Raw genomic sequence first — 72,089 nt, forward strand, 5'->3', positions numbered from 1 at the left:
GTTCCTTTCCTCTAAAAATGACTCTGTTGATTCAGAGATAAACTGCACTTCATTGTCTGTCAATAGCATAGAAGGGAAACCTTCTCTCTCAAATAAGACATCTAGAAAGTTAATTATGTCTTTCGACTCGACTGGGTTCACAAACTTAATCTCAGGCCAACGCGAGTACATATCAATGCCGACCAAAATATAACAGTCAACAGACTTTCATCTGATTGGACCTAAAATGTCCAACGCTATATCAATCCAGGGACCAGCAGCCTCCTCTCTCATGACCATAGGTTGAGTTGTATGTTTTAACACCTTATCAGAACGCACACACATATGGCAATTTCTCACTTCTCTCTTTACCATCATATCTATTGCTGGCCACCAGTAGGTGTTCCTTAGTCTCGCCTTCGTTTTAGAGATGCCCATGTGACTCGTGTGGGCTTGATCAACCAGATTCTTTCTTAAAGTTACGGGCGGTATTAACTTGCTGCCCCTCATCAGCAGTCCTCCCTCCACTGACAATTCATTCCTGACTTGCCAGTAACCCACTAATTCCTCAACTAGATCCTCTCTTACACCCCAGCCACCTTTTACTTTGTTTATTACATCCTGCAAAATAACATCTTTAGACAATTCTTCCTCCCACACTGACTCTGAGATTAACCCTCCAGTAACTACACAGACCCTTTTTTCTTGATTAGTTGCAATGTCTGCAAAACAACCACCTTCAATGGCCTCCTCATCTTTACCAGTATCTGCACACAGTGTTGAGAGACAATCAGCCTGGACATTCAACGTCCCAGGCTTATTAGAAATAACAAACTCAAATTCTTGTAGAGCTACCACCCACTTCATGATACTACATGAGATCATGTCAATCCCCTTTTTCGTAAATACCTCTACAAGAGGTTTGTGATCAGTAATTAACTGAAATGTATGTCCCCACAAGAACTTTCTCAACTTTCTCACCGCCCAGAATACACTGAGAGCCTCTTTTTCAACAACAAAGTAATTAAATTCTGCCCCTTTTAAACACGGCAATGCAAAAAGAATTGTCCTGGTTTGTCCTTGTTTCTTTTTAGAAAGAACCGCTCCCAGCCCTTTGGAGCTGGCATCAGTCATCAGTATTATCTCATCGCGTGCATCAAAACTTCCTACATCTGCTGCCTCATCCAACAGACCTTGATATCCTGATACTCCTTCTCACATGCCTGATCCCACTTGAACTCCACCCCTTTCTTTAATAACTGTCTCATTCCATATGTCCTCACCGCAAAGTGTGGAACAAATAATTTATTATAGAACTCCGCCATCCCGAGAAACTTCACTAGTTCCTCTTTATTAAGTGGACTAGGCAGATTTTTGATTGTGCCAACTAGACTAGCCTTGGGGCGAATTCTCTTAGCAGACACTTCATTGCCCAAATACTCTATATTGGGAATGTTGAATCTACACTTCTCAGCTTTTAGTGTTAGACCGTTGAAACTTATTCTTTCCAAGACCAGCCTTAACCTCTCATTGTGTTCTGCTAAGCTGGTTCCCGTGACTAAGAGATCGTCTTGATACACCTTCACTCCTTCAACACCTTTTAAAATTCTTTCCATGGCCCTCTGAAATACTGCTGCCGCTGAAATTAATCCAAACGGCATCCTGAGGAACTTAAAAGTGCTGAATGGAGTTATGAAGGTGGTCAAGCCCTGAGAGGAACTATGCAGCTTTATCTGGTGGTAGGCAGATGTCAGATCTAAGGTTGAAAAATGTTTTGCCCCACCAAGAGAACACAACAACTCTGTTATATTTGGAAGAGGATAGTGATCTATAATGACAGCCTTGTTTAAATCTCTAAGGTCCACACAGAGCCTGGCCTCCCCATTAGCTTTCTTTGCCATGACAACTGGCGCCACCCATTCAGAGGCTTCGACTTCTTGAATTATTCCATTCATGATAAGTTTATCAATCTCAGCTTTCATTTTTTCTCTGACCAGCAAAGGAACATTCCATACTTTCGCAGCCCTGGGTAGTGTTTCAGGCTTGAGTCTAATTTGATGCACGTACGTCTTGAGACATCCTAGGTTCTCACAAAAAACATTCGGAAACTCGTTCAACCATTCATTCGTATTTTCAGAGACAACTTGAACTACCGGGTCATCTTTAAGCTTAACTGGCGGATTCTCATTAGGATCAAGTAGAATTCGTAAATCACGTTGGTGAAACCAACAGATTAGAGAACCACCTTTTATGGAAATATATACCTTTGCTGGTATCAGACGTCCTTTAAATTCTATACTTCCCCAAAAGTATCCCAGCAATTTGATCGGTTCCCCTCCATAACCTTTAGGTTTCACGTCTGGTTTGAATAAGTTAACTGTGCCCTTTAAATACCAGTCATAGAATGCCTTTGGAATTAAAGTTATTTTTGCCCCAGAATCAAAAAGAATTGCGATTGGTTTACCATTGACTAAGATGGACACCACTGGACCAACAGGGAGACCCACTTTTGTTTGCAGAACCTGCACCACATTTACGACATCGGCATCGCTGGCATCACTATCACACCATACTTCCCTTATCTTCCCTTTGTTATTCTTCAACCTACAACATTTAGCAAGATGCCCGGGTTTACCACAACTTTTACAGACCATTCTCCAAGCAGGACATTCTTTGTTATTGGCCATATGGTCCATGCCCCCACACCTAAAACATTTCCCTGAAAATGCTTTCTTTGGTTTTATCGATTCTGCCCCATATCTATTGTCACTCTGAGTACGTTGTATAGATTTGATGGTGGCTTCTTCTTCCTTCGTTGTATCAGATAAGGTGGTGTCTTTACGAAGAACTTCTACACACTTTCTGGAGTGCTCACAGGTTTTGGCTATAACTAGAACTTCGTCCAGGGAAGGATTGTCCTTTTGCCACTTGCACTCTTTTGCCTTCTCTAGAGAACAGCCCAGCATAAATTGATCCCTCAACCGTTCTTCGTAGGAGCTAGCAAACGCACAACTAGAGGCAAGTCTCCTGAGTTCCATGATATATTGTTCTGTCGTTTCTCCTTGGCGTTGCATCCTCTTCCCAAACTGGTACCGTTCGAGAACCGTGCTCACTTTTGGTAAATAATGCAAGTCTAGTTTCTTCACACAAACATCAAATTTATTGAGGCCGATGCAGTCAGCATCTGAGAGATCTGGGAGATTTTCAAAGATTTTCTGACCCTCAGTGCCCAAGCAGTGCATTAATAAAGAGGTCTTTCTCTCCGCGCTCAATGAAGTTCCACACACCCTGGCATAGTTGTTGAACACCTTATTCCATTTTTGCCACGGAATGGGAGGATCACCAGGAGAAGAGAGAAAAAACTGTGCAGCTGGTACGTGCTGCATCTTGATGTTGTAACTGTCTTGGCTGAGTACAAAAATGTTAAAGTGCAGGGAAGAAATCCTGGCTACAACCGTCTTTTCTTTTTGATGGCAGGCTGACACTGCTAAGTTTCAACTGGTGCGTATTTTCAGGGTTCTTAAATGCCACTAATGCCAGAGAAACACCCCCAGTAACCATAATGGAATTGCAGCATCTGAAACTAAACATGTGTTCACCACACGCAGATCCGCGTTATTAAGGGGCATATTTATACTCTGTTTGCGCCGGAATTGCGTCGTTTTTTTTTACGCAAGTCCGACGCAAAACTAACTCCATATTTATACTTTGGCGTTAGACGCGTCTAGCGCCAAAGTCCATGGAGTTTGCGTCATTTTTTAGCGTGGACACCTACTTTGCGTTAATGAGATGCAAGGTAGGCGTTCCCGTCTAAAAAATTGACTCCGAGGCATGTGCGCCGTATTTACACTCCCGGGCAAAATTCACGCCCGGGAGTGGGCGGGTCAAAAAAAATGACGTACGGCGGCTTTTGTGCCGTTTTTTAGCGCCTGGACAAGGCAGGCGTTAAGGGACCTTTGGGCTCGGAAGGAGCCCAGAGGTGCCCTCCCATGCCCCCAGGGACACCCCCTGTCACCCTTGCCCACCCCAGGAGGACACCCAAGGCTGGAGGGACCCATCCCAGGGACATTAAGGTAAGTTCCGGTAAGTACTTTAAAAAAAAAAAATTGTGGCATAGGGGGGCCTGATTTGTGCCCCCCTACATGCCACTATGCCCAATGACCACGCCCAGGGGACAGAAGTCCCCTGGGCATGGCCATTGGGCAAGGGGGCATGACTCCTGTCTTTGCTAAGACAGGAGTCATTTCTATGGGGGTTGGGAGTCGAAAAAAATGGCGCAAATTTGCCTCAGCCTGACTTGCCCCATTTTTTGGCGCCCAAGCTCCATATCCCCCTACGCCGGCGCTGCCTGGTGTACGTCGTTTTTTTTCACGCACACCAGGCATGGCGCTTCAGAAAGGCGTTAGCCGGCGCTAATTTTTTTGACGCAAAACTGCGTTAGCGCAGTTTTGCATCAAAAAGTATAAATATGGCCCTAAGTGTCTCTGATCACTGTTGCTAAGTGCACAAGTTCCTCTTTACTTCCGAAGCGCGCGATGACTCAAAAGTGAAAGACGCGTGTTGATTGTTACCAAGGACTCGCTGTAACATCCAGGAGACAGGAGTGCGGCAACTGTTGCTAATCGCACAGGCTTCTCTTTGATTTCCAAGGTGCGCGCAACTGTTGCTAAACGCACAGGTTTCTCTTTGATCTCCAAGGTGCGCGCAACTATTGTTAAGTCCATATGTTTCTCTTTGATTCCCAAAACGCGCTATCAATGGCAGTTACCTCTACTCCTGTTGATCGCGTCTTCGCTTCAAGAACGTCTGATCGTGTTGTTAGGGCTCAAGGAAGAAAACACAACTCCAGTACAAGGGTGCCGGCTCAGCTGATTAAGATCCACTGTGCCACCGCAGCTGATTAAGATCCACTGTGCCACCGCCTCCGCCGCTCGCACGTCGCTCGTCGCCAATGTTAAGATCTGGGGCAGCGAGTAGACGAGGGCATTGAAGACACGTTGTTAGAGTTGAAGGTGTTTATTAAGAAACAAGTTATCTCCGAAGAGAGCCCTTCGCCAACCACAACTCACGCCGCCTTCCCTGCTCGCCCTAACGCTCCTCTCCCCCGTTCTCACACATATGTCACTCGCATTCTCCCATCACATTCTCCACATTCCTCGAATGCTCTCACGAGGATACCAGGTATGCTTTTTATTTTATATGCAGGTACATCTAGGTGAAAGTCCAGTAATATATTTACAGAGTATTTTTTATTTTTAGTTACGCGTTTGACCCCCACCCCTTTTGCGCTCAGAATCACAGTTCCTTTACGTTTTTTATGTACCTTGATTGCTGAAATGAGAGCTCGTTCAATTCTAGGAGTGGAACTTCTTTTTCTCTCTCTTAGAAAGAAGAAAGGCTCAGATGCCTCCGCGGGGAATGATGCATGAAACCGAGGCCTAAAAGCGGATCTCTGCTGCTATGTTACTAACCTGGGTAGCTATGCCTCTGCCTTGAGCATTAGAATCTGTGACAACATGGTTACAGCGGGTGCTGCAGCCGCCGCAATAATTAGTCCACTGAGCGAGAGAGCTGTCCCTAGAGAACTGCATCACGTTAACATGTGGGCAGATAATCAGGATGTAAAGACCGATGCAGGTAAGCGAATAAGAAACTGATGACTTATCGTTTATTCTCCCCAGGGACAGGAGGGAGGTTTCATTACTATTTAATGATTGGCTGCAGGGCCGGCAGATTTCTCTCTGTTAAATCAACTGATGCAGGTGGGCCATATTAGACTCCTCACTGCCATGTTCAGAGGGAACGGAGATCTCATTTTCAACACACTGTGCAGGTGCTAGGCAGAGCTCACTGCTCGTCATTCAGTGTTGTGGCGGGACATCTCGCTCTTGTCTTCACCCTGATCTGACATAGGCAGATCACTTTATTCTAAAGTAAACCGTCTTCTTTCCCTAGTTGAGAGTTAACAGTAACACTTATCTTCGTTCAATGTATACTTTGTCTTCCTTTCTTACGAACAGCATGCAAATACAGACATGCAGTGACTGGGGAGTCCTGTACGGTGCGCCACGAGGCTGCTAGAAGTGCACCTCCTCTCTGCGCGGGCCACTTCCTGACGCTCAAGCAGATGTCATGGGATACAGTCATGTCACGCAAGATGCCTAACGCCCCGAACGTTGAATGGCAATTCTGTGGGTCAACCCAACATGAGGCTGACTCTTCAAACATAGCAGTGGCCAGATAGTCCTGCCCCATTGCACCTCCATTCTTGTATGATGTCATTTGGTATGAGTCAGGGTAAGCCATGAATGACAGCTCAAACAGGCCGACTCCTGTGTTTTTTGTTACTGTTGTTGTCGTTATTATAGCTGCATGTAGCCCAGCACTAACAAAATGAATATACAAATGCAAAAATCTGCATGAATAAGTGAATAAAACGTCCGAGCTTAGCAAATTCCAACAATACTGAAAAAAAAAAAAAATCAGGATGTTTTTCTATTTTAGAAAGCCCTGCACCTGAGACCAGCTTTAAAGTGTGTCGTGCACAGGAGCAATTGCGCAGGGACTGTTGGAATGGTTATAAGAGACGCAGCACTCCTGGGCCTCTTTGGGATCGCAGACGCGTGCTTCAATGGTATTACATGACATGAAAACCTCATTGTCTCCTAGAGGCAAATGTCTGCTTGAAGTGTACGGGATCTGATTAAACATTTGAGTCACTTCAGTGCCAGCCTCATTAGCAGCTGGGAGCTAGAGGAATGACTAATCTGCCAGGAGAAATGTTTAGGAATCAATAAAACCTGCTCATTTCCAAGTAGAAATGACATGTCTTGGGAGAAGAATCCCATTTTCTACAAAGCAAAAGCAATTTAGATCACTTATGCATATAAAACCACAAGCAGGAACAGTGGTCTGGTATTTATTTGCAGCCATTTGTAAGCTACCCTCAGCTGAAGAGCTGAGCCAAGTTACAAACGAAACCATCCACATATTATAGATCTTGTATATGAATTGCTGCAAGAGAAACTTGCGTTAGCATTAAGAGTAACACATAAACGCCGAGAAGTTATTCCTCATGGAAGATAAATATAAGAGGTTATGAAAGTCTATGGAGGGGCAGGTAGCACAGTCTCAAAATAACTAGAAGAGTAACAGGGAAACAATCGGTCCATGTATGCAAAGGTAAATCCTAAGACTAAGAAGCAAACTAATAGAAAGAGGAGGAAAGAAATGGGTGGATCAGACCCAGATCTCATCTGCCCTCATATTCTGTATTTATATATTGTTATATTTTACTAGAAGCTAAAGTCTCTGTTATGCAGGTAGTGCCAGAGAATATAAGGCAAAATCAAGTAACCAGAGTTGTTTGGGAGTGCATCCCGTGCTGGATTTAAGCACATAACCAACCATAAAAAGTCCTTCTTTCTGGGGCAGAACTGACTAGTTGCGAAGTAAACTGAAAAGTGGTGTTTTTGAGTATGCTTGCAGGTGTTCATGTAGGTATGTGTGTGTTTGCGTATGTGTTTGTGCATGTGTGATGTCCATTTGAATGTGATCCCAGTTTTCTCAACACTTAACAATCCAGGAAGTTCAGAGTTGTAGGCCTTTTTTCTATAACTTGGGAAGACAGTGGGTACTGGACTAGATCCATTGTAGGTTATGTGACTTACATCTGGTGTTTCAGGACTTCAGGTACTAATCAAGTTACTTTGGTACACTTCATTCTCCGGGCCTACTTAGCTATTCAGCCAAGACTTACTTCTCTATGCAAGTGACGACATGGAGTTTAAAAACAGTTTGACACAGGGATCACACATTATTAAACTCGTTGTGCCATCATGGATGTCAATTCATCAAAATGCCGGGAGTAGCATCAGTGACTTCACGTGCCCTTTCATCCTCTGATGGCATCACAGAAAGTGAAGTCACACGACCTTGTACTATTGGACACACAAGTACAAATATTTACACAAGTAAGATGAATATAATCACTAGAAAGTTAAGAAAACTGGCATCAACATATCAACTACTGGGATGCTAAGATATGACCTGGGTTCAGCCATTATATACACCACTACAGCAATTGTACACATAAGTAGAATCCCAAATACCCTGTTATAGCCTGCAATGCTTAGGTGCAGACACCACTTATACCTACATTAATTCAAATGTCCAAACACATTCTCAGATGCCCAGGCCTTGCCCAGAGTTTTCCAGCAAGAGACCAGAACTATATCTTATGGCACACATATTTTATAGAATTTGCACAGCAGATATATCCATACGATTATGAAGATTTTAGACTTCAAATAACCTTGCTATCGCTTAGGTGAAACAGATGTTGCGGGCTGAGCTTCGTGCACCAGATTTGGTTTGCTGGTTCTCAAATCCTATTGTCTAAGAGTTAAGATAGTGAATAAAACCCTAAGGTGAAATCGATCTTAGACCCTCTATCCCAGACTGCAGAGGTTTCCATCACGTTACACAGATTTGAAATGTTCTCAAAGGTGATGCATGGTCACAGGTTTAGACAGCAGTGTTGTCTTTCAAGCCATATATATTTTGAGTGTTTATACCTCCGCCAGCAAAGTAATATCTCAATTTGCACATAGTTTTTTGCACAAACTACAACTGCACCTGTTAATTTCCCATTTAAATATATTTTCATTTTACATTGACTGCTCTTGGTCAACTGACGGAGCAAAGAGGCAAAGGATTATAGTAATATTTTATAACATTTTAACATTCTCTCCACTCTGGATACTATGACGTTACAATGTGGAACTAATGTGGGATGTCAAATTGACATATAAGCTATCACCATATGCTAATGAAATATATTTTTATTTATTTCTTATACCTTGTTCTTTAATGCAGGCTTGTTCCAAGTGGATATTAAAGCATCTCTTGCTAATTACATAGATGACTGTATAGTGTAATTACATTTATATTTTTGAGCCAATTGCGTTTAGTTCATTAGTCTTTGATAGAAGTGGAGGAGAGGTTAAACTGAGTACTAGACCTAGATGCAGTGTGCTTAATTTGTTTACTATCTGTAGTTTGAAAAGTTAGGTCTTGAGTCTTCATTGGACAGAGAAATAGTTGGTGGTTCACAGTTCAATCCAGATAAATGTTACAGTCTTGTCTTGAGGAATTGGTGCATCTCTAAGTACAAAATTGTAATCATAGAAGGTAAATTGCTTAAATAAAAACATATTTCATTACGACATCCTAGGATGACAATAGTTAACAATGAAATATACAACTCCCACTGCATCAATAACATTGTTGGGAAACACATTCAGGATCTACATTGGTACAGGGGTGGCAGTGGGAAGGGGAAAGTCAGTGTGGGGGCTAAGCATGGTGATCATGTTTTGAGATAGAAAAGGCCCCCACGTGGTGAGGGACATGCTCCCCCACCCCTGAATGCCCTAACTTGGATCCCTGAATGCAGATTTTTGTTGTCATGGGCGATCACAGACCATGCATGTGTGCCAGAGTATATAGGTCTGTTTCACAGATTGCAGTCATTTTAGACCAGGAGGGGCACCCAAAGCGTTGCCCTCATAGTGGTGAAAGGCTAGTGCCTTTACCAGGAGTTAAGCAGCAAAAACATGGTGGTGGTAGCATACCATGTAGTGATCAGTAGGTGTAAACAGGTATTTTTTACCCATGTCACTGGAGTGAGGCCTACAGGCTCACTCACTTAAAGCTCAGCTGCTCTGTGCTTAATTCAACGTTGGCATATATCAGTTTGGTGTGCAGTGCAGCGCGTATGTGTTATACATATGCTGGGTATATGTGTGCCTGTAAATGGCACAGTACAGGCAGGGTGCAGTACAGTGCCATGCATGTTTGCTATATGCATGTGATGGATGTAAGTGTGTCTGTGAATGGGTCCAGACATGAGGGATGTAGTGCTGTGCAGAGTTTATATTATATACCTGTGGTGGGTGTATTTGGGTCTGTGAAGGGTACAATACATAGAAGATTCTGGGTTCCATTTTGGGAGACCCAGGGCTAATTTGAAGGAACATGAGGGGGTGGGAGAGTCCCCCAAACAGATTTGTAGATTGCTGCATTCCTGTGAGCTGGGTGGGACACAATGGAGAAAGGGAGAGCTGGGCTCTTCAGTACATTTCAAAGGACTCTCTTTGATTCAGAGAGAGGTCATTATGAATGGGCCTCGGAACATCTCAGGAAGGAGATGGGGCTTAAAGAGAATCATACAGAGTAGGGCTGAGGCCACGGGGTAGCGTTTTAATACTCATATCACTTTGACTGATATCCAGGTGTGAACGTTAGTCACTCCCATGGCCTGTGCTGTGGGACCATAAGATCTGGAGTTGCTCCTACTGTGACAGACTGCTTTCTGGAGGAAAAGCAGGAGTGAGGAGAGGACACTTCAAAAGGAAGCAGATCCCAAACATAAACTTCAAAGACTCAGACTCTAAACCATGTTTTGTGTCTGGAAATGGACTAAAAAAGGGGAGCTTGAGGATGCCAAAATTATCAACTATCAAGCAGCCAGGCAGGCTGTGCAAAGAGCAGAAGCTCAGAAAGACGTCTGCCTGTGACTAAGATGAGAGGTAAGACCTGCCAGTCTCCTAGCTGGGTGAAAGGACATTACCCAGGGACTTCTAGACCACCTGACCCTGGTGCACCGTTGTAAGCTTGCTTGCCAAGACCAATGTGCCCTCTGAGAAAGACAAGAGCACTGGAGGGTGAAAGGTCCAGTGGATGATTCTGTTAATTGGATCCCAGTAGCAAGGTGTGAATAGATGGCTGCTGCACTGATCAGGCCGTTGCCCACATGCAGGAAAAAGGCAGGGACCCATGTATGGCAAAGTAGAGCTGCTGTATTGTGAGCTGTGACAGTTGCTGCACCAATCAGGTCATCGCCCATGTGCAGGTTCAACCCTGTATGGAAGATGTGCTACTGTGATGATTGGCCCATAGTCCAATTTGCAGAGTGGAGTCGGTGACCCCATAACATAGAAGGGTCACTGGGTCAAGAAAAGACTTGAACTACCAATGGGGCATAACCTGAATGTCACCTGTAGTGCATATGGAATAACGACCAATGATAAACAGAGGGGTGTGGGACTCAGGAACATGCCTACAAAAAACATCAGATCCTTGATGTCAGGGGACTGTGTGTATTGATTTGAAAGTTGCATTTTACTCTGTGGTCGTAGATAAATACTGTTTTTTAATAAAAGGAAGTATTGGACATATTTTGAATTGTGAGCCTAGGATCACCCCCCTGTGTCTACCTTATCCCACAAGAAGCATTGAACTGCTCGACCCACCCTACCACTGACAGTCAAGTGCTCAAGGGGTACTTGGCACAGATGCTCAGGATCCATAGTAGGTCGGACCCCCTGGGCATCAGGAGTAAAATGCATCAACCCCCACGGTTGGGCCTAGTAATTCCTGCTGGCCCCTGGCCCGATGAATGCGGTTCTCACAACATGTCATAGGGCCAGGGCACGAGGGATGAGTAATAAGGAAGATTGTGGCACCACAGAGGGTTTTTCATCAAAGAAAATAATTGGCAAGGAAATGTACATTGGATGGTCTGGGTGTGGCCAATGTGGAAATGATAGTGAGGTGGCTTCTCTATAATGTTGATTTGGTGGCCAGTCCGCAAAACTCTGAATGGCCTGCTAAGGATTTGTTATGCCCATTGGGAACCATCTGGACTTGCAGATTTCTGAAATAACCATCATTCTGTATCATCTACAATCTCTAGCACTGTGCATTGTAGAGAATAAAGGATTAACATTACATTTCTACCTTAGTATTCACTGAGCCAGACAGCTGAAACTGTCCTGAAATGAAGAGGTCTGAAATTCTGGTTGTGTGGGTCACATGAGTTCCTGGCTCAGTTGCATAATCCTTGACATACACCAATAACTGCAAACAATATAATTCAGGAGGCACCTTAAGTAGACATTTCAAACAAACTAATACTAGTACATAAGATTTTAGAATCCTCAATTTCACAACAAATTCCAATTAAATCTCTTGATGTTTCATTAGGTCTCTTTTTCCATCCTCTTACCCTTGTACCCATCTAGAACACCCACTGCACGAAAAATGTTTATGTATAGCCCGCAGCTGATTTTGTACGGCTAAGTAATTCTTATGAATCATAACATCCTACAACTTCTTCTGAAGATTCTTAAGATTGAAAAAGAGTTCTCTGAGACCCTATGTCTTTTCTCTCTCACATTTATGTTTTTTGCATTCATACTGGCTGCATTGAACAGACCATCTGCCAAATCCTCAAGCTTCTTAATATGTTTTGCCATTGTCGTTAAGGCTGTTCTTACTTCTGCAATAAGATGAAGAAATGAAGTAGAAAGAATACTGGATTATGGTACCTTCTGAACTATATAATGTGTGAAGAAATTCTAGCAGCTAACCAGTTAAAGTGAGTGCACATTTACACATTGGCTCAAGGGATATCTCTCTATTTACCCAAAGCAGAAAATAAACCAATAGCTAATTTGCCTACAAACCCAAAATGGACTCATGTTTAATGGCAATTCTTAAAATCATTGAGGAGTATGACAATATCTTAGGTTACGTAATAAACTCATAAAATCGATTTTTTTACTACTCATTACCTACGGTGTGAAATATTTAGAGATTTGTGTTCTGCTGACATATAAAAGCTGTCTTTAAGTCGTTGGCATCATGTTCCATACTGCAGAAGTTCCTTGGTTGTTATGACTTTGGTCCTTTAGATGTTAAATCAAGTGTTACTGCCACATGTGCCAACTAGCCCCTTTAGTAATAAAGTCACAATTACATTATTACAATGCTGCTCATGTCGATTGCAAACCAATGGTTTCTTCAAACCAATTTGCACATGACAATACCAATACACATGGTTTGAAAAGCCCATAAACAAAATTTTTGCAAAATCAAAAAACACAATTTCAAAGGAAGGTTTACATTTTTTTGCCATGTCAATCTTTAGTTGTGTTCAATCGTTTTTACCATCCAGGTTTGTCATTTCATTTCCTGACACATCCTTCATTGAACATTGTAGAAGAGAAAAATATCCCTCACTAGTTTGTTTTGACATAGTTTTTATCCTCTTACATCTTCTACACATCAGAAACAATGAAAATATTGCCATAACGGTTGGTGATGGTTAATGGATATATTTTTAATAAAGTAATGTTATACTACTAATTGAAGTCATATTGTCTCCCAATATAGATGATTTTCCTCTTATTTTGTAAAATGATTAATCAGTTAATCAGTTAACTCATCATCATTGAGGAAATAATGTCAATTGGCTTTCCAAACATGCAGGATGACACCATCCTAGATGTGGCACTTATGTTGGACATATTGTACTAGGCATTTTCTCAATAACGTATGAGGGTGCGAATCAAACAAGTTTTTTGTCAGTAAGCTATTCTAAAAGAGTAATTTTGGCACTCAGTTTAAAAACACTTTTGTGTAATGTCAGTAGACCAAATCAAAAATATAGCACACCACAGGCAAAGTTAGCTAATTACTGCAATTTTAATTTAATTTAATTTTAACTCTAGACCCAAACTGTAGGATGTTACTTTTTATGTATAAAACGTGGCTTCTTCAGCACACTTGGATGTCAGTGTAGCCTGTAAGCTGACTGATTTGGTTTTAAACGTTGAGGATGAAATATTGTACTCCATCATTTCCATAATCGATTGCTACACAGCAGGTCAAGGTGTTAGGTATCATGACATTTGTTTTAATTAGATAAATATTGATATATTGACAGCTCTTTGTAATAGACTAGTGTTTTGTCATGAGACTGGGCCAGGTCCACAGCAGCTGAGTCTAAATCGATTAGACAAATGTATCTAGTTTAAGTGATCATATATGACTGAGACTAAATTATCAGTCTCTAGATTGCACAGGATGTTTGAAACACACACCACACACACACACACACACACACAGACACACACACACACAGTACAACCTAAATAAATGAAAAAAGCAGAAGGCAGCTAGAAATATTCCACCCACAACTGGAGATAAAAATGCACTGGACATATCACCTGTAATAGTAGTTGATGGTGAATTGCTGACTTTCACAGTGGCACAGCCAAGCAAAGAAAGATAAGTCTAAATTAATACATTCTTTCAGCATTTGTGATCTCCTTCATATACTGGGATGCATCTATATGCACAAATAGTGCAGTATGGTATATAATTACGCATTTCCTCACAGCAATTGATGTATCACAGGGAAAGATGGGTTCTTTTGTTATCTCATAATTCCATGCAACAGAGAAGCAAATATCAAAGATGAGTAGGCAGTGACCTGAAGCTTAGAGCCAATGAATGAAGAAGTAAAACGATCACAATTTCCAGTGAAATAGTGTCCTTGTTCCTTGATCACCTAATGCTGGGTGACCTTTTGATCTCAATGGGGGCATCTCTCATACAAAAAACAAAACTAGACATTGCTCATTATGTAAGAATCAGACCGTCTGGCCCGGTGTTATTAAAATTGAAGGGGGAGCAGTCCATGTATAAAACAAAACATTTCTATCCTGAGCAAACTGTGGAAATAAGGGGTGCACAATGTACACACACATAGGCCACAGTGGACATTTTCTGGATAACCATGGACTATTTAATTAAGCTAAAATGACAATCATTTTATGTACGACTATCTTGCATGGATTAAGTACAAATCTCTGCTTTTTGTTCCAAATTAGTACTACTGTAGTACTACTCAGGTACTACACAATATCTCTCAGAAACGTATGGTCTGAGGCCTCCACCTCTCCTATCTTTTCTGCGTGAATGTCTCTGCTAAGTGTGCAGAGATCTTAACACGTGTATTTTTTTTTGTTAGTAAATATGGGGTGGATGAGGATGCATGGCTTAAAAATCGGGACTACTTACTAGAAAATCGCAGTCATTTAGGAAGGGGCATGAAAATCCCCCCAAAAAAAACACTGCCAAAAGAGTAACAGCCTCATTACGAGTTTGGTAGTCCCACAGCAGGGCTGCAAACCCCACGGGGAGGGCACCACCGCCATTGTGGTGGCATCCCCCCATCCTATTACAATGTTCCCGCCAGTCTGACTAGCTGGAACATTGCATTAGAGTGTTCCCGCCAATCAGACCAGCAGGAACAGTGCTACAAGATAGCGCTTGGCTCCCTTAAAGGAGCCAAGTGCTATCTCGCAGCACAGAAGGGGCCGACCAGTACCCTCAGAACGTGCACTGTCTGCAAAGCAAACACTGCGCATTCCGACAGTGCTGGGTGGGGAGGCCCTGCACTGCCCATGGTTTGGGCATGGGCAGTGCAGGGGCCCCGCATGGCTCCAGCACACCGTCACCCCAGCCTTTCCATGTCAGTGAAACCACCATGGAAAGTCTGGTGGTGAGGGGAGTTGTAATCAGCCAGGCAGCGCTGAGTTCAGCGTGCCCTGGCTGAGTACAATTCTGACTGTCGTCAGGCCATCAGGAACCATGTTCTAGGTGGGGATGATGGTCCCCTGGCAGGTCCACCAACCAGGGTTGTAATTGGGCAGTCAGACCGCAATGAGTGCGGCAGTCCGACCATCAACACTCCTTCAGCAGTCTAAAACTACTCATGTCAATGTTTGTTTTTGTTGCAAAGTTGTTTGGCATTATATTAGAACAGTGCCATCCACACAGAGCTAGAATAGGTAAATATGAAGTTGTGGACATATGCGCTCAAAGGGCATATTTAAGAGCCCCTAGCTCCACCGGAGCGACAACTTTTCTTGACGCTCCGGTGGCTCTAAGCACTGCTCCATATTTGCAAGGAGGTGTAACACCACTTTTTTGTGGAGTTACGCCTCCTTGTAAATATGGGCCCCTCCGTGTCAGTTTTCTGCGTCAGAGGGGCGTGCAATGGGAATTGCGGTGGGCGTTTCACCACAACACCCATTGCTTTTGACGCTGCCTCAGATTTACAAGTTGTCGTAAACCTGAGGCAGTGCCAAAAATTAACGCAACCCCAGAGGTGGTGTTAGCATGGCAAAACGAGGAGGAATGCATTTATTCCTCCTCGTTTTTTGCTTTTTCTATCTGTGCTGCACCATGCAAAATGCCATGGACGATTGTTTATGTGCAGGAAGGTCCACCTTTCTGCACATAAACAATCTATCCCCTCAACGCAGACACCCTGGCACTATGGCGCAAGGATGCCTGCGTAGGCGCTAGGCAGCTTAATTCAACGGCAGCACAGGGTGAAACGCAGGGGTGCACCATATTTCTCTAAATATGGCACACATCTGCGTTACTAAACCGTGCAGCGCTGCTATTTTTGGCGCAGCTCCGTGCTGCACCACTTAAACATAAATCTGGACCAAAATGTCTATGTTTGTCCTCTTTTCATTTCAGTGGACAAAATCTGTGAACACTATCGCAGCAGGACATACTGATTCTTTAAAGGCAAGGTGATTATATCAGCTGTCAATCACCAGTGCTTCTGTTAGCATGGAAAATGGCTTCCCAGAAAAAAATGTTCAGTCACCAAAAGTTACGAGGTAGAAGCTGTCGAACTCACTATAGGTGAGGAGGAGTTAGACAGCTCCAACGAGCAGAATGACAAAATTGTAATTAATATTGATTTATAAAATATTTTTGAATATAATACCACATTTGCTGTGCAGTGTAATATGTTTTATCTTTTGAGTGTTTTAAATTTTGGTGTTTAGAATGTGTTTTTTTTGTTTAAATATTTTAGGAGAAGGTTGTAGGGTTTGTAAGAGTTTAGGGTGGGTGGGATTGTTTTAAATTTTTTACTTTTTTCAATTAATTCTTTGCACTTATTTTTAAGGTATAGTGTTTTTATAAACATCTTTAAAAGTTTACATTTTGTTAAAGACGTTTTTGAAATACTATTTGATTTAATTGATTTACTCTATACTGAGATTTATGAACGTGTATTATTGTTAAATTGTTTTTGATTTTTTAAATATTAAAATAAAATTTTAATATTTTTAAAAATGTGTTATTAGGGTATTTTTAATTTTAATTTAGTAATTTAGATGTAAATTATTTATTTTTTGTAATCATCTTTTAATGTAATATTATGGTTTTGATTTGGTATTCCAATTATTTTTAAACTATGTTGTGTAACAATGTTTATTGTATAAAATGAATTATTTTTTATTTTTATATTTTCTTTTGTAGTTTTTGTTTATTAATTTTTTTAAAAAATTGAGTGTTTATGATTCTAATTTTGGAGTGTGAAAAGTAAATCTGCCCCTCCCAAAAGTGAAGCTAGGTTTGTAGTGGGACTAGTAAGTCTAACTACTCTCCAATCCCCACCCCTCCTCCACCAAAATCTGGAGTTCAGAACTTTTTCCCAATTTGGCTAAGTTTGTAGTGGGAATAGTAAATCCACCATGATGTCCACTATCTTTCCCTACGGTGGCTAAATTTGCAGTGAGATTAGTTACTTTAACTCTGTTGCCTAGCTACGATGAAAGGAACAACGAACATGGTGTGATATGTTCTCATCATATGCTTTAATATACACAACATATTGCTCTCTTTTTTTGCAATCAACTGGAATAGAATACATCTGTGAGTATAATAGCCATATCGAAGATAATAATATACATTTTGTGATTTGCTTTCAACAACTGCTTTAATATACACATATTTTTCCTTTGTTAGACCCCCTTTGAATATGTTCAGAGACAGAAGACTTTCATTTCTTAATCTTCTGTTGATCGTTTGGAAGAAAATTTAAGTGTGATCCACCGAAATGTACATCGTTGATTTTAACCACCTATTGTTGTTGGCCACACAAGGAGTTAACCAAAGGACTTTACTTGTGTTTTGATTAAGTTGATGTAGTTGGGGGGCTTCCTTGATTTTGGTATACACAATATAAGTTTTATTTTTTTCACTCAGCTGGAATAGAATATGTCTGTGAATGTTGTAGCCATGATGAAGATAACAAAATACATTTTGTGATTTTCTTTCAACAATTGCTTTAATATGCATATATCTTTCCTTTGTTAGACCCCCTTTGAATATGCTCAGAAACTAAAGACTTTTATAGGTAGAGCCCTTTGCACCACATTACCTCCACTTTAGTGTCATCTTTTTTACCTTAAGGTGGTGCTAATGTGGACTTTTCCCGTGCTATATTTTCAAAGTGGAGTAATGCAGGCATTGTGCCACTTTGTAACCATTTGTGCCACATTATGCCTGCACCAGGCATAATGTATGCAACGGGGGCATTCCCCTTTAGGGGGGCCAGAAAAATGGCGCACAGAAATCTAAAATATTTATTTGCGCCATTTTTTCTGCATTTTTAATGCCTGCTCAGAGCAGGCATTAAGAGGGGGCACACCATTGGTTTCAATGGGCCCATATGTACTGTTCAGGGTTAGCGCCAAACTTTTGGCACTAACCCTGAACAGTACATCAATAGCGTCCAAAATTCTGACTCTTTTACCCCCTACCCTGTGCCCTGTTGCACCCTATTTTAAATAAGGCACACACATGGTGGTGGTAGGGGGAATTAAGGGGCACAAGGAAAGTTGTGCTGCACTAAGTGCAGTGCCACTTTTCTTAAATCTGCCCCTTATTTCCTAATCTTCTGATGAATGTTTGGAAGAAAAATTTAGTATGATACACAAAAATGTACATGAGTCATTTGAACGACCTAATGTTGTTGGCCACACATGGGGTTAAGACCATGAATTTCTTCCTTGCCATTTGGATTGTGGGTACTCAGCATAGTCCTTCTTGTTAACCAAGGGGCTTTACTAGTATTTTGATTAAGTTGGTGAACTAGGGGACTATTTTGATTTTGGTTTGGAAATCATATTCTGAGGAAGTTTCTGCTCGATACACTGTTGATTTTTTAAATTTATTTTTATTGTCCATGTGGTGATGAATTAGTGGTTTGACTATGTGATAATGAACTAATAAATCAAGAAACATCGGTAAGCATTATTGTAATTAAATGAATGGGCTTGGAGGTACCAACCTCTAGCATAATCCTGTCCCTAACATAATAGTGAAATAATGTTGGTAGTTATTGGTGTAATGTGGCCATCCTTGGCGTAATTGTGCTCACCCATAGCTAATGTCTGACAATGTTAAATTGGTGGAAAATCTTTACACATTTTGGAAATAAACATTATCATTCCTTTTCCTGACATAATTCTCATCCTGTAATAATGTGTCACATAGTGGCATATGGTAAGCATCCATGAAATGATAATACTCATAATGGCTAATTCTGGCCCTTAACATAATGGTGTTAATTTTTAGGATAATGTGGGCTACCATGGTGGAATATGTCCCTGGCACAATGCTGGCCCTGTCATGGGCGGTCATTCTGACCGGCGCCCGCCATGCGGTTACCGCCGAATGACCGCACCGCGGTCAAAAGACCGCGGCGGTCATTCCAACTTTCCCGCTGGGCCGGCGGGCGGGCGACCGCCAAAAGGCCGTCCGCCGGCCCAGCGGGAAAGCCCCTGCAACGAGGAAGCCGGCTCCGAATGGAGCCAGCGGAATTGCAGGGGTGCGACGGGTGCAGTGGCACCCGTCGCGATTTTCACTGTCTGCAAATCTTTGTGGGGCCCTGTTAGGGGGCCCCTGCACTGCCCATGCCAGTGGCATGGGCAGTGCAGGGGCCCCCAGGGGCCCCACAACACCCGTTCCCGCCATCCTGGTTCTGGCGGTGGACACCGTCAGAAACAGGCTGACGGGAAGGGGGTCGGAATCCCCATGGCGGTGCTGCAAGCAGTGCCGCCATGGCGGATTCCCTGGGCCAGGGGAAAACCGGCGGGAAACCGCCGGTTCCCCTTTTCTGACCGCAGCTTTACTGCCGCGGTCAGAATAGCCCAGGAAGCACCGCCAGCCTGTTGGCGGTGCTTCCGCCGCCCTCCGCCATGGCGGTCATGGACCGCCAGGGTCGGAATGACCCCCATAATGTCTTAATTATTGGCATTCTCTGATCCATGACAAGATGGTACCCAGTTTGGCCAATGCTGACCCAGGCAGAGGGGTGTAGGATGGTGGTGGTATTTATTGCAGTAATGTTATCATATATAACATAATGGAGCCGTATTATAGCACTATGATGACCCTGATATAAGGGTGAAAATTAATACCATTCTAGGTCCGGTGATATGTTGATGTAATCTTAGTATATTGACGGAATCATTGGCATGAGGGGACCTACCTAGTGCATAATGCTGGAACTGTTCAATCCTGAAATAATTGTGGTAATTACAGGCATATTGTGGCCATCCATTCTAATATGGTGCATACCTCTTACATATTGCGGGCCATTGCATCCATGCAAGATGTTTCCCAAGTTTGGTCTAATTAAGACGAGACATTATGGTGACAATTCTTGTCCAGATGTTAGCATTCATTTGGACAATCTACATGGAAGTATAGTTATTAATGCTGGGTGGTAAAAATATGTGAAGGGTTAAAGAACAAAGGCCTGACCCATCTCAATCTGTTTAAGGCAAACCATTCTTCTACTCTTTTCAAGTATTTCAGACATCTTCCACTGATCCATCCATCAATGGACTTCATTCATGAATCCCACCTATTCATCCATCAGTTCACTCATTCTTCTACTCCTCCATGCACTCGGCTCATTCACGGTTTCACACATCCACACAAGCACACGCATAAACTCGTCAATAGATGAAGAAAACATTCACCTGCAAGAAGCCAGACCTATAGGCTTTGCCAATGCTTATTGTAAATTCTGTGGTTTCGCCACATTATAGCTAGTTGTTTACATTTGCTAGGTCCTTTCACATTAAAATGTTGGCGCTGATCGTATGCTTGTTCGTTCAGACAGATTCACACTTTATATGTTGTTGCTAAGGTATCACTACATTGTCTGCATTGTGATAATAATGGTGTTATATGTCAAAGATTAATCGAGCCTGTGTTTTCTTTTTGTTTTTTTGCTGTAAGCATTGTCGAATTCTAGCCAGTAATGATGCCCAACGAACTGAGCCAATCTAAAGGGTCAGGGTTATTTTTTCAAGTGAAATTGCAGCGAGAAAGTTAAAGTTTACACTTTTACAGACAAAGTGGAACCTTTCGTTCCTGAGCCGCTGGCATCAGTCATCCTTAATAGGAGCCTGTGAGACAGTTTCATGTTTGATGGCACTATCTTAACTAGGCCCCAGGAAAGTGTTAGTGATTTTTGAAGCTGTCTCTTCCCTCACAGGTGAGATAATGTCTGCTGTTGTGCTGCCCTCTAATGGCTTTTAGTTCTCTCCTGATCAGCCAAAGACAGAGGACTGCTTTGAGTCCCTGCAGCCTTGCCCTAAATGGACGTAATTAACAGCAGCACGCAAGTGATGTACAAACCACTTTGCTTAGCTGCCCAGCAAACAGAATATGGAAGCAAAATTGCTATGTCTCCCTTTCACTATATGTACCTTGACCAGAGTCGCTTCAAAGTAAGATGATTGCATTGAATCCAATTGAGGCTGGTTGACACATTCAGGCTATGTCTATTTTATTTTATTGTTAAAATCCGCTTTCCCCGTTTTGTTTAATTCACTGCAGTGATCAATGGATTTTTGTGTTCAGGATACCCTTCCCCCACCTCAGGTACCCATGAGACATTTACACCAACGAGAAATAGCCTCACCCTGTGCAGAATAGAAACTATCAGGATGAGTAGAGGGCGACAAACTCGCACATTCGACCACAGTGTAAACATATGTTTCTGTGGGATGCTACATTTTTTCGGAGTCATAATTTGTGATTTTATCTTCTTCTGGTTCTCTCCCGAAAAGCCACATATTCTGTCCAATGGCAGTCTACCAGTGGCGGCTGGTGGATTATTAAAGCGGTGGAACGGAAAGTTTTAGGTGGGGGTAATGGGCGAGCGTGCGCGCGCAGCAAACGAGCAAGAACTGAAATCAGAGGGTGACACCTGATAATTTTTAAGAAAAAAACAGATTGGTGGGTTTTATAGCATGCGTTTGCAACGCATTTTTTTTTTTTTTTTTTTTTAAAGAGGCGATACATATTGGGCATTTTAGTGCATAAGTGCCAAGGAAACATTAGAAGCAAGTTAAATGTGGTGCCATTCCAAGCTAAGCACAGATACCAATAAATGATTTCCTAAAACTTAACTCTGGCTAGTAACTTCTAAAGCTAACTTTATCACAAGATAATAATGAAAAAATAACTCTCTGTTGTTCATGGAAAACAAATCACATCAAACAATAATGTTCTTAATTTGATTAGCTTGGTTTTCAATTTCCAAATAACATCACGGTTTCTCAGGTTCTCATCGAGGCTATATGATATCTATTATTTGACAAAATAAAGATTTCAAAGCTTGAATCTCAAAATGGGGAAAACTAGTTGAGCATGAAAATCTGCAAAACATGACTTTCCATCTTTCGGCTCTGATGGAATAAATGAGGCTGGGATACACTTTCCCCAGAATTACCGAGTTTTTATGAAAATTTACTTTTTTCGCTGAAGATGGTGAAGGTGGATGATTCTGACGAGGCAGATGTGGGGCTGTTTCGGAGAGTGAGAGTTCTTCCGGTAGCTGGCATGCAGGAGAGAGAGCAGAGAAACGAAAGAAGAAAAAGAGTGAGAGTGAGAGTGAGTTAGAGAGAGTGAGAGAGAAAGAGACTGAGTTTCGGCTCCAGCCTCACTAAGGCCCATATTTATTTATACTTTGTTAGCGCCTCATTTGCGTCGTTTTGTGACGCAAAATTCTTGCAACCTTACAAAATACAATTGTATTTTGTAAGTTTGCGCTGCTTTTGCGTCGACGCAAATGTGGCGCTAAAAAAGTATTAATATGGGCCTAAATTTTAAAAACTACAAAAAAAAGAAGGGAAGAGAGGATCCAGGTGTGGCCTAGAGTGCAAAGGAGAGAAGGCATGCAAGTTCACTATCCAAATCTATTTTTGTGAGAAAAATTTAAATAGCAAAAAAGGTCAGTCGCATCAGATCACACACTGCCTCTCTTAATTTACAAGGAGTTCAGACACTACACTCCTCTCAGTGCCACTCCACATCTGTAGCAGGGTAGATATAGGTCTTCACCTGTACAGAGAATAGAATCTCATAGTTTCTCTCCGCCTCAACATTTTATAGCTCCTGAAAGCAAGTAAGCAATGGTGAATAGTTACAAAGGTAACTCAAGAAGGAAATAAAGGACAATGCTGAAAAGGCCAAGCGTAATAGGGTTACGTATTCACAAAAGGAACTCCGGTAGTGTCTATAAAAATAATGTCGACAGGTGCTCGTCTGGTACAAAGCACCCTGCGAGGGTGGGTGAAAGATGCCCGACCTGAAAAATCCAGAATGGAAGCCTAGTGTAAAAGGTACTGAAGCACACTGATAACAATAACAAGTCCTAAAGTCAGATAGTCGTGTTTCATTAAAATGCTGGTTTATTCCTCAAATTCTCAGAAGAATTCTTGAAAATATGACAATATCCTCACAGAGCAGCAGTTGACGTGTTTTGTCCTTTGACTTTTTCAAGGCTGAAATCTCTGGTTTGTTTCAGATGTGCAATTAGAGTTGAAAATCAACAGCTTCTAGTTTAAGTTGCCTACGACATGGATAGACCATATTTACCAGGAAATGTCCATTAAAAATACTGAAAACAGACGGCCATGATAAGCCTTGAACCGAGTGCCAAAAATGTAAGGTGACCCAACTTGGTGTTTGTATTTATTTGAGGAGCAAGCAGCCAGCCCTGTACCCATCTACAGAGGCCTCGCTCTGGCTGTCCCCTAGAAGCTTTGGACTTTAATGGTCCCTTTCAGTGATGATCTCCCCTCAACAGGGCCAATTTCAGCTCTGGTAGTCCCTGGTGAGACATACTATTTCGGTACACCCAATGATCTTCTCCATGTATTCCTTCACTACCTCCTTCCAACAATGCTCTTCATCTCGCCACATCCCCTAAGTCACAGGCATTTCATTTATTTCTAAGCACTAGTAATACCAATGTAGGGTGTCAGAGCACTTTACATCACACACATTATACAGAGACAATGAATCATATGTATGTAAATTAGTCTATATGAAATGCTACATAAAACAATTCGGATTGAAAGGCATAGGAATTACAACTCATCCTTACCGATAGGCAGTATATGTTAAGATTATGGCCTTTCATTATGAACTTGGTGACAAACACAGCTGACTGCCGTGCTGACGGCCAAGAAAAGACCGGCAGTGGCAGTGGATGGCATGCAACCGTATAATGATGTCAAAAATGGAAATCTCCAAAAAATGATCAACGTCTACCCACCACCTTGGCCAACAATGGCGGAAACGCAGGACAAATCACCCTGCCACCACCATGCAGTCAAACCCCCAGCCCACCAAATAATGATGCACAAATCAGCACGATGGTCAGTGAAAGTAGAATGACCATTGGCGGTACTGACAGCCGCGGTCAGCAATGGGAACCGCCACCAAAAATTGCATACATTGGCTGATTTGAAAAGCACACACCTGACACACATCCACACCACTATAAAACACACACATACACACCCCACAAACCTCTTCTACACCAATAGCACGACACATATTGACACCCAAGACGCATACACTGAACAAACCATCACACATGTCACACACATAAAATCGCCACTAAAACACAAACACTGCACACCCACCATCACTAACTACACTCCCAACCACACAACAGCACCATCACCAACTCATCTACAACACACCACCCACAACACATACCATAACACCCCCTAAACACCCCAGCTTCACTGACAAGGAGCTAAGGGCCATGGTGGATGAGATACTCAGGGTGGAGCCACAGCTATTCTTGGCACAGGTGCAGCAGACGCCCTTGGCCAGGAAGATGGAGCTATGGCAGAGGATTGTCCACAAGGTCAATGCAGTGGGAACCCATCCTCGCACAAGGGATGACATCAGGAAGAGATGGAATGACCTGCGGGGGAAGGTGTGCTCCATGGCATCACGACACAACATCAGGGTACAGAAGACTGGCTGTGGTCCCCCACCTCGTTCCCCTGAATTCACCGACTAGGAGGAGAAGGTCTTAGCTATCCTGCACTCGGAAGGCCTCACTGGACTCCCTGGAGAACTGGACTAGGGTAAGTCAATGACAGTACCCTGACAGTCACCAGACCTGTAAAACATGTATCACTCCATCCCTCTCACTATCCCCATGCCCCCATCCCCTACCCAGCCCACAACACACAGGGACTCCTATCTATGTTTCCAGCATGCCCACAACCCCCCATACAAATCACTATCCAGCCCCCTGTGCACAGTCACCAACCCACGCATGTAATGTCAGGAGCACTACATCACCCAGAATGCTCCACCACCCCTTCACTAAATGCAACAAAAAGAACACAACATAGGAATGTAACCACAAATTACTGCTGAGCACTGCTGCAAGGGACAAGAAAGTGCATGACAACTACATCTCTATTTTCTCACACACAGATACCACCACCCATGCCCCCCAGATGGAGACGTCAAGGAGTGCCAGTACTCCACCTGAAGACGAAGGCCCCACTCAGGAGAGTGGAGAGGGATGTCTGGACACAGAGGAAATCCCTGGCCCGTCCCTCACTCCTAGACAGTCACCTTCCAGAAGCCCCACCCAGGACACCACTGACACCCCTACCACTCAGCCACCACCATCAGCTCTGGCCCAACACCCCCACACCAGTGTCTCCAAGTCATGGACTGGCTGCCCACATGTACAGAGGCCCAAGTCTCCACCCACCACCAGGCAGGATGATGAAGGGTCCAGTGCAAGTGGGACTGCCAGACCTGTGCAGGGGACACAGGCACAGGGGGCCAGGCCAGTGGGAGGGTATCAGTGGCCCAGGGGGTGGCCCAAGGAGGGATGCTGCTGGCCTGGAGGTTATTGCTGAGGTCCTGGGAGCATACTACCATTCCCAGGACAGGATGGGCCAGATCCTGGTCACGTTGGAGCAGAATCAGAGGCTGCGGGTAGCACACGACCAGGAGGCAATGGAGCAATGGAAACAGCTCAATGTCACCATGGCCTCCATTGCATGGGTGCTGCAGCACCAGACCAACATCCAGCCGGAGTCCTCCACCCACCTGCAGGCCCCTTACACTAGCCAGGACACTGCCCCGCCATCAACATTTGCAGCAGCTATTGGAGTGGTGGCACTGCCAGAGGACTCACAGGACACCAGAACCCCTATCCCTGCAGCCCAGGTACCCCCTCGCAAAGGTGGCCTCAGACCCAGGCATCCCAGTCAAACACCAGCCAAGACACAGCCCACTGCCAGGAATTGACTCTGCCCTGAACTGTCTCCCTTGGGTGCCACTGAGTTACCTTGTTGACATGCCACTGCCATTTCACCATCTTCCAATGGCCCCATGGACGTTGCCCCTGTGCTACCAAAAGCTGTGGAAATGTACCTGAGTATTTTGTTCACCATGTGCCCACTCCCTTCCACTGTCCCATCACTCATGTATGTTTTATCTTCAAATATATACACTTGTACACACAAAAAAGCTGTCCTCATTTAATATCAGCAAACAAATGTTCATGTGTATGTATTAGCCAGTTTGCATCATAATGCCTTTTTAATTGCAGGACGGGGTCTAACTGACTGTCGTGTTTGAAGTATGTCACACTGTACCTTCCACTGCTGTAACACACATCTGTTTCTTCAGTCATAGAGTTGCACCATCACTGGTAAGGGACACCACAGCACATAGGGCCATATTTATACTTTTTGAAAAATATTACCGCCGGCTAACGCCATTTTGGTGCGCCGTGCGGGCGTCAAATTTATACTTTGACGCACGGCGGCACAAACCACAGATGGGAGTCATTATTTTTGATGCACAGCGCAGCGTCAAGTCGTAAAGCAAAACTACGTTAATGCAGCGGAAATGACTGTGGGTCGATTTACGACCCTGCAAACCGGATAGGCGCAGTTATTTGACGCAATAGCACCAAAAAAACACGCAAACACTGCCATTTCACCAGAGGAGAGGCAAAATGGATCCCAGATGCCACTACAGACCCCAGGAAGATGACAACAGACCAGGAACCAGCCAGGAGGACCCACACAAGAACCAGGACACTTATAAGAAGAAAATAAAGTGTTGCTTCAGTGCAGAGGAGCAGGAAATTCTGGTTAAAGAGGTGACAGAACACCAGCACCAACTGTTTGTCACCTCAAAGTTGCCAATTAGTAGGAGAGAGGCTATATGGCAACAAATTGTCGACAAGATTAACAGTGTGGCAGAAGTACGCAGAGCAGTCATCGAGTGCAAGCGCAGAACCAAGGAAAAGATGGCCAGGGACAGGAAGGCAGCACTGCAGACTGGAGGTGGGAGTCCAGCACACCAGGAGGCCCTGGACCACATGGAGGAGATGGTCGCAGCCGTCATCCCTGAGGAGATCGTCACAAGGATTTATGGGCAGGACAACGCAGACTACCAGGAGACAACGCACATGCAGGGTAAGTCGCATGGGGAATTATAATGCAATAATGTCAACTGTGAGCCGGGGGGTGGATACCGACCACAAAATGCATGGAAGTCATCATATACATGGAGTTGCATGGGTAAAGGGGCACGGCATGGGGACATTGCCTGCACAAACAGAAGCTGGGGCACACCATTACACTACACCAACAACAGTCCCATGTGGGCATGCTGTCATGCCAACGATGGAGCAAAGGGAAAGCCACGCCAGGAGGAAAGGGCACAACGTCAAACTGACATCCTGGCACACGTCATCCACCATACCCCCTACATTAACTAGGGCCCTCTTAACAACCTCTAGCCATACCAACAACTGGAATGTAACTGCGACAACAGTTGCCACTACCACCTCCGCTCTGTGTGCAGCTCAAGGAGCCAATGGCAGTAACCTCCCCATGGACCATACACACCTAAATTAGGGGGTGAGGATGACAACTTTTACAATCCTCAGAAACAAGACAAAGGCCCCAGTACTGTCAAATGTCAATGCCCATAGTTGTCACAAACATCAGCCAATGTAAACATCAATAGGAGCTACACAGCACTAAGGACACACCCACGCTGCATATGTCAGGGTCCATCCTGTGCCTGGGTAACAATGCAACATCCCAAATGTCATACTGCTCAGACAACAGCATTGAGGGGGGACACATGTAACTGGTCACTGAAATACACCTGCACAGTCAGAGGAGGAAATAGGACACTGATACGATTATCAGGGCAATCCAATGTAACACACATTCCCCAACATCAGCAGTACACATTACCAATGCCAATATCCATATTGTGTCATAACATTGCTATGCATAGGATATGCCACATGTCAAATACATTTAAGTGGATGTGAAAGATCAGAGATTGGGGCAGGTCCAGATTGTTAAGTGTGCTGCCAGGGCCATCAGAACACCCACAGCCAATGAAAGGTCTCACCATAAGAATGGATGTAGACGGAGGCTTGAGTAGGACAAGAAGGTGGCAATTCTCTATTTGGCCTAAACCAACACCCAGAGGCGATGATGCTGACAAGTCTAATAACTCAATAAATACATGTGACATGCAGGTGGGCTATAGGCCTGGAAGAATGCCCATCTGAAGGACTGGAGCAATGAACACAAAACAAGATCACAAAGTGAATTCATCACAAGGCAGGCATGTCACATCAAAATTGCCACAACACAGACACACTAATTCTACCCTGTTTCATTGCAGAGGAAGATGGATCTCCTGCGGATATGCCTGTCCCAGATTACCCTGATGACATGGATGACGAGCCGATAAACATTCCCCAGGAGACTATCCAAAAGGTCCTTGAAACCCTCCAGACCCCACCTTCAGTCACAAGGATGAGCACAGAACAAGCAGCCATCCCAGAGGATCCACCCACCACCGCAATTGTAAGACCTGCCAGCTCCAATACAGCTGAGGACTCAGATGACACTGGCACCAGCTTTGAGAGAACTGTAGTTGGAGAACAGCGGGAGCTGGCCAAGGAGGTGCGGGTGGGGATGCAAACTATGGCAGCCAGCCTAGAGGGGGTGCGTTGGTGCATGATGTACTCTGCAGATCACGCGGCATCTATGCAAGCCCTAACATCTATCTTGCAGGAACTGCAGAAAACCCAGAAGGAAATCAGCACAGCTGTAATACAGTTGACCCAACACCTACAACAGCAATGCTGTCAACGTGTGCTCGAATGCAACATTGAACCCCTCAGGGCCGACCTGGCTGCCTACCATCATGATGTGGCTGCTATTCTCAAGAACCAGCAGATACTCCTTGCTGCAGTACTGCCCTTAAGACCTTTACAGGGAGCAGCGACCGGGATGTCTGACTCCACGTCTTCTAACACTGAGGTGTGTGTTGTCCCTTCACAACCAACAACAAGGACAGAGGAGACAACACACATCAGAAGAAGATGACATGGAACAGATCACATTCACAAGGAAAATGACCCGGAAGCACTAGTCCCTGCCACATGGCCAACTATTACCAAGGTCCTGCGCTTTGTAACTTGCCAGTCTTGCAACAACTGTACTCAAGCACTGTTCTGCAAACCACTGTATATCTTGTCACCCAGCCCAGTGATGGTCTCTCTCCTACTCATTGGCAAATTCTGTCCCTCTGCACTGTCTGAAACATCAACTCCAGCATGTCAAAAGCATTTCTGTAAACCCTTGTGTAGGATCACAATGTAAGATGTCACTATAATGGACTCACAATCATGGACAATGTACAGATAGCACTACAGCACTTTTCAATAAATAGCACTTACACAACAAATCTGTCTCTGGGTAATGTGACATATCAACTGTGCAGTAGATAACTGAAATGTGCCTACTGTCAAATTACGTAGCTTGTCAATACAACTGTCCTGATAATATGTAGTCAGATAAATCAGCACAGTGCCCATGTTTGCATCATACTCTGCCCTTCCTGAGAGTAAGATCTGATGAAGTGAGAAGCCGTACACCATCATGCTGTGTTGGGCAGAATAATGTTCCTCAAGGGATATCTAAGTCATCAAATAGTGGCCGCAAAATGTATGCAATAATAACACATATAACAGTGCACACTAATCTAAGCAAACACTACAAAAACTGCATAAATGAAGGTGTCTGAGTTTACATACAAATAGGTAATCATGCTGAACTGTGTCACTAATGACGCATGAGAGTCATGAAGACAAGAATACAAGAGTGCCAATGAGAACTCATCTTATAAGGGTGTCCTTGATCATCACACTGCAGTCAGACCTAAAACTGTTCCCCCAATACCAAGTCTGGAAGCACTGTTTGTGACTTTGAAAACACACTTATCAACAGAAACACATTGTCATCCATATTAACTATGATTGGTGGTTGCAACGAAGGGTGGACACTTTGCAAGGTAGCTCTGGGCTAGCTGCCAATAGTACAGCTCAGTTGAGATTTGTTTGTAGCATAGGACACAAATGTAATAGTATAACATTTATGTACACTGAATCCAAACCCAGGATCAAGTACCATTTAACACATACTTTTAAGGGTTAACCAAATATTTATTAAATGCTAATCACAGAAGAGGAAACTGAGGGAAAAATCTTACCTACCCTAATCTACCCTGACTACTCATTACCCACAACTGTCCCTAACTAACCTCAGCTACACTTACTTATCACATGTATAGAAACGTTCTAAACATCTACCCCCTGACCCCCCTTATGAGACGGGACACATGGAGGACAACTCATACTAACCTAAACACATACTATACTATCCTAAACAAATATATATATTTTTTTGTATTTTTTTTTAAACACACAAGAACCCTTACATAGCCCCCCAACACACACTTAATAAGTAAAAATAGAAAGAATCAGGACCCCCCACCCCCTACCCACTAACACTAACTAAACTAACAGCCTATACTAACCTAACACTAAGCCCCCTAAGCCCACTAACTATAAGAACAAGGAAAGAGGAGGGAGGGGAGGGAATCATTTCCATTTCAAATACAGTCTAGAGGTTGGCCCTGCAGAGGGTCCTCTTGATTGACTTAACACGCCGGTTAATGTGGCGCACATCCCGGCTCAGGTGGATTAACTTGCGCAGCACACGGTCCATCTTCCGTTCCATGTTGTGGAAGGCTGCAGGGTCAACAGATGGAGCTGTGGCAGTCTGGGTACCGGTGGAGGAGGTCTGTGTGTGTGTGGAGCCAGGCCCAGTGGGCTGTCCTGCACCTGTAGCAATGCTGGGGCCTGGAAATCCAGCAGATGTAGGCACAACAGTCCCAGCTGTGGGTGGGGCCACCTGGCTTGAAGTGGTGGTTGTGCTGGTCGTGGCTGTGGTGGGCAAAGTAGGCCCACCCCGTGGGAAGGCTCTCCATGCCCTGGAGGCCCATTCATGGTGATATCACCGGGCCATCCTCCTGAACCCCAACTCCACCAGCAGGATGTGCTGGTATCTCATCGCCCGGCGATGGAATTCACTGACCTGGTCTGGAGTCATGTTTGCAGCTGTGAAGACAAATGCAAATATTCTACATTAGTAACTGCATTGTGTGAAATGGCACAAGAAGTTAATCAGACAATACATCTACAGTACTTGTAACAACTCATATCACAATACAGATCATTGAATGTCCCTGAGGAAGTACATGGCAGGCCAGCCTACAAAGGTCACATCACACATAGCACATCCATAACCTACAAGATGGGTAACAACTGGCTTTGACTTGCCATCTGAGTTCTGCCAGTTATCAGCTAAGAATCATGCTGCATATCCTCCGCCAAGACCTGGGCTACAAATGTCAGTGTACGGAATGCAAAACTAAAGCCACATGGTCTGCACGTTGTAACTGGACTTGCCAGTATAGTACCAAGTGCCATACCTGAGTGTGTATACTAGGTTCCAACCAAACATTCACTTATTCACATGTATGTGTAACATACTGGTAGCATCAGTACTAGGTACCCCATTCACAAACCCATGCCCGTGTTTGAGGGTTGGGGGTGGATAAACAACTATCAATTTCCAACAACATGTACACCGAGGAGTGTACAGAAAACTCCACACGTGTTTGGATCTACACACACACCACAGGTAAGGTCTGTCAACAATTAGGAGTCAGCAAACCCTAGAGCAATCATAGGGCCACACATGTCAGGAAATGCAGAACTTGGTACACAACATATACTTCCAGTAAGGCCTGACTTACATCAGACACAGAGTTGCAAGAACACCCATGATCATGATTTGCATGCACACCTAGGCAATTGCACTCAAGTTCCACATACTTGTAGCACTACATGTGGAAGTACATGCTGCTAGGAGGTTCTATCTACTGTTTCATAATTACATTGGTAAATAGGGAAGCAGAAGTCTATTGGAAAGCAATTTGCTGTACCAATCTAGGAGAAAGTGGGTCTGACAGGCTGACTAAATCGGAGCTGCCTTCCAGTGCGACTCTTGTTGATACAAGTGTCATCCACATGACTAACCCCAGTACTCACAGTAGGGCCTACAGGAATGGCCTACAATCCCTACATAATACCATTGGATACACATTGGCCAACTCAAAACATGTGAGAAACTGAAATCCCACTCATGGAACAAGAGAAATGATTGCCCAACGCATCACACCTTGCTATGCGTTCAACACACACGAGTCCATAAACAGCAAACACAATACATGACAGACATATCAACACTCACTGAAGTGGTCGGAGTCCTCAAATGTCGCCACCTCTCCCACAGTGTAGGGTGCCGGTCCACCTGTAAGGCATGGAAGGAAGAAATGTGCTCAAAATCTGTGCACAGAGCACCAATTTCATAAACATATACAATGTGTAGGCTGAATAAGGAAATGGCAGCCATTCAGACATGATGATACTGCATCTGATATATCACGGCCAACTTGTACATAGCATGGGTCTCCTGTGACAGTTACACACATATCTGCACACATACATAGGCCCTAACTATCATGTGGTTGCAAACATGTCCCGTAATTGGTGACCAGAAACAAAATATGGAGTGTGATCGTCTCATAATGTGCATCCAAGAGAGACATCCAAAGCCTGGTTACTTGAGGACTGCATTACCAGTCAAACAGCCTATGTGGCCATGACACATTTATTACACATAGGTACAATGTACAGAGGGACAGGGACTTTTGTAAGCCCTCATGTTGTTACAGTTTCTTCATTTGATGTGGCCCAGCTATGGTGATTTGCACCAACCATGGAGATGTGAACCCATGTGCATACCTTTGGACTGCCATCCATATTTGGAATGTGGCACAACTAACTCCAACAAACATTTTAAGATGTTAGCTGAGGGCACCTTACACCTTTTCACAATGTTTTCAAATCCAGATCTGACATGTATCCAAAAAGATCAAGGAATACAATAATCCCAAACATTCATAGTACTTCTATGAACGCTTTCCTTCCACAATCACCAGACTCTCATGAGACATATGTCTGAGCCAATTTGCTATTATCAATTGACGTGAAGGCAGCACTCATTTTCTGCATCATGTAGTGATTCTAAAGTCAGTCTAGCTATTGCATCAACAAAGTTAGCCAATATGTTGGTACATCTTTACTTCCCGGTCAATAGTACCCTATATAGACATGATTGGCTCCTATTTCGTTTGGTTGTCTGACACAAAGGCCGCACCAATTTACTTCATGGAAAAGTATCCTGTAAGTTTGCTGAGCACGTGCTACCTGACAGCTAGCAATTGTGATCCTTGCCATAGTGTATCAATTATCCCTTTATGTTTCCCCAGCATTACACACAGTCAGCAAGTTAGCTGGCAGACATAGAACAAATCCTATTATGTCACTACAGAGCATTTAATCGTGCACATTTACATGATTATTACTCACCAACAGTGCCACCAATCACGATTCCCAGGTGGTCCAAGAGATCCTGGTCCCTGGTGATGAGGTCAGCCCACCGGTGCTTCAGCTGGTGGTCACTCCTTTGGCTGGCATACACACACTGCAGGTGATGCAGCACCTTTCCCTACCAGATTCTGCGCGCCTCTGTTGGTACCCCTGTATCACCCTGCCTCGATCATGAGTGGCAAGAAATGGCACACAAGCCATATGAAACCCCCCAACTCCTCTTCACCCATCCTGCCAAGACGTGGCCTATCAGACATAGTGGAAATGTGAAAGGGAATAGGGGGAAAAGAAATAGAAAGGGGAAAAGGGGGAAAGTAGGGGTACAAATACAGATGAAAAGTAAACCTAACCACTAAAAGAGCCCAACTATCCCCAAACAAACACTACCCACAACAGACTCCCACAAACAGCAACAACACTAGGTAAATGGACAAATGTACACAAAACACAGTAGTACAGTATACACCAACAATATTTATTTCACAAATGGACAATACAGATAGCACACAAGTGAAAGTGAAAGTACACCCACTGTACATGATCTGTAAACAGGATATCCTATTACATCACTTCCTGTATGAAATGTCCGCCCTTTTTCGCGTTATGTGTTATTTTTTGTCCACCAATACTGTATTTGCGTCATTTTATTTGACGCACAGGAGTGAAAAGTAGCCCGCATCCAAATAATAGTGCATGGCCTGTACAAATATCTGGATGCGGCCTAATGTTCACTCCTGTGTGTCAAAAAAAATGATGCAAATACAGTATTGGTGGACAAAAAATTACGCTTAACGCTAGGAACGTCAACATTTCAGTGCATTAACTGGTTTTGGGCTTTTTTTCTGTTTTTCTGTTATGTTACATTTGGGACACATCAGAGATAGGCTGATTGAACACACTATGGTGTTGATGTTGTATGTTCACATGTGTGACATCATACTGCAGCGGACCATGATCCGCTACTCCCTTCACAGTATTTTTACGGTTGGCTGACACAATAGATGGTCATAAGTGTGGCCTACATATATGTGTTGCACAAATTGGGCATGTTTGGCATAAGGAGAGGATAGCAATGTAACACACATATGTACAATACCTAAATGCCTTTGGCTCAAAGTGTGTGCTTTGGCAACTAATGTGTTTGTTGACCAAGTGTGTGTGTATCACATGAAGCATTATTGCACATATGCTTGTATGAATGTGACGTCCATGTGTCCAATCCTTAGATGCAAGTCATTGTGGAACTGAGAGAGGGCATGTGTTAGTCATACATGTAGCAGCATCCGTAATGTGGACTTCCAAGATTTAGGGTAACGTAGACACCACATGTGACAAAGCATGCACAAGATAGATGGCAGACGCTTGTTCATGTCAATGGTCCACATTTTCAACATCCTATGTCCTAGAGTTTTGGTAACAGCTTCCTAGGCAGTAGTTGGTGAATCCCACAGTGAGTCATGCACATGCATTGAGGAAGTGGGTACCATGTTGTTTGCACAGACAGACAAGGGTGTATGATGACACCACAGTTGAGGCCATAGAAGTGAGCCACAACTATCAAGTGGCTGTGGTGGACCAGTATACAAGACAGCACGTGTCCACATATTTCCAGTGATCAATTGCACATAGGTGTCTTGTTCATGTGTGTGGTCCAATGATAATCCTGTATATAGTTTGGGGTGTAATTTGCCACAGTTCGGTCCAGGACTCATCATGAGTCATTGGCAGCTATTCCTGTATCTACGGAGTATCCTTGGTTGACCAATCTGAGTAAAGTGGATGAGGACATGTGAACCTACATGGGGATGGTCCCACCCTGTCACTAAAGACGTGTAATGAGACAGTCAACAGGGCAACCTTGGTGTGCTGAGTGAGATAATGTCTCAGGTGTCATGTTCCGGCAGGTGTCATTACAACATTTGTACACAGGTTAGCCTCTGCAATTCTCACAGCTATTAACCACACACGGCCCATCAATATGTTGTGAGCACTGTGATTCTGTGTGTGAACTGTCATGGTCCTGACATGTGTGGATTTTTCATGGACATTATCAGAGGTTGCTGGTTCTGCTGAAGGCCCCGTACCCAATCCCTGCATATGGCCCTGGGACACTGTCACACTTTGTCATTCATGCATAAATGAGACCTAGACAAGGGATGGGCCATGAATTTTGCTTTTCCCAGAGGATTTTACTCAAATGGTACAGTTAAAAGGCAGATGATGCTATACAATGTATTTGGGTATGCATTGAAGAAGCCCCTGCCCAATACCCCCTGATGAATGAGAGGTTTGCTAAAGCAAGTGTGGTACATATGTAGACACAGGCATACTTTAGTGTGACGCTCAGACAGATGCCAGTCAGGCTGACAGAATGCAGGGTGACTCAGGATCCAGCAATTTGACAAGTTACATAATCAGTGGTCTGACTCAGACTGTTTGGAGGACGAACTAGACAGATGACATGTCAAACTGTGTATGTCCTGTGTTTTTGAAGGTGACAAATGAACACAAGGGCTGTGTTACACGGCTTAATTAGTATCAATGCCTAACGGTGCATTTTACAAAATGGCAACTCCTATGCTGTTCCAGGCATCAGCAGGGGCAGTGCTTGTTGAAATGGGTGGTGTGCATGGAGGTGATCACAGGTGTGGGCTGCATCAGTTTCTCACCAATCTTGTAGGTGAGATTTGCATTCTAAGGGCCAACATACTTTTTTACACGGGAAGCAATCTACAGGTGCTAACAGGGCTTAGAAACTAGAAGACAGTGTATAAATTAACCTGACGTCCATGCAGTCAGATGTTCTCTGACAATGGCATACCATAGGAAAGGGTGTAGCGCACGGGATTGCTATTGTTAGTCTGTGTGTGTAGAGGAGGTAATATCAGGGTACACATCTTAGTATTCCAGGGACCTCTTCAGACAGGTGGGTTGTGACCAGGTGCATGGGTGTTTCAGGAGTTGGGAAATGGGCTGACATATACATGGAATGTTATGTGTGCAATGCTGCTCATATGAGTGACACTTGTGCTGTCTATGTTCTGCTTCTATGGAACTCTAGTCACAGATAGGCCTTGCAAATATTAGATGCAGTTGGACTTACTGCTGTCAAGGGTCTGGTCAGACATTCCTGTTACTGATGCAAAAGCACATAGACTGCCTTATGTATGAGGCTTGTTTTCCCCTTATTGAGTGATGGTGTCTTAGTTGTGTGCCATATGCTATGTTGGACCTTAATTTCAACATGTATGTGTGAAATAGGTGTGGTCCTCTGCTATTGGCCTTCAAAGGAGAAATGTACATGATAGATGTCATTTACAGTGTGTGTGTATGTGACCATTGTATGTTAGGCATCACAATTGCTCTGGGATTTTCAGTGTCCTAATCAGTATCTCAGCAATGCTCCATGAGGCAACACTCTTATTCTGATAAGTAGAGATGAAGGTGTGCAAAAATGATTAGCCAGACCATGATATGGTGATTATTATAGGTGTTTATTTAAATTAGTTAACTAACGTGGTGAAGGTGATTATATTTAAAAGAAATTGTTGACGATATGTTGCCACCTGCGTATACCAGCGGCCGTGTTCTGTAGTTCCCCCTCATGTTGCAGGCCAGCATCCTCCTCTTCCTCCTCTTCAGGCATATGTGGCTCTGGTTCCAGGAGGGGAATGTTCCTTTTGATGCAAATGTTGTGCAGAATAGCACATGTTAGGATGATCTTACAGACCATCTCCGGGGAATATAGGAGGCTACCACCAGTGATGTTGAGGCACCGGAACCTTGACTTGAGGATGCTGAAGGTCCTCTCGACTATGCTGCGTGTCCTCCTATGTGCGCCATTGTAGGCACGCTCTGCAGCAGTACTCGGGTTGCCAATAGGTGTCATTATCCATGGCTGAATGCCATACCCCTGATCAGCTGCAAGAGAAAATGAATGGGATCATGTTGATGTAGCTGGCCCTAGTGAAATGACCTTGCATGGCAGTAGTTGTCTTGTGTTGTCTGTGACTCATTTGTACTATAGTGTTCCTTCTTAGGCTTGTAGGATGTACCATCTGCTTTGGGTTGTTTCCTTGGCTGAACGAGTGTTTGCCTGCTGACCAGTTGTCAGCAGTATGTTTGGGTATTTGCAGTACAGTGTGCACTCCCTAGCATTGTGACTTGTGATACAGGTGTCCCTGTGTCTTCACTGGGGGTGAGATGATAGTTCCATACACAGGTTAAAATTGACAGTGTTGTTAACACATTCAAATCAATGTACCCTGGACATCCCATACCTTTAGACTTATGCAATGGATTAATGTAAACGTCATTGGGACACTTACATTTTGCAAGGTGACATTTAGGCAACCCACTCCACACATTGTGATCTTTGATGTCTTAACATTAGGCTGTACAGTAATTTCAGATGTGTGACAGGTTCACTGCAGACCTAAGAAACATGGCTAGCGATGTCACGACCTCAGTGTGTTCCTGTTCACATGTTGCTATTGTGATGTATGTGTTGTGTGTCCTAGAGGGTTGCTGTGCAGTGTGTATATAAGTAGGTTTTTGTAATTACCAACAAGTAGTCCATTGCCATACCGTCCATCCTGGAAGTGTTCATTGATGGTGCAGTGACGGAAGACGAAGGAGTCATGTACACTCCCAGGATATTTAGCCACGATGTTGGTGATCAATCCCTGGTGATCGACAATGGCCTGCACATTGATGGAATGTGTGTGCTTCCTTTGCGGTAGAGGTGTTCAGTTGCAGCAGGTGGCACAAGGCGTACATGTGTGCAGTCGATTGCACCAAGGACATGTGGGAAGCCACTGATGAGGTAGAACCCCTGTTTTGTTTCCTGCTGCTTCTGCAGTGTGTTAGGGAAGCAGATGTGGCGGGGTGTAAGTCCAATGATGGCATCCAGTACTTTGGGCAAAAAGGCGGAGAATGATGGTTGTGATATTCCGGCAACCAGGACACCAGTTGTTTGAAAAGAGCTACTTGCCAGCATGTGAAGTACGGCAAGCAGCTTGGTTTCTGTTGGGATGGTGCGGGGTGTCAGCAAAGTGGGTGCCAACTGCGGTTCAATGTTGTGCAGCAGCTGCTGAACGGCCTGACAGTTCAACCTGTACCTCTGGATGATGTTGTGTTCCCTGAGGCCATGAAGGGTTGTTCTGGGGCAACATATCCTCTCCTGCCTTCTGCGCTGCCTGCTGGTGTTGTTGTAGCTGCTGTTGTAGCTGCTGGGCTCTGAGTCTGCGTGCACGCTGGATAAGAATCACCTCCATGTCTCCCTTTTGCTGCTCTGCTGCTCTGCTGTTGCTTTTGTGTGTTCTGATTAAATACAGGTGTGTTTGCCCCATTTTAACGCCTGCCCTGACCCAGGCGTTAAATTTTGATGCAAATCCGACTGTGTGTCATTTTCCGGCTCCGCCTCCCGGCCGTGCATCATTATTGCCCGAAAGCATAAATACGACACACAGCCGTTTAAGTCATTGTGGCAAAGTTTTTGACGCACATTCGGCGCAGATGGAGTATAAATATGCCCCTTAGTGCATAAGTCACCCTGAAACATTGAAGAAAACCCTTTTGCAGAATAAGAAATGTACCTCAGAGTCACTGGAAGTATAGCCGGATTAGCTGGGTTCTGGAGGTGATGTCTTCCTCCTCTTCTTCTTCGTCACTCTCATCCATCCTCTGAGGTGGCAGGGGTGGTTGGACAGCATCCTCCTCTTCCAGAAGTGGGATAGTTTTCCTCACAGCCAAGTTGTGTAACATGCAGCAGGCCACCAGTATCTGACACACCTTGTCAGAGCCATAGTGCAGGGATCCTCCAGAGAGCTGCAGGCAACAAAATCTTGCCTTCAGGAGTCTTATGGTCCACTCTATCACCCTCCTAGTGCGACCATGTGCTTCATTAAAATTGATGTCAGCATCTGTTGCATGTTTGGGTAGCCAGAATCCCATGGAAAAGTGGGTGAAATATGGTTAATACACACACTTACTACTTGCATGCAGCCTGCCTGTCAGGTATGTCCCTAGTACAGTGTCATACACACTCACCTATGAACCAAGCTCTGTCCCCCTGTAGTTGTCCCATCATGTGTGGCACACTGCTGTTTCTCAGGACATAGGAATCATGGACTGATCCTGGGAACGTTGCATTGACATGAGAGTGAAAGTTTTTATGATTTCTGAACACCCGTTCATTTACACTTGGGGGTATGAGGGCTATGTGGGTACCAACAATGGCACCTATCACATGGGGAAGATTTTCAAAAGCATAGAATCCTGATGTGATGGTGGTGGGATCAGCCCTTTGGGGGAACTGGACATAACTTTGCAGGCGTTGCACAAATGCATTAAAAACTTTGGACAGGATGTGGCTGAACATCGGCTGAGAAACACCAGCTGCCATGCCTACTGTCACTAGGAATGAGCCTGTGGCTAAAAATGTAGCACAGATAGTACCTGCACAGTTGTAGGTATGGCATTGGGCTTCTTATTCGCTGGCATCAGAACAGGCTCCATTTGTGCACAAAGTTCCAGGATTGTGGCCCGATTCAGGTGGTAAGTGATGAAGATGTGACGTTCCTCCATGGTGGCCAGATCTACCAGGGGCGGGAAACAGAAGGGGCCATCCCTCACCACATGGGTCTGTACCAATGGGGGAGGAAGAGAGACACATTGAGTTGGGACATACATTTCCATAACAAGGTTCCACTATTCATATTGTACATGCAACACAATTGTCCCTCACACAGACACAAAGAATGTGTTAATCCTGTCAGGGCAATGTGTGGTGAGGTGTGTATGTTTTATTGCATCACAGTGTAGGCACAATTCCCAACATGATTCAATGAGGAGGACCAGTAATCATAACAGTACTCGACAAAGGGGAGATGGAATGAAGCCATGGACTAGGACCCCGGCCAGACAATGAAGGCATGGTGGATGCAAAATGGCAGCCCCCTGCCCTACAGGTAGTGTAGTGTAGGAAGTGACCTCATTCCGCTGGCTTTAGTTGTCATGTCGTTAGGCGGTGTCCACCGCCTAACGGGATCATTGGATAACATTGTTATCAATAGGGAAGCAGGGCCAATCATGATAACCGCTGGCGGTGACGGTGCATACCGCCGCAGTATATACTGCCATTTTCCATGCCCTTGCCTTTTGACTCCTGCACCTCGAGAAGGGAAGAACTCCACTGCGTGTGCTGCTGTGTCCTGACTCTGGTCCTTGAGATGGCACGTGCTACAGGGAAACAGGCCCCTGTATGCAAAGTTGTATGGGCGACCAGAGGAACAGGTCAGTTACTATTTGTCCTCCTTGAATGTGGGTGAATGTGGTGGATGATTGTGGGTGTGTTTGTTGGCTGTGTGAATGCTTACCCGTTGTGTGTCTGGCAGTTTTGGGTTGGCTATTGTCCATATGTATATCCATGGGCTATGTCAGGTTGTACTGGCATGGCATTTGTGTATGGGGCACCCACAATGACATCTGTTTCTTTACTCTGTGTGTCCCATGCAGGTCAGCGCCCATCAAAACAAAGGATTATGGCAAGCCATCGCCAAGGAAGTGCGGACCCTGGGGTCTACAACCGGTGAAGCACCCAATGCAGGAAGCAGTGGGAGGACCTGAGGCGCTGGGCCAGGAAGACCAGAGGCCCAGTTGGAGGTGGCCTCCCAACAAGGGAGGGGTGCAGATCGGACCCTAACCCCCCTAATGGCCTGCATTCTGGCAGTGACTTATCCGGACTTGGATGGGCGCTTGAAGGCAGCACAGCAGCCACAAGGGGGTGAGTACCAACACTGTTGTGATGCTACTATGATGGTTAGTGAAGTTATTTGCTATAGGGTGCATGCATTGATGTGCCAGGCCCATAGACAGGTGTGTCCCTGTAGTCCTGCCCCCTATACGTCCATGGATAGTGTCCTTAGGTAGATATGGCTGGGAATAGGCCTGTGAGAGGTCCCCTGTTTGGGCTATTGGTTTAATGTGGCCTCATGGATTTGCAGATTTGTTGCCTTGGCATCGTCTCTCATTGTTTCCCATTGAAAAGTGTAGCAGATTAGAGGGCCAGGATGGTAATGTAGTGTACTGTGGGATCATGCCTACCAGTCAGGGGCACATTCATATCATATATTGTGTCTGCTGAGGGTTGGTGCCTGAGATGGGTGGGAGTGTATGTGTTCGAACATGAATATTTTTCCTGGAATTGACATACTCCTTTCGTATTTTGTCCCCCCCGTGCTCTTGTGTCTTTGTGTGCTTTAGCATCATCTGGCAAGGGAGCTGAGGCACCGGCTAGTGGGGATGCTGCAGCCCAGGGAACCCAGGGGGCAGAATCCACCGACACCAAGGGGACCAGTGGGATGGAGGGCGAGGGGAGTACCACAGGGGAGGCGACTACCACTGAAAGTAGTGACTCTGACACGTCCTCCGATGGCAGCTCCCTGGTGGTGGCGGACTCTACAGGGTCCACCCATTTTTTGCCATCTTCCACCAACCCCATACCATCACCGCCATCCCAGTGGCTCCCCATCGAGTTGCCCGTGCCCGCTTACCCATGAGGGTGGGCATCTCCTTTGCCCCAGGCACTTCTTCTCCTGCCCTGTCAGCCCTGCTACCCTCACTGAGGAGGTGATTGACCTCCTGAGAACCATCCCTGTAGGGCAGACAACCATCGCAAATGCCATCCAGGGGCTGGCATCCCAGATGCAGCAATGCAATGCAATCCTGGAAGGTATTCGCGGTGCCATGTCTCGCCTACAGAGATATTTTCAGGCTCTGGCCTCCTCTTTGACGGCAGCCAGTGTCCCCGGTCTTTCTGTACCCCCTCCCACCACCTCTACCCATTCCAGCACCCCACTCTCTTCACCCATCCCAAGTACACATACAGACATCCATTCACCCAAATCAGCACACACGAAGCACACAGAGAAACACAAGCACCACATGTCCCACCACATTCAGGCACACACCCAACATAGCAAACCAGACATACCAACATCCACCTCCCCCACTGTGTCCACCCACCTTCCAAAACACACAAATGCTCACACTCATCCACTCCACATGCTTCCACCACACATAAGCATACTAAACAGGCAGCTGCGTCCACGTCCAGCACTCCTATGCCTCATACCACCACACCCTCTATCTTCACTCCCAAACCTGTCTCCAAAACCCCTTCTGCTGCACCTAGTGTTGACCTGTTTGAACCCACCCCGTCTTATCCCTAAACCTTTCCTTGGCCTCACCAAGTCTACTCCTCCCTCTTCAAAGTCCTCCCCAGTCCACCCTTCCCATTCCTGTGCCCCTTCCCCAGGGAGGAAGAAGGCCCGTGTTGCCCCTGGTCCCTCTGTCAACCCCCGGTCCAGGCCCACTACTCCTCCTTCCAAGGGCAAGCCCAAACCCTCTCCCCCACCAGAACCTATGCCCAAGACCACCCCCTTCCAAACCTGAGCCCCCACCCTCACCACCCCCTGCCCCTGATCCCTGAGGTGCTGGCTGCCCCATCGATACCCCTTTCTCAGTGGAGGATTTTCCCATCGTAGTGGCCTATATTTGCCCTTCCAGGACTTGTATATGGACTGGCCTATGGCCTTGTTTGAACATTTATTCTTATTCCTGTTAAATTAAATGTTAGGGCCCAGCTGACCTGGTGGTGCAATATTGACCTATTGTGCAGCGTTTCACTGTGGGGGTGTGGTGTGCACAGGTGTGTGCATTGATGAAGGTATTTGTTGGCTGTGTCTGGTCCGTACATTTTGTTAGGGTATGTATGGCTTGGGGTGTTGGGAGAAATTGGGTGTACTTTGCGGTGGGGATGGGGTGGGTTGGTTGTGTAATTGTGCCCTTTCCTCCCATGTGTGCTAGGCTGCGGTACTTACCATTGTCGTCTTCGTAGGCGGTCACGATCCTGGAGGGATATGGCAAGGAGAAGCACTGGCATTATTTCCAACTCTTCCTCCATGTCAGGAGTAGGCGTGTTCTGTGGGCCTCCAGTGAGTGTTTCCCTTTATAGGGGTCGTTTTCCCAGGCTTTGCGTGGCGGTGGTTCCCGCCCCGGAAATGATGGCGGTGTGGTGGTTCATAATATGGCGGCCGTGTAGGGCCTTCCCGCCAGCCTGAAGATGGCATCCGCCATCGGCACTCCTAAAATGGCGGTGAGTGGATGGGCCACTGGCTGTTTCTCATGTGTTTCATTATGTGGCGGTCTGAACCGCCAGCCTGTTGGTGGTATGCGGTCTTTACCACCAGGTTCAAAATGACCACCTATGTTTCGGAGAAGCACAAACTCGGAATTTAAACACACCACAGTGGTGGGGGTTGGCTTTAATAATAGGAATGTATTTCTACCCAAACAACCCTTTTTGGCAACATTAAGATAATGAATGACTGGGGAAAACCATAGGCCCAGATTTTAGAAAAGTGGCACTTCACAATGCCCCCCTAAATCCCACCTATTTAAAATATGGCACACCATGGTGGTATTAGGAACAATAGCGTCAGTATTTTTGACGCTATTGTGGCGCTTTGCTCCACTAGCCGCAAAAATTCTAATGCTAATGGAGCAAAGTGCAAGGAGGCCATTGATTCCAGGTTAAAAATTACGCCAAAATTGGTGGAATAAAATCTTGTAAATTTCATTGCACCACTTTTGTGGGCCTCCTTGCATTGGAACGTTCCCCTTTGCATACCTTATGCATGGCACATGCATAAAGTGGTGCATAGGGTCACAAAGTGGTGCAAGGCATTCATTGCGCCACTTTGTTAATATGGTGCAGCAATTTTGCAAGCCTAACAACACATTAGCCTAAAACAAATAATGCTAATGTGAGGCTAGGCCATCTTAAATTTGGGCCATAACGTTCTAACCCATACCATGCAGTTTGCATGCAGCTCATTTGATGACAGTTTTATACTATGTACTATGTTCTGCAGAGTTCAGGTTCTTTGCAGCAGCCTTATTACCCTCTTTACTACTTTCTGTTGAGTCAAAAGTGCCACTAGAAAAAACTATGATCACTCTGCAGCAGGAACATTAATCACCAGAGTCATCTTGACATATTTATCATTCTTTTCTACAGCAGGTGATTTTACAAGAAAGTCTGCAGCAGGTGCTTTTAATCCCATAATTGTTTTTAAACATAGCGCTCCCCAAGCTCAGAAACCATTGCACAGCCCACTTGCAGCACGTGCTATTCAACCACCTATCCACAATTCAGCCAGACGTCTGTGCTATGGAAATGATGGGAACAAACGGTTTGTTGTCACTGCCACAGATGCATTCATGGCTTCTAAACATGGCACTGGTTCTGCAAGGTTTCAATCACCCAGAATTAACCTTGGCTCTGGGGGTGCGATTTCGGGGGCTGGGGGCAGGATCGTTTCAGCCCTCGGCATCCAAAAAATCCTTAAAGTTGCAGATTCAGAAGCACAACACACATAAAAGAGGCTAAACATACTACAAAAAAGGTAGCAAGACCGCTGAACAGCCACTGAGAGAGAGGAGGCACTGAGGTTGAGAACGAAGTAAAGGAGCAGTCCACAGACTGGACTTGTATTTTCAATCTGTTGTGTTGAGTGCACCTACACCTGAGTCCTTCCTAAACCTCCTGCAAAAACCCTGACAAATCCTTCGGCCTCACCGCTGCCTAGTCCGCCTTTAACATTGTTATAACCATTGACAAGTTGCTCACAGATGTTACGTATTCTGCAGAACATTGTGCACACATATGTTCCTGAAACTACGCCATGGGGCTGAGCTTTCCTCCAGCTAATGGCCAGGGATTCAGTGCATCAGAGAGGCATCACCTCCCATGATAACATTACCATAAAAACGAAATGCTGTATGAAACCCCAGGGAAATACAGCAGAGAATGTCCGTACCAGAAGGCACCGGAGGTAGGCAATATTTAACCACAGGAGAAATCCAGTTAGGAATAGTTGCTGCAATACTTCAAAACAGTGCAGTGTCCACAGCCAGTTTATATATATTTAATGGGGAAAGCAGAGCCAAACTCCAGACTGGAACAGAGCAGGATGTCAGGCTCCAAGAGACCCATTCCTTTGTATCCTTCACAGCCCAGCCCCTGTGTGAGACTGTTCAAGTGAGCAGTCCACGGCCCACAGCCACTCCAGTCTGCAAACCCACCTTTGAGGTGCTAGAACTGGCAGAGAGTCAGCTCACCTCTTTCCTACACATACGCACATCCACCCGGGCGGGTCTGGAGGTGGAAAACATGCAGTAACTTTCTCATTGAACCACGTGGTACCACACTCTCTAACTAACCTGGAAAGTAGGCGCAGGTCCCCCCCGCCTCCCTGGCCCAAGACAATCTATCACTAAGCAACAACAGCAGTTTGCTGGGTTGCATGACACCACTCCTATGTTCTACCTCTTGACAAGCCCCACCCCGTGCCCTTTTGTTTAATGCAGTCCTGTAATTCCTTCCCTAGACCATTGTTGTTAATGGCCAAAATTAAACCCCATACCTAACCATAAAACCCACCACACCCATCACTTTTACATCCCTGCCGTAGCTTAGGGCCAGGGAGATCTCGCCCAGCCAGTAGCAATAAATGTGCAGGAGGTCATCCCACCAACTCACCCTCACCTAAAAAAGACCACAGATTAGGGCCAGGGAGATCTCGACCAGCCAGTAGCAATGAATGTGCAGGAGGTCATCCCACCAACCCACCCGCACCTACAAAAGACCACAGATTCAGCCCACTCTGTCTTCGAGCAGTAACAGCAATTTGTTTCAAACTGCCAGCTATTTGTGTTGTTTTCATCCTCTTGTTTGAGTGATGGGGCAATGCCAACCATGTGTCATCAACACCAGCCACACCTGAGGGGTACGTGCCACTGTAATACCTTTTTGGTTTCATTGTTTGGTGGTTTGTCTTATATGCAAGGCCACTGGAAATTCACAAAACGCGTCTGCTGCATAATTTTGCAGAGTTAAACAACTATGGGGTGTGCCTAAATGCTAACAGTTTGCAAACGTTAACTGCCATATCACAAATGCCGATGCACTTAAAGAAGTTACATTTTCCACAGAATTTCCCAATTTCTGGACTGGGGGAGTGGCTATTTTCTTAATTGGGAAAAACCGTAGGTTAAGAGGTCATTTACGGCTTAATTTAGGATGAAAGGGAGCGGGAGTGAGAGAAACTCTGTAAAGCTGGAGTCCTCTCACCCCGCCAAGCCATGGTTCTTCCTCCCCATTTAGATATGGAGGTAATGCTGGGTCACTGTTGGCAGAGGCGGCTAGCTCTGCTGACTCGAACCTCTAACATGTTGGTCCATCTGCCACAAGATCACCAGGTTACAGTGGTGGAAACCTTAGCATGATAAGGTCAAGGTGGGGAACCAGTTAAGCAGAATTTGTAATAGGGCAATCTTGTAGAATAGAGTAAAATTTGGGAAGGCTTGCACTCCCGATGATTTGGGTTTCTGTTGTATTTGAGCTGGACTCTGGACCAGGAATGTTTTCAAATAAACGGCAAAAACTCCTGAAGCAATGCCCATTCAGGTTGTGTTGAGTTCTGGAGGGAAGCTCTCAAAGTATTATAAATCATTTTAACAGCCTCTATCCTACTCAATCATGTGGGGAGGACTGGGAACCTTTTTTCAAGTCTTTAATGATCCCTGCTATTAGTGAGGGTAACAGGTAAATCACACCTGGTTTAGTGTTAGCTCCCAGGTACCTAATGTGCCATGTTATTTTGTACCCTGGTTCATTGTCATATGTGTGGAGCAAATGAGTTAAGACTGAGAGTAACGATAATGCACAACTCAGCATGAGAAGAACAACATCTACAAAAAGCATGGCTTTATTTTCCTGTGCCCCAAACACTGCCCTTTTTATATCACTTGATTGGCATTGTTTTTTCAACAGTTCAATTCTAAAGGGTTATTGGGGGGGTGGGGGGGATAGAAGGCAGCTCAGTCTTGCACCTCTTTAAAGGGTAATGCCATTAAATGTGTGTCCATTAAGAATTATAGCTGCTTTGGGAGAATGTTGCATGCATGCGGAACAACGACCGCATTGTTACCACTAATGCCTTTACCATGAATGCCTTAACAACGATTTTTCATTGTAAAGACATTCCTGGTAAAGGCATTAGGGAACGGCATTTATGATTCCAGCATGCATCCCCCCCAGCCCACCATCCCACCCTTAAAAATTACCGCAACCCCCACCCCTAAAACCTAAAACCACCCCAACCCCCCACTCCTGCCCCTAAAACTACCTCAACCCCCACCCCACCCCTAAAACCTAAAACCATCCCAACCCCCCACCCACTCCTAAAATTACCCCAACCCCCCACTCCAGCCCTAAAACCTAAAACCACCCCAACTACCCACCCTGCCCCTAAAATTACCCCGACCCCCCACCCCTGCCCCTAAATCCCAAAACCCCTCCAAGCCCTCACCCCGCCCCTAAAATTACCGCAAACCCCCACCCCGCCCCTAAAACCTAAAACCACCCCAACCCCCATCCCCACCCCTAAAATTACCGTGACCCCCCACCCTAAAACCTAAAACCACCCCAACCCTCCACCCCCGTCCCTGAAACCTAAACCACCCTGACCCCCACCCCCAAAAACTTAAAATACCCCAACCCCCCACCCCGCCACTAAAACTAAAAATGCCTTGACCCCCCTTCCCTTGCCCCTAAACCTAGCCAACCCTGACCCCCACCCCTAAAACTAAAAATACCCCTCCCCCTCCCCTGACCCTAAACCTAAACCACCCCTAAAACTAAAAATACCCTAACCCCACCTCCCCACCCCTAAACCTAAAACACCCCGACCACCCACCCCCTAAAACTAAAAATACACCTACCCCCCCACCCCACCCCTAAAACTAAAAATACCCTGCCCCTAAAACAGCCCCACTTACCTGATCACGCCGTCCTCCTCAGATGACTCCCTTCTTCTGTACTTTAACCACACATGTGTGTGGTTCAGCGCATGCGTGGTTAAGGCACCCAAAAGGAAGTTGTGGTTAATGAAAGCTTTGTTCCGCAAACAAGGGAGCCGTGGTTAAGGCCGCTTCCCACTTTGGGAGCCTCACAGTTAGCCACCAACATTGAGCTTCTTCAAGGAAGAAGGATCCCTATAAAAAAAAACAGGGGAGTTCAGTCAGTTTTGATCATGCTGATGTCCTGTTCATTTTAGAATGGACAACTGGTTGCAAGGAACTGGATTTAAGAAAGTATAATTGCACCTGACTGTATTTATGACATTTCGTATTTCATCAGTAAATTAGTAATTTGCCCTGAATTTGCCTGACTTTGAAGTCATTTTGTGAACTATGAGTTTTTGTCCATTTAGCCCCTGTAAAATTGTTTGCTTTTGGACCACTAATCTTTTGCATTACTGCTGTGGGTGAGTCTTAATCACTGTAAGTTGTGGTAGTGAATGCTAATTGCCAATGCCTATGTGGAATATGAAAGTAGAACTACTGTCTAAGTCAGCTCGGTATCTACGCACAGGAAACGTATGCAGGCCTTAAATTTAATTGGGCTGTCAAAATGAAGTATTCCATTTCTTTCTGACCATAGAGTTTGTCTGTAGTGCTTCACTAAATGTCTGCATCACTTTACTGTATTTACACTGTAGGTTAAACCAGCACTAACAACTTCCCTAGATAAACAAATGATCTGAGTAAAATTATAAAATGAATTTATCCTATTTGTACTCCTTCTTCTATTTGACTTTGGTTATATATAATTAGATTCAGGCTCTGAACTACCCTGCTGAGCCGATTTAATTACTGTGCTAGCTAGCAATTAGATAAAAGGGTCACCCATTCAATAGGCCCATTTGGAGAGGATTAGGCCTGCTCCAGGGAGGGGTAGAGGGTGGGGCAGAATCTGCATAAGTTAAATATATCCACATTTCCTATCAAGCCTGGGCACCCCCACCTCCCCAGAGGAACAAAGGGTACTAGCAAAAACTTTGGCATCCCCCTTAGAGGATGATCTACTTTAACATTTTGGAGGAAAGAAACCAACCCGCTAAGTCAGCTGGGGTGGACCTTAACGCTGGCAGAAAGTGGTGACAATTGACCACTTAATTTGCCATTTTGGAAAAGTCCCAAGATGCTCTAGAAGAGGGATGGGACAGTGGTGAAATAATGATGTGTCATATTTGGATTGGACTTTCCACCTCCACTTAAAAAAATCACTCCAAAAGGTAGGGATGTTTGAGAGCATTCCTGGACCTGGGAACTGCACCTGAAGAAAAAGGCCTGGTTTGAAGAGAGAAAACTCCTACTAGAGAACAAGACTCAAGGACTGCTGTAAGAGAGGGACTCCTCTGTTGAAAGAGAAGACTTAAGGAATTCTGTCTCATCTGGTATCCAAGGACTAGGATTTGCCTCCAAGGCCGGTGGTGCTGGCCTCAACACATCCTCTAGGGGATAGTAGAGGGCGGACTTGCCAAGGACCTTGGAGGAGAGGGTGGTTTCTGTGAACTAGTCCTCTGTGGCAACAGCTTCCAAAGGGGACCCTTTGACTCCTGTTGGGAATAAAGGAATCCTGCAAGTGGTCATAGTGTAGGAAGAGAAGGTAGCTTGCTTTGAGGGCTGTGAGATACTATAGCTGCAGGATAAGCCTTACTAACTGACTGGGAGGAGCTACAAGAGCAGGGCACAGGCCCTGAGCTCTCCCTCATTGGAGGTAGAGCAGCAGAAAATCATTTCCTAAAAAAGTATAATTTAGAGGATGCAAAATACTGAGCCCCTATAGTTGCTAGAGTGCTCTACCGGGGTCAAAATGAGCCAATCCCGATCAAAATCAGCCCTTGAGACAACAGCCTTTATTACTTGAAGATGTCTGGTGGGCCACCAGGCTGTTGGGCTTGTGAGCCAGCTGTAGTTTCACTGATGGGAGATAGCCGTCAGGGAAGGCCAGTGACCTGAAGATATTGTAGCTTGGGGTTGCAGAAGGTCCTACCCCTATTTTGTAATTGTGTTTCTTGGAGAGGGCCAGGGCCCCACAGAGAAAATTGGGAAGGTTGCATATGGCACTCTTCCCCTTTACATTGAAGCACCCTTAAGGAGCACTGGGGCTAGAGTGATGCATCACTGCGCTCCTTATTGAAAATCTCCTGGGGAGGGCCAGTGCCTTGGGAGCATTGTGAAGTGCCTCCCCTGCTATCTTTGCTTATGCCTATGGGGAGCAGGGACTCCTGGCAAGGAGAACCCTACCCGTGCAGATCATAGAAATGAGAGAGGAAGAGGAGGCCATCTCACATGCCTGCCTGGCAGATCAGTGGAAGACAGAAAAGCACCTGGGCCCATGAGGACTCCGAGGCTCCCTTGCAAGCCATCATCATTCATCAGCATTGTTGGACATGGCCCTCTCTGCTGGGTCACCTCCAAACATTTTTGCCTTTACCCTCCACCTTGTGTGAATTCGTTTGTGCTGGCCTTAGGATTCTGTGCATTTTGCCACTGCTAACCAGTGTTGAAGTGCATGTGCTAACTCCTTAAAACATGGTAACATTGGCTCATACCCAATTGCCATATTATAAGACCCAAGTAAAGTAGCACTACTTGAAGCCAAGGCATGTAAATTAAATGCTATTAGTGGACCTGCCCATTTATGTGTCCATGTAAGGTTGTAGAATTGTTTGGATGTTTGCTGTGAGAATGCCTAGGGGCTTATGAAATATTTATGAGTTTGAGGCGCAGCGCAGTGCAGGAAGTAACCTTGTTGCGCTGCACTGCATGATAGGGAAAGGACAGGAATGCACCATATTTAAGTCAATACAGCACATCCTTGCCTTTACCCCTATGATGGTGCCCTTTCGGCAGCCTAGCTCCAGCATAGGCACCCTCACACCATGGTGCAAGAGTGCCTGTGTTTCATGCAAGATTTTTTTTTTTTTGCAGGGAGAGGCACCTTCCTGCACAAAACAATCCCCTGAGGTATATTCCTCTGTCTGTGTGTGCTGCAGGATGCAGCACACATTGAAAGAAGTAACGAGGAGCAATGAAGATATTTCTCCTCAATACTCCTCCCCTGGGAAGGCGTAGCATTTTGGGACATTCCCAAGTTTACCAGTTCTGGTGAATATGGGAATGTATCTAAATCCATTTGAGTTGCATGTGAGTGTTAACGCGTCCCTTTATGATAATTTATTACACATCAGGACTAGATTTAGGCCAATGAATCTTTTGACCCAGTTGAGAGACACCTTAGGACGAGATAGCTAATCAATATGTCAATCAATACATCAATAATATTATCAATATTTATTACCACAATGCATTTCACCTTAGTCAAAGACATTAATCAACTCAAGACACCACCATGACCTGGCAGTCATGAATAACCACACCAGTTTAGTAGAATTTTATGATGTTTATTCCCTATTTGATTACAATTCTAAAAGCATGTGTGTTAATCTCAACACCAAAACACTCAATAACATTGTCATAATTTGGCAACTCGAATAAGACTTAAACAACGCGAGGAACGCAATTATTAGAGCATAACACAGCATCAACATAAGTCAATTTTAGCAGAGTGTCAATAACGCATCGGTTCAACAAAGCATAGATTCAGTCGTTTGTCTATTTGCGTCAATTTAGTGAACACCTGTCCTAACCACTAATTAGCATTGGCATGTTGGGCTTCATGCAAACAATTTAGAACACCAATTTGGAAAACATCTAGCTATGGTCTCTGTCAAAAGTAAGCAGTTGGTACCTAGAAAGGAAAAGCAAACAGACAAATCACAATTTCATTGTCATAGTTACCCTCCAAGATTTAGGTCAGAGCTCAGGTTCAGCCTTCGTCTCAGGACATCAGTCAAATTGCCATCAGTCAGAACTCAGCTCCGGGGCAAAAAGGGGCACTTCCCTCATAAGGAGGCGGAGTGTAAATTAGGCAATCTAAGGGCGAGGATGGTTTTAAATAAACCAATAAGTCACCAAACAGAGTGACAAAGTTTCTGGATAAAATCAATAGCATTCCCTAACCCACCTAAATGGCTCCCCGTGTCATGGGTTTTTATCCCTTTTTCGTTGTACATTCCCCTAAAATTCAATTGGCTAAGGGGTTGCACCCCACTATCTCTCCCCAGTTAGAAAACAGATTATGTCATTAATCTTTCATCCCATATTATTTTACAGACATTTTATTGGTCCATATGATTGACGTCTTCAGAGGTTGGATGTCCGGTATGATTTCATCCTTCTGTAATTCTTTGCCCATCTTTGGTCAGTAGCTCCATTGTCTTCACCGATTTAAACGACCTTGTACATTACATTAATCTACACTGTTTCATTTTGTTTAATATTTTCTACAAGCAATGTGGATTTCATGAGAGCGATCTACTATGGTTATATTCAGCTTCTAGTTTGAAGAAAAACAAGGGTTCATGTCCTTTTGTGAGTCAGCACCCTGCAAGATAGGGAAAATACATTTAATATGAGAGCCAATGCAGCTAAGCTTCGGCTCATGCTAACTTAAGGCCTACAAGGATTTCAGCACAATTTCAATAACGCAATCATTAGTATTTAGTATAAAACTTATTCTTTATAGTAATTCATAACATTAGTCATTTTTATTAGTCTACGTATATATTAGAGGCCACTCACTGTGGTCACATTTCAAGTGCACGTTTAAGCAAAATTCATTACTACAGTTTCTATGCGGCATTATCACACATTAATTCATAAACATTTCATGTTAATATAGATTATATATGCTACGCTCTCTCAGTCCCTCCTCTGATGACATTCGTCATCACAAAACCTTTCCCTTTTGACCTTTCACTTTTAATTTCTTACCTTGCGCATAATGCGCATTTCAACATCTTGTCCCTTGTGTGAACTTATCCAAATTTCATTAAACATTTTCTCCCTTTCACTTTCCTCATTTCTCTTGTTTCTCTTTGTCCAATTTCTTTTAATTTTGTCATTAATTTTGCATGCTCCCCATAAACCCAATAAACAGACCAGAACAATTAATAGACCCCCTAGTATTTTTGCTAGAACCCCATTCCAAAAATCGCTAAACCAGCTCCCTACTCTGGCAATTCCTTTTCCCACTTTCTCCCACACTCCAGGTTATTTTAATTCCTTCAAATCTGCACTATCTCTAGTTAGGTTAGTAAGCATACCTCTAATCCTTTTACTATTGTCCGGTATAAATGAGCAACAATGACGCTCGTTGAGCATCTTGCAGACTCCGCCGCTCTTTGCTAAAAGAATGTCTAAAGCAAGCCGACTTTGAAGAGTCATAGCTCTTTCTGCAGCAAGTTCAGTATCCATCAGGCGTATAGCCCCTGTAAAATTTGTCAGCATGTTATCCACAATAGTAGACAACTTTCGAATCTTTATGGAGTTTAGAATTACCCCTACTGAAGGAATTATGGCTCCAAATATGTCACCAACGACAGCAGCCGCTGTCTCTTGTTTATGTCTAGCATGTTGTAATTCAGATGCTTTAGGTATTTGTTTTAGATCATCAATTTGGTAAATCTTAGGGAAAACTATCCCCAAATAACATGTCCCATACCATCCCTTAGGGAGACGGTAATAAGCATTAAGTCCGCAGATGTAATAGATCCCAGGGATCACTGGATCCTGTCCATTTAACATGAATGTCCATTTACTCTGAAACAGAAACACATGCCTGCATTCACTCGTTCCCACAAATAAAGTGTCATGATCAGATTTTGGCCTGTATATACAAAGTCTACCTACATGACTTAGCTAATTTGCCTTGTGTCTTTATTGCAGGGTAAGCATAATCATTTGCATATGTGTGTTTCTCTAGCCCCTTTTCTAGTTTCTCTTTCAATGCTTTGCGTCTATCATCAGTATGATCTAAGAAGCTTTTCTCTACAGGTGTTCATAAGCAAGTCAGATTGTTGCGGTGTGCATAAGCTGTCCCAAATGTAAGTGTTGGTTCAAAGAAACCCCTAACTAATTTTATACTATGCTCCTTAGCTAACTTATTCAGAAACTCAATCACAGGCACAAAGGAAAACACTACATCTAAATTAGAATAAACATATTGCACATGTTCCCGGTCATAGAATCTTGTTAGTAGCAAACTACAGCTTATCCCATATGTTAATGGCTAGCTATGATAAGTGACCCCCTCTTGTACTGATGAAGGAATCTTTGTACACACATAACAGTTTCTCGCATCCATGGTTTCAACATACTCATTCAGCAAGCGATAGAAGACGTTAGTGGAGAGTTCCCCTTTTGAATTAGTTCCCTCATGCAAGTGTTTTGTATCTTGCTCAAACTTTTCCCACAGTGTTAGTGTTGTAGTCCCAGGATTTGAAGCATTGTTAGTCGCTTTCTTATCCAACCACGGCATTCCCACAATCACACCTATAATTATTATTGCACACACAATACCTAATATAACACTTAACCAACCACACACTTTACCCTTCTTGCTACTGCCTCTATTATGAGCTATGGTCTTGTAAAGAATCAGATAGCAGAATGACTCGAAGCAAACAATCAACTTGAGGACGATTTAAAAGCTCTTTTTTTTTCTTTTCTTGATGCAAGTCTCTCTCTCTCTCTGCGTGTATTTTCAGCGTTTCACTCACTCCAGGACCCTTTTGTCAATCAGGTTTAGCAGCTTGTCATAATCGGGTTTCAAAGTCAATTCAGGTTATCAGTGTCACATCCGGTAATTTATAAGTTTCTTTCTCAGCTTTTCAGCTTTCAATTTCAATTTCTGTTTTAACTCAGTCTCTTTTTCTGATTGATTTCAGGTACCGTAGTATTGGCCTGGTACTTCTCGATCAAAACAGAACGCCAAGAATTCTTGTTGCCATTCAGATGTCGTTGCATATGCCCATTCAGGACCTGCGTACCTTCTATTTGCGTTTCTTTTTCTTTTGAACCTGCGTTCACTTTGCAATTCTCCTTCACTTAGATCCTCTATTCAGGTTGTATCAATCTCTTCCGCTATTGTTTCACCTGGTACGACCTTTTCTTTTGCAGCTTGTTTCTTTGGCCAGTTATCACCTTTATGCGTCTTCTTCCTGCTTGGCCTTTTAGGACGCTGAACAGCACCCTCCTCTTGTGCTATGGTGTTTTCTCTTGACGGACCTGCACGGGCTCAGGGGATGCCGGTGTGCTTTGACCTCTCTCTACTATTCCCCCTTCTTCTTCTGGGTCTGTAAAAGGTTCAAGCTCTAACCCGTATCCGTCTACTTCTGAGAGAACTTCTCCTTAACTTAGTTCTCTTGCTGCCTCTTCTGAGATAGGCTCACTGTCACCTCTCTCGAACTTGTTTACTGTTTGAGGGACTAAGCCGTCCTCAGTGGGCTCTCCTGTAGTCTCAGTTCCCCCTTGGCTGTTTTCTGGCCCTGAGACTTCCTTCTCTGGATTTGCTGAGTTGGAAACTTCAAGTTCCTCATCAGTCGGACATGTTACCTTCTTTGTGTGACTGGCATGTATCCAGTTTGGAACGCCTGCACATTTCACAGCAGTGGTTGTTGTCAGTATTACTTGATATGGCCCCTTCCAGCGCGGCCCCAAACACGACTTTCTCACGTGCTTCTTGACAACCACCCAGTCACCAGTTTGCAGGGTATGACCTGGATCACTGATCAGTGGCAATGTGTTGGCTTCCACCTGGTGTGAAAAAGAGCGAACCACATCAGCCAAACCTTTGCAGTAGTCCAACACCATATCATCTGTGATATTCACAATAGCATTTGCGGGTACTGAGGGTAGTCTCGTTGCTCTGCCCATGAGGATTTCATGGGGTGATAGTCCTGTCTTCTTATCAGGGGTGTTTCTCATCGACATCAGCACTAAGGGCAATGCATCTGGCCATTTCATATTGGTAGCTACGCACATTTTTGCCATTCTCGACTTCAAGGTGCCATTCATCTGTTCTACTAGTCCTGATGCTTCAGGTCGGTAGGTACAATGCAGCTTCTGTTCAATGTCTAACGCAGCACACAAGAGTTTAATCACCTCATTGTCGAAGTGTCTGCCCCTATCTGATTCTAAAGAGACCGGAAAACCGAACCTGGGTATTAGTTCTCTAAGCAACAGCTTAGCAACTGTGAGATTGTCATTCCTATGTGTGGGGTAAGCTTCAATCCAGTGGCTGAAAACACACACAATCACCAACACGTATCTCAATCCTCCACAAACAGGCATCTCAATGGAATCCATTTGCATTCTGCTAAATGGACCGCCAGCTGTCCCTATTTGGCTCAAAGTTATCACATTCCCTCTTCCTGCATTCATCTGTTGACAGATGATGCACCTGTGACAAGTAACCTCTGCGACTTGTCTGAATTTCGGGTTAAACCAGTCAATTTTGAATAACCTAATCATTGCATCTTTCCCAAGATGTGCCTGTCCATGATAAAGCCTTGTAAATTGTGACAGAAGACTGTTTGGCAAAACCAGTTTCCCCTCCTCTGAGACCCACAAGTCGTCAGCTCTTTGTACACATTGCATTCTCTGCCAAGAGCGTTTCTCCTCTCTGCTTGCACAGCCCTGCAATGATTTTAACTCATCCAATGTGTCAACAACCCTTAATGCAAAGTTCAAACATGTCTCATTTTCAGTTTGCGGTAACAATTCCCACTGATCCTTGAACGATATACAGTTCAATGCGCAAAACCTTGCTACTTGATCTGCATAGCCGTTTCCCATTGACACAAAGGCGGTCATTCTGACTTTGGCGGGCGGCGGAGGCCGCCCGCCAAGGTCCCGCTGTTAGAATACCGCTGCGCGGTCAGAAGACCGCCGCGGTAATTCTGAGTTTCCCGCTGGGCTGGCGGGCGACCTCCAGAAGGCCGCCCGCCAGCCCAGCGGGAAACCCCCTTCCATGAGGATGCCGGCTCCGAATGGAGCCGGCGGAGTGGAAGGGGTGCGACGGGTGCAGTTGCACCCGTCGCGATTTTCAGTGTCTGCTTGGCAAACACTGAAAATCTTGGTGGGGCCCTGTTAGGGGGCCCCTGCAGTGCCCATGCTGTTGGCATGGGCACTGCAGGGGCCCCCAGGGGCCCCGCGACACCCGTTCCCACCAGCCAGGTTCTGGCGGTCAAAACCGCCACAGCCAGGCTGGCGGTAAGGGGGTCGGAATCCCCATGGCGGCGCTGCCTGCAGCGCCGCCATGGAGGATTCCCCAGGGCAGAGGGAAACCGGCGGGACACCGCCGGTTTTCCGTTTCTGACCGCGGCTGTACCGCCGCGGTCAGAATGCCCATGGGAGCACCGCCAGCCTGTTGGCGGTGCTCCCGCGGTCGTTGGCCCTGGCGGTCCATGACCGCCAGGGTCAGAATGACCCCCAAAGTCTTGTGATTTAACATGAGCATTGCATTTCACCACGGCAATTTCAAGAGGTAACTGAATCGCATGTAACAAATCTCTAATCTGTTCACCATTTTTCACTGGAGAACCAGAAGAGGTCATGAAACCTCTCTGTGACCACAATTGCCCAAAATCATGTACGATGCCAAATCCGTATCTGCTGTCAGTATAAATAGTGACTTTCAGATTTTCAGCTGCGTGGCATGCTTTAGTAAGGGCAATTAATTCTGCCACTTGTGCGTAATACACTCTCTCGAGCCAGGAAGCTTCAATAATACCAGCGATTGTACACACAGCATAACCGGCTCTCAGTATTCCGACTGAGTCTCTCAAACAGGATCCATCAACAAACATAATACAGTCATTTTCTTTTAACTGCGTATCTTGAATGTCAGGTCGTGGCTTGGTACATAGTTCTGTTACCTCAAGACAAACATGCTCCACTTCCTCTTCATTATTTATCTCAGTACTTTCAACAGGAAGTAGAGTTGCCGGGTTCAATACAGTACATCTCTTCAAGGAGACATTTGGCGACCCCAAAATAATTGTCTCATATCGGGTAAGTCGGGCATTTGTCATGTGCTGGGTTTTAGTTTGAGTCAACAGAATTTCAACTGAATGTGGAACCATTACTGTTAAGGGATGTCCCATCACTATGCCTTCACACTGCATGAGGCTCTGACCAACTGCTGCAACTGCGCGCAAACAACCCGGTAAGGCTGGTGCGACTGGGTCCAAGGTAGCTGAAAAATACGCTACAGGACGATTTGCACCTCCATGGACCTGTGTCAAGACAGACAAAGAACAAGCATCACGTTCATGACAAAACAGCAGAAAAGGCTTTGTGTAATCAGGCATACCTAAAGCTGTTGCCCTGCACATGCATTCCCTTAATTCCATGAATGACTCAAGCTCTTCCTTGGACAGAGTTATAGTATACGGGTCATCCTTAGTTTCCTTGCCTGTCAGCTTTATCAATGGTTTAGAGATAATTGAAAAGTTGGGTATTCACTGGCGACAGTAGCCCACCATTCCCAAAAACATCCTGACATCTCTCTTTGTTGTGGGGGGGGTTCATCTGCAGAATAGCTGTCATCCTTTCCTTTGATATTCTCCTGGACCCTCTCTCAATCAAGTGTCCTAAGTATTTCACCTCTTTTTGACAGTACTGCAACTTCTTTGGAGACACTTTATGTCCGTTCTTTCCCAAATTATTCAGTAAGGCAATTGTGTCATATCTACAGTCATGTTTTGTTCTGGACTCGATCAGTAAGTCATCAATGTATTGTACTAGAGTCGAACTGAAAGGCAGTTCTAATGACTCCAAATCCTTCTTCAATATCTGATTGAAGATGGACGGTGACTCAGAAAATCCTTGAGGAATTCTGCACCAACTGTACACCTTGTCCAGGAATTTTAAACTGAAGAGAACTTGGCTGTCCTCGTGAAGAGGCACTGAAAAGAAAGCTTGTGACAAGTCTACAACGGTGAACCACTCTGCATCACATGGAACCTGAAACATGATTACTGCTGGATTCGGTACTATGGGGCAACATTTTACCACAATCTCGTTTATTTTCCTCAAGTCTTGAACAATTTGAACCTTCCCACAAGGCTTTTTCAAACCCATTATTGGTGAATTACATGGGCTGCTCAATACCTCTTTCAGAACTCCTTGTTTTACAAAATCTGCAATTATCTGCGACACCTGAATAAGGACATCTTGTGCCATGTGGTACTGCGGCACCTGGGGAAACACTGCATTTGGCTTCACTTGTACTTTAACTGGTTCCATTCCTTTTATCAGTCCCACTTCTTTTCCTGTCAAGCCCCACACTTTCTCTGTCACAGTTCCCTGTAACACAGCTGGTAAGTCACTGTAAGCATCAGGAATAAGGTTATCAAAGGGTAATCTGTCTCTAACTCTGAGAACTGACCATCATCCCCTTCATCATCACTGTTTGTCTGCACCTCAATTCCATCGTTGGAACAGGTAATCGAACATTTCCTTTTGCACAGTAAGTATCTTCCTAGTAGGGACACAGGACTCGAATCGCAGACTACAAACTTATGCAGTCCCTGAAAGTTGCCAATCTCAACTTGCACCGGATCTGTGATCGGGTTTGTCAAGTACTGGTTTGCTACTCCTTACACTCTATGGTACGCCCTGAAAGTGGCAATTTCAGAGCCTCTGCACTTCTGACTGTAGAGCGTGTAGCTCCGGTGTCAACCAAGAATGAAACCTTGTGACCCATCACCTTTCCCTCTGCATAGGGTCCCCTCTGGTCTACTTCTAAGGACGCTGCAAGCCTGCACTCTTCACTGTCTGAACTCTCCGCGACCATTCATCATTCATTCCATCTTCACCACGTAATGGGAACTGCTGTACTGTATTATTTTGACTCACTACTTGACCTGTGACCTGCTGAGGAAGCATCACCTGTTGCTGTCCCATTGGAGCTAAGGGTAATTGCATTTGCTGTCTAGGTACCATGGGAACCTGCTGTTGTACCTGCTGCATTTGTGCTGGTTGAACACACGGCATTTGTATTTGCTGCATGGGCTGTAACCCCTGCATCTGGACCATGTTATTTTGAAAGTTCTGATTTTGACCTCACATTTTTGGACCTCTCACATTTTGAAATGTACCGACATCAGTGCTTTGTTGAACAACACCATCATGCACCGTATTTGGGCATTCCCGCTTCCAATGCCCCACGCCCCCGCACACGTGACATGGTGACATCTTTTTCATTCCTTGTACGTCATTTTGAACTACCACAGTATTCAAATCTGGACCACAATTCACAAAACCTCGACCTCAGCCTCTAGGTTGCGCCTGAAACACGCCATTCCCTTGCGGTTGTTGCTGTACCATCTGCTGAATTCCATTCCCTTGCATACCTGCCTGCGCTGCCCTTATCTGCATCACTATCACTTTCTCCTTCAGTTTTCTCTGCTTCAGCTCAATCTTGTCACTACAGTATTTCGCATACTGCAACACCTCATCAGTCGGCTTCGCTTGCCAACAGATTAAATGATTCTTAATCATCTGGCTAACCTCTGGTCTCAACCCTTCAACAAATCTAAACACAAGATGGTTCATGTCTTTCGGCTCTATAGTCTCGGTGCCACTGTAATGTTTGAACGCTTTCAATAACCTCTCATAGTAAGCATGGATTGACTCTTTAACCTCCTGTGAGGTCCGACCGATTTCCTGCCAATCTGTCACTTTTGGCAAAACCTTTTGCTTCAAAAACTCAATCACTTTATGATAGTACTTCTTCACCTCCTCAGATGGTGCTCTGGTCACCTTATCCCTTGCCAGTCTACACCTCTCTTGCACTCAAGCCATAAGTCGGGTGGGACAATAATCTCAAACAAGGTATTCAAGTCTTCCCAGAGACACTTTGCAAGCTTTACAAACCTATCCATTTGCTGATACCACTCTATCGGTTTCTCCCTCAACCTGGGATAATCGTTTGTAAATGACAAAATGTCTCCCCTGGACCATGGTACATGGACTAGAACCCCTCCAGCTGTTTCTCTCATTGGTAGTATCTTTACTGTCCCAGTGTCTGGTGAGGCTTTAGTCGGACTTGATCCAGGACTATCGCTTTTCTCCTTATCTCTTTTCTTTGCCCATCTGCCTTCCCACTTTTCTAAGGCTCCCCAGGTCTGAGCACTTTGCAGTATTTCTTTAGGATGCGCCCTTATTCCAGCCGACCTCATGTGATCAAAATCTTTGGAGTCGAAGTCTAGTCTGTAACTTCTTTTCAAATGTTTAGTATTCTCAATGTCAATATTGTATTTGTCTGCCAGGTTCGCCAACCTCTGGTGCACCTTGCTCACTTCTTTAGTGATTTTTAGGGCACAAGTATCTCAGTTCTGCTTCAGTATATGACTCTAATCTGTTCACCCCTATTGTCCCTTAAACCAGTTCAGCAGCTTCCACACCCAGTTAAAGTACTCATCTTTCTCTGACCTTTCTGGCTTTTCCGGAGTTACTGCAGTCTTTTGTGAAGCGTAAGTTTTTTCTAACCACTCATTCAATTGTTGCACCGTAAAACCTTGCAGCAAAATATTCCCTGCATGCATCATTGGCGACTGTGAAGCATTCGTACTCATTGTCTGTGGGGTTAGTACACCTAGCCCTGCCTGTCTCATTGCCTCAAAAGGTGTTTCGACCGGACTAAGGTCTAACGAAGACCTTGGTCTTTCGACTGATTGCTCTCCCCGGGCCATTAATTGAGGAGTTCCTATGGACCCTCCTCTTATTGCATCTTGGGTCATTACTCCTTAATCACACATACCAGGCTTACCTTGCGCATATAATGGCACCGGTGGGCCAACAGTAATCGGTAATGAAATGGCAGCTGGTGTCTGGCCTGGTCCCAAACCCCGCTGAGCAGTGATTCCTAAGGCTTGATTCACTGAGGCTGGTGCCGGGGCTAATGGAGGTCCTGCTGCTGGATTATACCCCGGAATCAGCTGTTGCTGCGGCAGCAATTGTGGAGTTGGCTCAATCTGCACTAACCTCGATTTTGTATATATCGGGTCAGGCGGCACTATCAGATTCGTAGTAGTCTCTAGTACTGGAACGTCTGGATAGATTCTCTATATCTGCGGTGGAGGTTGCAACTGTATCTGCATGTCTGGCGCAGTGGGTACACTGACACCATTCTGTATCAAACCTGTATTACTAGTCTGTACTGTATCGGTAACTCCCTTTTCCTGCGTCTGGTTCCCAGGACCTGCACTGGTGCTCGGGACATTGTTGTCTACTGCATAAGGTGGCGGGCGATCATGCATTAACTGATTGAGAAACTCTTCGTCATCTGAGTAGTCTTCCTCAATCCAAGACCTCATAGTCTCTTTAGGCTTATTAGAGTCCTTGTCTGTCTTACAGGTGGCTTTCTTCCCCTGCTTTTCGTCTCCCTGTGTTATGGCTGGAAACAATTTGAGTCCGTCAACTATTCCCCGTCTCCACATTTTGCTCTCAATGTCCCATCTAGCCTCAGCTAAAGTCTTTTCTGCCCTTTTTATTCTCCTCTCGAATTTCTGTTGTCTCTGTTTAATAGCCATTAAATCCCAGACTGCTAATGCCTCATACTGGGCTGGCCTTGGAGGCGGCCTCTGTACACTTAACATCCACCTCAAATTCTCTAGAATTCTCGTATTGAACGTTCCATGCTCTGGAAACGCCAAACATCCCTCCTTCTCTGTCAGTTTGTGCCACTGTTTCATCCATAAGCAAGGCGAGACACCCTTTTCCTCTATTACTATATAAGCTGGAGTACCCTCAGGTGGTGTAGGCTCCCCTTCACTCGCCATGATGTATGTGTCTCCTTTCAGAGTGCTCCTAAAAGCTTTGATAAAATTCATTTCTCCGTCTTTTTCTTTTGTTTGTATTTAATCAGAAAGTGACTTTTATTCCCAGGACACTCTTCATCCACCTTTCTCAACCTATTGCCTCTCACGGACAGCAGCCAATCCGTGCGCGACCCCTCTCGGCAACTGACCTATCTCAGCGCGGCACCACTGACGTCATATTCACACACACTGCAGCTGACAAAGTCTTGCGGCTCGTCCGCCCTTCACTGGATTCACACTGAACTGATGCAAATTACTGTGAGCACCTTTAACAACAACAACTCAAATTTGCTGGTTTACTACAGGAAGGGTAACACAATTGCTTCAGAACTTTACAGAGATTTCACTTGAAGCCTCGGCCACTACTCTCTCTTTCTCGTTTCCCACACCCGCAAGCAGAATTCGACCCGCAAATCCTACTCTCAACTTGCCAATGGTTTGCTCTAGTGCACTTTAGAACTTGCCAAATCTCCATCGAAGGTTTCACACATACAATTTGACTCAAACTCGACTTGTCAACCACGCCCGATTGACCTAATTAAACCGCACAAATTACAACATAAACCCCAAGTGTCTCCTACACTTGTCAATATACTCCAGAGTCTTAGACCACGACGGGTCCATGCATTAACAACCAACCACGTGGATAATTTTGAGCACAAAGCGCCACACTCATATGAAGTACGCCGACTTCCCTACTCTCATTCTGCGGAGTACGCCCACTCCAACTAAAACAACATTATCTGGCCTAAATACACACAAACTTCACATATCACCTGCAAGATGGGTAAGCTGAGCAAGCGCAAATTCTACACCACACATGCTAAGACGCTGAGAACATTCCCAACTCACTTAGGCAGGCTCCGAGATCCCAGGAAAGTCATGGTGAATTTAGAAACACATCATACCTCCAATTTGCATTATCTCAGAAAAACAATCTAAACAGTAATTCTCCGTCCTAGGGCCCCAAAGGGCCAAACCGTCGCTCTGCTACCAGAACTGTTAACGAGTCCCTTTATGATAATTTATTACACATCAGGACTCGCTTTAGGCCAATGAATCTTTTGCCCCAGTTGAGAGACACCTTAGGACGAGATAGCTAATCAATATGTCAATCAATACATCAATAATATTATCAATATTTATTACTACAATGCATTTCACCTTAGTCAAAGACATTAATCAGCTCAGACACCACCATTACCTGGCAGTCATGAATAACCACACCAGTTTAGTAGAATTTTATGATGTTTATTCCCTATTTGATTACAATTCTAAAAGCATGTGTGTTAATCTCAACACCAAAACACTCAATAACATTGTCATAATTTGGCAACTCGAATAAGACTTAAACAACGCAAGGAACGCAATTATTAGAACATAACACAGCGTCAACATAAGTCAATTTTAGCAGAGTGTCAATAACGCATCGGTTCAACAAAGCATAGATTCAGTCGTTTGTCTATTTGCGTCAATTTAGTGAACACCTGTCCTAACCACTAATTAGCATTGGCATGTTGGGTTTCATGCAAACAATTTAGAACACCAATTTGGAAAACATCTAGCTATGGTCTCTGTCAAAAGTAAGCAGTTGGTACCTAGAAAGGAAAAGAAACAGACAAATCACAATTTAATTGTCATAGTTACCCTCCAAGGTTTAGGTCAGCGCTCAGGTTCAGTCTTCGTCTCAGGACATCAGTCAAATTGCCATCAGTCAGAACTCAGCTCAGGGGCAAAATGGGGCACTTCCCTCATAAGGAGGCGGAGTGTAAATTAGGCAATCTAAGGGCGAGGATGGTTTTAAATAAACCAATATGTCACCAAACAGAGTGACAAAGTTTCTGGATAAAATCAATAGCATTCCCTAACCCGCCTAAATGACTCCCCGTGTCATGGGTTTTTATCCCTTTTTCATTGTACATTTCCTTAAAATTCAATTGGCTAAGGGGTTGCACCTCACTATCTCTACCCAGTTAGAAAACAGATGTCATTAATCTTTCATTGGTCCATATGATTGACGTCTTCAGAGGTAGCACGTCCGGTATGATTTCATCCTTCTGTAATTCTTTGCACATCTTTGGTCAGTAGCTCCATTGTCTTCACCGGTTTAAACAACCTTGTACAATACATTAATCTACAGTGTTTCATTTTGTTTAATATTTTCTACAAGCAATGTGGATTTCATGAGAGCGGATCGACTATGGTTACATTCAGCTTCTAGTTTGAAGAAAAACAAGGGGTCATGTCCTTTTGCAAGTCAGCACACTGCAAGATAGGAAAAATACATTTAATATGAGAGCCAATGCAGCTAAGCTTCGTCTCATGCTAACTTAAGGCCTACAAGGATTTCAGCACAATTTCAATAACGCAATCATTAGTAATTAGTATAAAACTTATTCTTTATAGCAATTCATAACATTAGTAATTTTTATTAGTCTACGTATATATTGGCGGCCACTCCTCGTGGTCACATTTCAAGTGCACGTTTAAGCAAAATTCATTACTACAGTTTCTATGCGGCATTATCACACATTAATTCATAAACATTTCATGTTAATATAGATTATATATGCTACGCTCTCTCAGGAGCACCCACGTAACACACATGGAACGCCTTCCCAGGGCAAAGTAAGACAACGCAGTGATTTTAGAAACATAGCTCTCATTCCTATAGGCACAGTAAATCAACCTCAAATTGGAGTTTGGGACAAATCAGGATAACACATTTTTCACCACACAGATTGCACTAGGTAAAACCTGACAGAATGTGTGTAGTGTAAGAAATCAAAACATTCTGAGTTTTACAGCTCAGAAGGATGAAAACATACTTCATTACCACACTAACCAAGGTGCTGAACTGGGAATGAAGAAGTAATACTGCATGCTGAGGTATTGTTATTTACCAGGTGCACTGTTATTTCGCAGAATACTGCATTTCATGGAATGAGCCTCAAAACACTTTTCTTTGCACCATTACTTACCACATTTTTGGCTACTGAAGAATGTGATTGCCTGGTGCTTGGAGGAATGGAACACCAGACACTGATTGATTTTCCAAAGAACAGTTCTCTAACAGTTTTTTCATCCTGTTTACAATTCTGTCAGCTTAAAGCCTGCCCACAACATACCATTAGTTGCTTTCTTTGCCACTCTCATTTGCAATCTTTTGAGAGTGGTAGCCTTTACAACGCTGTCTGCACAGCACAATGCCTTAACATTGAAAGGTCAATATATGTAAGGTAAGTTTGCATGTGTTCATATGTATGTGTGTGTGTATATATGCAGATTACGCTTTTATTTGGTTTAAATCTGTCCTGTAGTTTTGCAGATATCAAAGGGAAAATAAATTTGTATATCTAGGGCCGCAGATCCTCCCCGACGACTTTGCCAATAATGACAAGCTTGTGCAGGGAATTGTACAGCTCTGATTAGCTGCCTACACTTCAACCAAAATGTGTTGGCACCCATCTTGGGACTCGGCTCTATCCGAGGCCCACCAAAAATGCAAAAAAAAGGAATAGGGGCCAGGGTAGGGACACCCTGACCCCTTACCTCTGGTGCTGGGGTCCTAGAGGAACACTGTCAGGGCAAAAAAGCAAGTTTAAATAAAAAATTGCAGTGAATTTGTGGTAAAAGTTAAAGAAAAAAACAAGTGCAGTCTCATGCACTTGTTTTTTTAAAGCCTCCAGGCATATAAAAATGTAAGGAGGGGAGATCACGGGGCCCCCCCTCCTGGGCTTATTATTTCCTTGGCTTATAATTGCCCCAGGGATGGCTGAGAAGACCCTCCATGCCCCGGGGACTGCCTTCATCCCAGGGCTTTAATCAAATCTAATGTAGTGGGCCATGTGGCCCCACCGCAGCCCTGGGGACTGCCACCTACCCAAGGCCTTAATGAAAGAGAATGCAGGAAAGCTAGGCCTCCCGCAGTCCCAGGGAATGCCACCTCCCAGCAGCTTTAATGACATCTAAAGTGGGGAGACGCACAACCCCCACACCCTGGAGACCACCACCTCCTCTGGGCTTGAAACTAAATGGATGCAGGGGCCACCCAGCTCCCTCAGAGCCCTGGGGACTGCCACTTTCCTGGTGCACATCTTCTAAAACTAATGCAGGAGCTGCACCCCACACCCTGGGAGACAGCCACCTACCCGGGGTTAATTTTGAAAAGATAGAGGGGCCAGTGAGGACTCCTGGGAACCACCACCTCCTGGGGCTATTACGCTGGGGCTACTTGGATGTAGGGAGCTGGCTAGGACCGCAGGCCTTGAGGCTCCCACTACAGGCCTGTCACTCGCTCTCTCTTCCATCCCATAATGCGATGGAAGAAAGAGAGAGAGAGAGAGAGAGAGAGAGAGAGAGAGAGAGAGAGAGAGAGTCATTGCAGTGGTCTCTTCATTCAATGACTTCAAATCATCAAACTAGCAAGATGTTTGGTATGAATGTTATAGTAATGTTTGGATGCAGAGCGGAACAGTGTCACTTCTGGCCTAATAGTCAACGTCTTATGTCATCACTCAGTAGGCTGAAGGCTTAAATCCTATTATCACTTAGCAGTGTGTTTGTTTATTTACTAGTGTTTTGACTGTTAAACCTGCACTTCTAATTACTCCACAAATTACGGCACTCATGACATCTTTAATAACATCCTTGATAATATCAATGTAATATTTGCAGTAACATTTTTGCTTAACAAACTGTGCTTGTCGGGAGCACGAGTTATAGTTACCTTAGGGCACGAGTTATAGTTGCTTGTGATAACTATAACTATAACTGGTGAATTTGTATGGTTTTGTATGAGTAAATTCAGAACCTACATCTATATATATATATATATATATATATATATATATATATGTATATATATATATATATATATCTACCTATATTGATATATATATATATATATATATATATATATATATATATATATATATACATATATATTACCTTCAGGCGGTCACCAGTAGGTAGTTATAGTTAGGACCTAGTTTCCATAGGAAAATTGTTTTTTGACAAGCGTGTAATTTTGACATCGTTTGCCAAATCGCCCCATCATTTTCCAAAAAAGGTGCCCAGCTGTGTTTTAATATGCATGGATGATAAGTTTTGGGCTGATTGGTCAAGTGAGGACCAAGTGAATGCGGGGGGGGGGTCTAAAAAGTGTATTTTTCCATGATAATTCTCTTTGGGGATTGTAACACAACTATGGCCTGAACCGCTGGATGGAATTACACCAAATTTGGCAGAAAGGTAGCTCTTGGTCCAGAAAGCACCATTCCTGTGATTTGGTGTACATCCATTCAGTAGGTTTTGAGATATTAAAGGAAAGAATGTATATCTAGAGTTAGTGTTCAGATATGCTCTCACTGGCCAATTTAGAGACTAGTCAATCCTTATTGGTTGGTGACAACCTGAATAATGTTTTGGAAGCCATTACACAACTCAGGGACTTGGTCTGCAGGAGTAGCACCAATATTTTTGCACTACTGCTGCAGAGTACATCAATAGTGTCATGAGAAATGATGCTATTTCCCCCTACCCTGTGCCATGGTGTGCATTATTTTAAATACAGTGCTGCACCACATTCCATAAATATACCCCTAAATGTCTTATTTATGACAAAACTGTGACACACCTGCAGCCATCTTGATTGAATCAAGCTAGTAAATCTTAAAACATTTAATTTACAAAGGAAAAAAATGAGGGGGTTCGTTTTGTCATTGAAATCATGGCTAGTGGTGTGGAAAGAAAAATAAGGAAACGTTTTAAGTGAGTTCTCAAATATCTCTCCCCTAAGTGTAACATATAATCATGTGATCAGCTTGATAAAAAAACATAACGAAAGTAAATAATTCAAAACAATTTTGTCGTTATTTGAGAACTCAGAAAATATCTTCTCATATCTGGTTTTTTGAACACTAACCATAATATCTATGGGAATGAAGCCCTCTCATCTTTATAATTTGTAAAGGGAATGCTTTAGGTTTTACAGTTTCAATTACATCAAGATGACATCAGGTGTGCTGCACTTTTGTATTAAATGCAGAATGTGAGTCATCTAGTAATTCAATAGAATACTGTGGGGAGGCAGAGGTCAGGGGCACAGACTCGGATAATTGAGGGGAGTTGACCTCTCTGGGCAGGAGGGAGGCACAGTGGCAGCAAACTGGACCATGGAGGCAGGGCAAAGGGGTGCAGGACCAACAAGCCGACCATGCAGTACAGACAAGAGAGTCTGTGGCAATATAACAGACCTTTGAAGGCAGAAAGAAGAGGCAGTGGTAGAACAACCATAAATGCCAAAAAACTTGATTCAGGCAGGAGACTCACAATGTTTTTAGGCCCAAAAGGGCTTTATTTTATCTGTCTCCTGCCTGAAATCTCCTGTTTTTCACATCATGTCAAAAGGGAAAGTCAGTTCTTCAGGTTTTTTTCTCAAAATGTCCTTCTTACCAAGCTCAAAATGTTAGCAAATGTGATAGATTGGATCAGAGAAGGCAGGAAGAATGGGGTAGGGACATGGACTTGTATAACAGAGGGCAGGAGGGAGTTGGGCAGGATAGTCAAACTGACATTACATGGTAGGCGTTAGGGGGTGCAGCAGCACAATACACCACGCAGGACAAGTGTGAAAGCAGTGTAGCTCAACTGACTATTGAAAGCAATAAGGTGGGGACAGGGCCATGCACATGGACAACAGAGAGAAAAGGGGAATGAGGCAAGGGCAGCTCACACCCTCACCATGCAATGCTAATTACCCCAGATATTACATCATTCATGACATCTTTAATGACATCATTGATAATATTACTATAAAATTTGCAGTAAAATGATTGATGAGAAAACTGTGCATGGTGAGGGCACGAGTTATAGTTACCTTAGGGAATGAGTTATAGTTATTTGAAATAACAAGAACTATAACAGCTGAGTTTCTATGGTGTGTGCATGTAAAATCTGAACCTCACTATAATGTCATGTAATCGTTGTTTTTTAGAGAATTTCTAAGGTTTTTAAATTCTATTTCCTAACTATAAAGTCCCTGTAACCATTTGTTTTTCAGTGTTTAAGGATGTTGGGTGGTAAGGATGTGGTTAGGGATGGGTAGGGGCATAGGGCTGTAAGTGTATTTTTAGGGTTTAGAGGTGGTTAAGCGTGTTGGGAGGTAAGGGTGTTTTTAACATTTTGGGTGGGTAGGTGTATTGGGTGATATGAGTGTTTTTTTAGGGTTTAAGAGTGGGTAGGGGCATGGGATGTTTTTAGAGTTCAGGGCTGGGTAAGGGTATTGGGTGGTAAGGGTATTTTTAGAGTTTAGAGGTGAGCTGTGGCATAGAGTGTTGAAGGTGTCTTTAAGGTTTAGAGTTGGGTAAGGGTTTGTGCGGTAAGGTTGTTGTTGGGGTGGGTAAGGGTATTGGGTGGTAAGTGTGTTTTTAGGGTTTAAGGGTGGGTAAGGGTATAGGATTGTAAGGGTGTTTTTAAGCTATAGGGTTGGGCATGGGCAAAAGGGTGGTAATGATGTTTGTAGGGTGTAGGGATGGGTAAAGGTATTGGGTAGTGAGGTTACACAAAAGGGGATGGGTGGGGGATTTTCTCTCAAAAAGCAATAATTTTCTAATAAGTGAAAAAGAAATGTTAACAGCAAACATCTAGAGGAATTGTTGGACGGACTGGTGACTGGGTTAGATGAGCCTTTACTTGTGAAGCCAAGCTAAATATACATTTATGATATGTCTGTAGGTTACAATGTACATGTTTGTAATACTGCTAAAAACAATGCCAACCCTATGCCTGACATAAAAATTCTCCATGTACCTCTCAGGACCTGCACATGGCAGGCCAAAAGGGAGCACTGTCCAAAAGTGCACACAATGACATTGATGAACTTATATTTGTGTTCTTATCTGAGACTCATTGTTCCCCACATGCTGAAATAGAATCCATTAAAGTATACAAGAGTGCTTAACTTATTCTCAGCCACTAGTAATCACATCATCCCCATCCATTGTATTTTGCCCACTATGCCACCTTAGCTTCGACCCAACCATATGTAAATCAATCTTGGCCCTGCTCCAGTGGAAACAGTCCAGTCTGAACTGCCAGACTGGGTCCTCTCTGAACCCAAACACAAGCAATCCTGGGCCAGTTTCACCTACGTTAGGGCTCATCAGTCAGGTATAACTTGGTTACAGTGACACAGTGTGGCTGAGACTCATGTCTGGGCATACCTGTTTTATTTAGGGTGACACACTAAAGTACACAAAAAAGTGATGGATGGAATACTACAATTAATCTCAGCCTCTGGAAATCACTTGAGTCCCATTCCATAGTTATTTTACACACCATTCAACCTTCAGTTTGGATCCAGTCATATGCAAATCAGTCTTGACTCTGCCCTGATGGGAACAGCCTAGCCCAAACTACCAGGCTAGGTCTTCCCTGAACCGGAACATAAGCAACCCAGGGCGGGTTTTGCCCTA

Source organism: Pleurodeles waltl, chromosome 2_2 (genome assembly GCF_031143425.1).
Source record: "Pleurodeles waltl isolate 20211129_DDA chromosome 2_2, aPleWal1.hap1.20221129, whole genome shotgun sequence".
In the NCBI taxonomy this organism is placed as follows: domain Eukaryota; kingdom Metazoa; phylum Chordata; class Amphibia; order Caudata; family Salamandridae; genus Pleurodeles; species Pleurodeles waltl.